The following is a 72,089-nucleotide window of genomic DNA, read 5'->3' as shown; positions in this document are numbered from 1 at the left end:
GAATGGATCACTACATTTAACTAAATTGAAATGCTGAGAAAAACAATGCTTGGTAAAGCTAGATCAACAGAAAGATCACTGACTAGGAAACCACCCTAGAAGTGGACCCTCAGACAGGAATGTGGAGACAAGGAGATTATCTGGAGAAGATTCTAAGACCCACGTAAAAAGAAATGGAGAAATGAGACATTGAAGAAGGGAAGGCAGTACCTAGTGGATTGTTGTGAGCAGAGCTGGGCCTGTATACTTAGGAAGTTCCTTGGAGGTAAGCATAGCATGCAACTCATCATTATCACAATTAAGGAGAGAATGAGGTGCCAGTGATTTCCTATCATTGATCAAGGGCTGTTAATATTTATTCTCAGAGATATCTGGTCTACCTTGTTCATTAAAGAAAGCTTCAGTTGCAGGTACTTATACTTAGAAGTCTGAGTTTGTTACACAGAACAGTTCATGCCAAGGACAAGTGAGTGGGCATCAACAGAATCCACTACCCAGCCAATCATCAGTGAAAGTCTTGGTAATCATCTAGTATGACCTACTGTGAACTTCTTCCTCTACAAACTCTTCCTGCTTATGTATTAAGTTTTATGTATGTTCATGAATGATCTGGCCAAAGAACATTAATACATACATCCAAGAAAGATTTTTAATAATCACCAAATAAACTTGTACACATATCTATAAATAAAGTAAATAGCCATTGATTGGTAAATACTAATGGGAAAGAAATGCACATGATTTTCTTAATAGAATTATATGATAGTATCACAATCTCAATCAGTGATCATGATGAAGAATTTAATGCATGAGTTGGCAGCTATGCCAAAGGATAGGAAAAGCTCTCAGCTATTGTCAAACTGACAAATATCAACTCAATGTCACCCACACTTCATTTTGCAAATGGCTGCCCAAAGTATCTCCAAGTTTGTGAAGTCATAGTCATTCCACTTTGACATCCTCGTTTAGTGTGAGTTTTGCCACATCTCTGATTTTCCAGCTGAACCTAACGGATACTCTAAACTGCTAACATTGCTCACTACATTAAGAAACACTTTGAATGTTTAGCCTTGATCTAAATTCCTGTCCATGGATGTGGAGCCTTCACGGTAGTAACAGATTTTACCTACATACTGATTATTTGTTCTAGCATTTTCATAACCTGCTGTTTAGTATATCACAGTCTTAGGATAAGAGCAGTTACTGCTATGCTGGGATCAAAATGCAGTAGAAGGAGTCTAGATTTGGTAGTCAGAGTGGGTTTTCATTTGTTCTAAGTAAGTTAATTGTATCTGCTGACCTTGTATTCTGTGGTGCAAACAAGCTAAGACTAAAGTGTATGGTATGTTAATAACAATGATAATAAAACGGCAAGATGGACACATGTCACCTTATACACTATGTCTTCAGTTATTTCTTGTTAGGTGATCAAAGCAGGTTCAGCAGAGTCATTCCTTACACACACACACACACACACACACATACACATACACACACACTCACACAAGCAGTAGCTTCTCTAAGGCTAAGAGAGATGGGGATGACCTGCTTAGAACTATCCCATTACAGTTTTCCTCAGAGAAGAGTATTCATCTGGTATGGTTTAATACTTACAAAGCAGGATTATACTTTTTCCCATTAAACAATAATTGCCTTTCAGAGATTGCAATGAATAAAACAAGCAAATGAATAGCATTTCCTTCTCATTATGGATTTCTCATGTTAGAAGACTTGCAGTCCTTTAGTTATTTTAATTCAACCACCAGTAGACACGGTTTGCACAAAAGAGCATAATATGATGTCTAGTGATTGAACTGTACTCATAAAGTACCAAACAAATAAGCAAAAATTTAATTAAAAAATTCAATAGCCTATCAAAAACATTGAAGATGGAATTGTATCAAGATAGTTTCTATACCGGAAGTGTCTTGTTGGCACTATTAGGTATCTGAAGGTCTTTGTGACCTCACTTTTGGCTTATTATCCTTTGACCTCTGCTTTCTAGGTTATATAAGAAGATTTGTACAATATTTCATGTATTTTCCACCTCTAACATTTTAAGTTTATATAATTTGGAGAAAGTGAATTAGAAACCATAATTTTTTTAGAAGCTATGCTAGGACATGATATAAATCAACCTGACTGTCTCAGAGAAGGTCCAGATGTTTCTGTGAGTGAGGATGTAACTTCTTGAGGTTAGCATTAGACTCTTTGGCAGTAGATTATTCTAAAATGAAATATTGCATTCTAATCTGTGGATAACATAAGTGATTACAAAGCAGAAAGAGAGGAAACCTCTGCCCCTTACTGACTTAAAAACATGGTCATCTTCTGCCTTTGGAATGGGGTTTGTAACATCTGATCTCTGATTCTCAAACCTTCAGACAAGGGTAGATTTATGCCATCCTCATGCTTGGGTCTCCAGTTTTCAGATCATGGGAATTTTTCATCTCCACAGTTGTTTTTCCCGCCATGAACCTTCACACCCACTTCCCACCCACACTTGAAGCACCTATTAATTGTTTTTGGAAAACTGTAACATAGAAATATAAATTAAGACATGTCACCAGTCCAATTTCCCTGAAGAACGTGCAACTTCTGGAGCTCCCACTTGGGTTGCTCAGTTGATAAACTTGTAGAGTTATCATCTTATACCTCCTTTTTTATTTTCTATGCTAGCATTTATTTCCTGAGCTAATATTGGATGCTCATATTCATAACAGAGTATGACCAGAAATCTGGGAATGATTGACGTTATTGGAATATGTGTGAATACACACATTTTTATTTTATTGTATTGGGAATTGAATCTTCTGTCTAGTGCATGATAGCAGTTGTTCCACCACTGAGCTACATCCGTAGACTTAAAGAAAAAATGTGGTTCTAGGGATTTGTATCAAGGACCTTATGTACATCAAGCATGTATTCTATCACAAAGTTATACCCCAGATTGCTGCCAAGTACACTTAAAAACAAGGAATGTCATCACTAAATAATTTCTTTCCTTCATAACTTTTATGGAATGAGTATTTTTAGGAAAGAATATTTTTATCTCATTCCTTTTATCATTCAAAAATAAAGCTGTTCAAGTGTGGAAAGAATGCTTTTAGCTTCTTTGCATGACTTACTTGTTCATTTTAGGGCTTTAAAAGCACAAGTGAATCAATAATATTTTCTCATGGATCTAGAGACAAGTTATAAAACCTACTATAACTAAACAGAAGTGGAATCATTACAGGAATATAAAAGAATTGAAAAGGCAAAGAACAAAGCTGGCTGAAAAACAAGGCTGGAGACCATCAGCGAGAGAAAATGTCTTCAATTTGCTAATCAAGGGAAGATACTCCAATGTCACAGCTGAGTGTTGTTTTCCAATGCTGGCATCACTGATGATATCCACTGGGTTTTGGATGTATCTGTTGTGGTTTTTGGTATCTGAGTGTGTTTATCATTCCTGTCTGAACTACATCAGAAAATACTCTTACAGTCATTCACTTTTAAGTTCTGGTCTGGAGAAACATTGGATGGTAGAGTTTAGATCACATTCTCATATTGTACTTGCAAGGAGTCTGAGAACCTGGTAGTTTAGTTTTTCAGCTTCCTGGAAGGTAAGAATCTTTTACTCCCATCTGGGATTTTTAAAAATATGACAGAATACACTGAATATCAAGGAAAACAAATGTTCACAAATGGTGTAAATGGTCTGAAAATTGCTTGTTCGGCCTTATCATTCAGGATTCATTTTCAACTAAGTAAGAGACTTTTCTCTGTCATCATATTTTATTCTCTTTTTGTTAAGGCATTAGAGTGTGCATTTTTAGAAGAAAATAATTTTCCTTTTGTGGATGTCTTAAAATTTATTTTATAATTATCAGGTCAGCTTGTAAAGTGCTGACCTTGCAAGAACAAGGATCTGAATTTGTTCCCCAGACCTAACATTTAAAATCCAGGCATAGTGGTGTGCATTTGTTATCCCAGCATCATGATGACTGATTCTGGTGTGTCTTTGGACTTGGCTAACTAGTCAGCCTGGGCTACACAGCAAACATCAGGCTAGTGAGAGACCCTGCCTCCAAAACAAAACAAAACAAAAACAAATCAAAGGAAAGAAAACAAAAACAAAAACAATAAAGTAGTTTGTGTGAGGAATGACTCTCAAGGCTGACCTCTGGTCTTTGAATGCACCCACACATGTTCAATTCTGAACATGTGCATGCACATGTACACAAGCATGATCATGTGCATTCACATGCATGCACACACATAATGTTAGGCCAATCAATGTAAAACATGTATTTTTCTTATAAAACTGAACTACAACATGAAATAAAATGTGCTTTTTAGTAATTTAAAGACTGAATTTGGTAAGGGTACACTGTAAGTTAATTAATTTTATGACCTTAATCATGGCAAGAAAGACCTTCTTTATGCTTGTGGGATTTGGGTCTCATGAGAAAAACATTCAACTATGTTCATGCCATGGTTAAAGTATTAGGTCACTGGGATTTGTAGGGAATTTTTTTCCTGTTATCTTCATCATAATTGTTGTCAGGAAATGATTTTATGAAACCTAGTTTATACTTAGTAGTCATTTTCATAAATGTCCATTAAAGTCTATTGGGTTATGGTTTTGTCCTTCAAAGATTATCTACTGTTGTAAGAACCCATTGTTAGGTCTTGTCAGGATGATTGTGGGAGAAGAACATGCTGCCTAGTGATGCTTTGTGTAGCAGACAAAGGAAAGGGAACTCAGTTGCTTAGATGGAAAACAATGACCGTGAGCTTTAAAAGTACTTACATTATTTCTACTTTATAGTCAGCTTTAATAAACGACATTTTATATGTAAATAAAAAGTACCATGTTTCAGTAACTTAGAAACTTGTTTAAGGCTACTCTGATAGAGTAATGATGCCCTCTGTAAAATACATGCTGGTATTTGGATGTGAACTGTTTCCCATAGGTTCCTGTGTTTGGCCATTTGGTATCAACTGGTAGTAAGCACGGTTTGGGGAGGTTATAGAATGCTTAAGACATGAGGTCTAACTGGAAGGAGTGGGTTAACTAGCACTAACCCACTAGGACCTGGCCTCTCCATATAGAGAAATGTACCCACTAGCAAACAAATGTACACCCAGACTTTTAAGTTTTCAGGGAACCAGGTGAAATGTGTGAGGCTTAAAAAGAAGCCATAAATATACTTTTACACAGCAAACTACATAAATATAAAATTTATAGAGCTAAGTAGCAGTTTATGTCCCCAGGAGAAGGATAAGAACATAGACTACCCACTTTTTTAGGGCCAGGCTCATTCTCATTAAGGTTCATTAAGGATCCTTGCCTATGCACACAGACAGGGAAGATGCTTGTCATGCTCACAGAGATCCATCCTCTCATCCTTCTAGTGTGGTCCAGAGTCGAAGAGAAAGGCCAGTAAAGGAACAAGCGCAGATGCCCACTTTAAAGGTTGTTCCATTTAGAGGTATATTTCATGGAGATCACACTAAAACCTGGCCTGTCTCACATCACCGATGGCACTGGGAAATAAAACAGGGGTGGGATAATCTGGCCTCAGTTTAGTGTAGAAGAATTGATAAAAACATAAAGTCTGAGAGTGAGACTGGTGCTTACACCCACTTCTATCCTGTGATAAAAAGAGACATATGTTTGACTAATGCTAATAGAAAGCAAAGAATTAAGTGTTAGAATAATGATGCCCTCTGTAAAATACATGCTGGTATTTGGATGTGAACTGTTTCCCATAGGTTCCTGTGTTTGGCCATTTGGTATCAACTGGTAGTAAGCACGGTTTGGGGAGGTTATAGAATGCTTAAGACATGAGGTCTAACTGGAAGGAGTGGGTTAACTAGCACTAACCCACTAGGACCTTGATGAGGATTCATCAAGATACATTGACAGAGTAGCACTTGGGAAGAAACCAAAGGGTAGGAAACACCACCTTGCAATATTGCTTTCATATGTCTTCAAACGGTAAGATATTAGAAAAACATTGTATGTTTGATTGTGTAACAAGTAGTATGTAACTAAAGTTGACATGTGTGCACATTCAGATCTACAGTTACATACTTTATTCTCTTTGGAAAAAAATATAAAGAACAAGCAACTCTTCCTTCCCATAGGACTTTGCCTTTAATCTTTGGGTGAAATAGGTTTCCTAGGAAACAGATCACATGGATAATCCTAGAGCTCAGCCACTTAGTTCTAAAAATGAATCAATAGAGCTTTTCATAATGGCAGTTCGTCCATCCATTCCATTTTCAATTGAGCATGTGCTAAGAATTTGAAAGATACGTTTGCCAGTTGATCAGAACTTAGCCTTGGTTTATTAGGGACCTAGCCATAATTGTGATGCTAGAGAGAATTTTTCTCATGCTCTTTTGATTATGCTGGATAATGATTTTAAAGCATATTGATTTACTCCTGGGAGGAATTAATCTATTTGATTGAGATTTCTGTAGAATTTTTATACTTATATAATTGTATTTGATATAATATAGGCATTAAAATACATATTAAAATTGATTTTGCTATGACAGTATTTTGGACATCTTTTAAAACATCTTTTAAATGTCTCATTTTATCTTTTGTTCTTTAAAATACGTAAATAATAAATGTATTTTATATTAGTTATGGTTTTAAGAAGGAATTGAATCTAGAAAAATGTGGATTAAATGGATTGGCATATCCTAGAGAACTCAGTAGTACAACCACGCCGCATTAGATAGACAGAAAAACAGGTGGCTGCTTAATTCAAGAAACTAGAAGTCTCATAGTTCCAGTATAATGCTGAAGGTTTATTGTTTCTCGGAGAGTTACTGGTGTTGAGTTTCCATTGACAGCCACAGGATTTGGAGGCTTAAGTCAGCAGAGGATCACAAGAGCAATTGGCGCTTATGCTTAGAGAAAAATGGGGCTAGCATGCAACGGCTGGCCTCTTTATTTTTTTCTTATTCTCGTTCAATGGAAAACATTGTCCATGTTTAGGGAAGTATTTTTCAGCTGGTTAGTGGGCCACATGTCACCCTCTCTGGAAATCATTTCTACACATGCCCAGTAATGTGCTTCGCTGGTGGTGGATATCTTTTCATGTGCTCATGTTGGCAAGCAAGACTAACAGTTGCAAGTCCAGCTATTGTCAAGGTCATCTCCAGTTAAATCTCTTTATGTCGTAAAGACAAGAACATATTTCAGTTCCCAAGAACATGTTATAAGCTATTCTTCACGCAAACAAAACATGTTACTTTTCCTCCCAAAATAAGTGACAGGGTCCCCTGGAGAATACTTACTTTTTTGTCCCTAAGAACATGCAATTTAAATATGAAAATAATTAAGTACTGATATTTCAATCCATTTTATGTTACATCATAACAAGATAGATAGTTGCTTTCTATTGCTGTGATAAGACACTGTAACCAAGGCAACTTATAGAAGAATGAGTTTATTTGGGGTACTCAATAGTTTCAGAGGCCTCGAGTCCATTGATCATTATGGCATGTAGCATGGCAGTGGCCAGGAAGGGAGGCAGATGTGGTGCTAGAACAGTACCTGAGAGCTTATGTCTTCAATCAGAAGCATGAGAAAGAGAGACAGAGAAACAGAGAGGGAGATGGGGTAATCCTTTGAAACCTCAAAGCCTCCCTCCAGTGACATATCTCTTCCAGCAAGTTCACACTCTAATACTTCCCAAATAGTTCTACAAATTAGAGACCAAGAATTCAAAACTATGAGCCTATGGGTGCTGGGGGGCCAGCCCTGGTGGTTGACAGGTTCCAGAGAGGAGGCAAGGAATAGGGGAGGAAAGAAGAGAGCCAGGTCATGGTGATGACAAGACTCTTGCAGCCTGCCTAATTAGCAATCAAAATGCTTCTTTATTCATACAGAATTTAATAATCATGGATATATTCATGTTGCTCCAAAGCACAGATCATACCATTTTTGTTTTTGAACAAGTGTTTAACCTTTTCTCTCATACATCTGGGATTATGTGTTTAGCCATCATTGATAAACTACGGCAGAACAGAGTTAGCTTTTATAATTATTTTCTCTCAGGTTTAGTTTATTATTTATAAGCAGAGTCATCTTTTACAATCATTTCTACTCATCAACCTCATAACCAAAATGGTAAGAATCTAGGGGCATAAGACAGCCTATTTTCAGGCTGGTAGTTCTTGTGCTTTCAAGGACACCAGACAGAAAGAAATTCTCCAAGCCAGCCAGGGCAGCTTGCTATGAATTGAGCAGTGTATTATTAACTCTTAACGGTTAGAGTGCCCAAGAAAAGTCCTCAAGTCAAAGCTGTCGCCATTGTTATTCAAATTCTGGCATAATATAATGTTTAAATTTTATATCTTTTTTTCAAAGTTTATTAAATTATAAAAGTTTCCATTTCCGCCCCTCCTCCCAACACCCTCCCACTCCCCCGACTCCCTCTCCTCCTCCCTCTCCATCCCTAAGAGCAGTCAGGATTTCCTGCCCTGTGGGAAGTTCAAGTTCCTCCCCCCTCCCTCCAGGTCCAGGAAGGTGAGTATCCAAACAGACTGGATCCCAAAAATCCAGTATATGCAGAGGAAACAAGTCCCAGTGTCATTGTCAATGGCTTTTCAGAAAGACTACGGGCCAGCCACATTCAGAGAATCTGGTTGGACCACGTGCTCGTTCAGTCCCAGTCCAATTGGCCTTGGTGAACTCTCCTTAGATCAGTCCCCTTGTATCAGTGGGTGTTCGCACCCCTTGCGGTCCTGATTTCCTTTTTCATATTCTTTCTCCTTCTGCTCCTCATTTGGACCTTGGGGGGCTCAGTCCGGTGCTCCAATGTGGGTCTCCGTCTGTATCGCCATCCATCCTCGGATGAAGGTTCCCTCTGATCTTGCCTTCTTTGCTCACGTTCTCTTTCCTTCTGCTTCTCTTTGAGCCTATTATTTGTGATCCTAGAGAAGCTAAATAAGAAGGTGAACCTGAAGAAAATCATGTAGTTATCCTCCTGGAGATTGGAAATAGACAAGAGGGCCAGAACCTTCATCTGGCGATGGGTGGAAATAGAAACAGAGACCCACATTGGAACACTGGACTTAACTCCCTAGGTCTAAATTTTATATCTTTATAGAATTTATTTATATGTCCAATCCTTGTATTATTTTTTATTGATTTTTATTGAACTCTACATTTTTCTTGACTCCCCTCCCTGCCTCTCCCCTCCGTTTCATCCCTCTCCCAATGTCCCCATGCTCTCAATTTACTCAGGAGATCTTGTCTTTTTCTACTACCCATGTAGATTAGATCTATGTATGTCTCTGTTAGGGTCCTCATTGTTGTCTAGGTTCTCTGGGATTGTGGTTTGTAGGCTGACTTTCTTTGTTTTATGTTTTAAAACCACTTATGAGTTTCCCATTGACCTAAATCTCAGGGAGTGGATCTTACCCATAGTCCAAACATAGTCTTCCACTATGAGTAGAGTAGTATTAAAATTTCCCACTGGTTGACTAGGTCAGTTACCACCAAAAACAGTGCAATTCTTTCATCAGCCTATTGACTCGAGGGCATGAGGAGATAAAAGTGACCAGAGGGAAGTCTTAGCTTCCAGCTCAATAGAATCGTTATACCTCCTAACCTTCATGGAAGCAAGACTTCTAGGCCAGCAGATCATAAGGCAGTTGGAGCAAGAGACAGCAATTTTGCTAGTGGGTCACTAGATTTAATGGTGGTGCCATTTCCATTTTCATCCTTGATTCCTGAGCCCTGAAATTTTGTCTGTGGCAGCACTAGTAGTGCATATTGTGTGTGATTCTGGGCACGCACCACTTTCTGCAAAACCTTGCCTGGTACACAGAAGCTATTGCCTCCTTTTTTGGTATCATATCGCTGTGTCTTTAAAAGGATACTGCTGTTGCAGGGTGACTAGGCCTAAGTAATTCCTGAAATGCTTTCTATGTAGCTTTCTTGATTGATTCACTTTAAAAAAAAAAGACTCTCATCTCTGGAAAACTAGGGCCTTTTGTTCTTATTTTCTCTCTTTGTTTGCCATTTAAAATTTGATCCTTTCATGAATAATTTTAACAACCTTCTGCTCTAATTTTTGTTCTCAATCCTCTCTATAAAAATAGGCAGCATAACCTTGTCTCAACTTGAATGCTATGCTGTCATGGCATCTCCTCTCTCAAGCTAACTCATTCATTATTTTCCAACTCAGTGTTACTCCGATTTTTCATGACAAGGGGAATATATAAATTCATTTTCCAAATAAAACATGAGTGACTATTAATCCAATTCTCAGTGTAGTCCAGTTGAATTGGTGTGGCTTGCAATACCCGCTTTTCTATTTGAATTCTGGTTTTACAAACTATTACTACAATCACTCATTAGACTCAGCTTACATCATACTGTGGCTTTTCCAACCTATACCTTCAAATTTATATAAATTTGTCTTCTAACTATTTCCAAAGTGCCACATGATCAAGCTTATTTTTCCAATGACTTCAGCTCTGAGACACCACTTTTCTGAATTAGTTCCCTTGTCTCTATATTTAAAATTTTACTAAAATGTTGTTACATTATTCCCTTCATCTTCTCTTTCCTGATACTTCTCCCATATTCAAACCCTTCTTCCTGTTCTTTTTCAAATTCACAGCCTTCACTGCTTTAAACATTGCTGTTACATTGATATATAAATGAATGAGTATAGAAAGACCTCCTACTGAGCCTGCTGTTAGTTGCATTTTTATGTTTCTAGGACTGACCACCTTTGAATCACTGTGACAAAAGTAACTGACAGAAACAGCAGAAGTGAGGAGATGCACAAGGGTCCTGGCAGAGGCTCTTCAAGGATAGCAGGGTAAGATGCAGAGAGCACAGCCAGATATAGTGCCTAGGCTGCAACCATCAAAGGCCTGGTCATGGTGACCTGCTTTAGCCATCTGGATTACACCTGGGGGTTCTACCTTCCTGAAACACTGCCACCACCTAGGGGGAAAACACTGAAAACATGAACCAGAAGGGAATCTTTTAAATTCAAAGAATAAAATGTATAGTTCATTGTAAAATAAATTCCAGCATACCTTCCATAGATGCCAATAATGACCAAAACCACAGAGCCCTGTGTTCCCCACCAGTGGTAAACATTATGAGGATGTAAGGAACCTTAGTCTGTCTTGTTTATTATTTTTAGTCATCTTTACTAAGATATAATTTAGAGACCATAAGGTTGGCCTTTGTTACAATTAAGCAAGTTTTGAACAATGTAAGCAGGTGATCACATTATATACAGAAAACTTTATGATTATAAAATGTTACCTTTAGTAACTAAAAAAATTTATTTTTTAAAAAGTCATTTAAAGAATTCTTGGTTGACAGTCTTTCTTCCAGCTCTTAAAAAAATATTGTGCCATTTCTGAGGACTTCATGGATTCTGATCAGAAATTTGCTGTCACAGTTTCTATAGTACTGGTAAAGTTTCGTGTCTCTCTGTTTGCTCGGAAGGTTGATTTTTCTTAATGTTCAAAACTTCTATTGTATACTTGATTAGAAATAAAAGTAGGAACATACTTGAAAAATTGTAGAGTAAGATTATGCTCTGCTTTGCAGGAGTCAAATACCTTCTGAAGACTCGCTATTTACCATTCCCACCAACAAAAGAAATGTGAGTTCCAGTTTGTCTATATCCTAACAACAGAAAAGCAACAAACCTTTGGTTATGTTGTATTTGAAAGGACATCTCTCTGGGATTATACAGTTTGATAAATCTGTAGGATTTTGCCTTTTGTCAAGTTTGAAGACCTTTCATCCATTGTTTTTTAAATATACTTTCAGTCTTACATGGTTTCTCCTTTTCTGTTTGAAACTCTGGTGACACAAATGATGGATTTTTTTTACAGTCAAACAGGCTCCTGAGATCTGCTCTTTTTATCCCCACTCTGTCTTCTGTCTTGTTCAGAACCTCCCTGTTTCTCTGACTCCAATCCAACAAATACTTTCCTTTGTAATTTTGGTTTTACTGTTGAACCCATTCATTGAACACTTTCAAATTTCAAGTATGTGTTGTGGGACCATCGTATACATTCTGTCAATTATATTTTAAATAAACACTGATTGGCCAGTAGCCAGGCAGGAAGTATAGGCAGAACAAGCAGACAGGAAGTAGAGGCAGGTGAAGGAGAACAGGAGAATTCTGGGAAGAAGGAAGCCCATTCCTATGCAGTCTTGTTCAATCACAGAAGATGCAAGATGTGACTGCTTCACTGAAAAAGGTACTGAGCCATGTGGCTAACACAGATAAGAATAATGGTCTAATATAGGTTGTAAGAGTTAATAAGAAGCCTGAGATATGGGCCAATCAGTTTATAGTTAATATAGAACTCTGTGTGATTTCTTTGGGACTTAACAACTGTGGGAACCGGGCAGGACAGAAAACCCATCCAACAGGTATGTTCTTTACATATTGTATTTCTTTAATGAGACTCCCTTTTCTATCCAATTGTTTCAAGTGGTTTTATTTATTTAAAAAAATTAAACATTTCTTATTGAAACAAATTTTTATATAACACATTCTAACAGCACTTTCCCCCGCAAGTATATTTTAAATTGATCACTAAAACATTAGGTGACTTCTGGAAGAACATTGATGGGATTTTGCTGTTGACATCTATTGATTTTCTTTTCCTAGATCAAATGTGAGATATTCCTTGTTCATGTACAGATGATTTTCATTTGAAATCTTAAAATTTTGGGCACTGTACTTTGAATATATGTATCTTACTTAAACTTTGTTTCCCCTGACATGGCTCAAACATCAAGAGGCATCACCTCATCAATACCAAGGAAGGAATGGGAAAATCTCTAACTGTAATTTCAGTTACTTTCCCTCTTGGTTCTATCTCGTTTCCTTTTTTTTTATTTCAAAGTTTGATTACAAAGTAAATTCATATAAAGTGTATATTTGCCTGCTGTTTTATTTTCTTTAAAACATGTTTTCATTTGTTAGTTTTGTGCATGAATGTATGCACACATAGCACAGAGGTCAGAAGCTAATCTATGGGAGTCAGTTTTCTCTTTGTACCAGGTGGGACCAGGGATTAAACTCATATAGTCAGGCTTAGCAGCAAGTGCTCTACCCTTGTCTCCTTCCCCCTCCCTCTCTTTCTTTCTTCTTTCTCCTCCTCTCCTTTCTTTGTATTTTCTGTGTGGCATGTGCATGTATGTGACTTGTGGGTGCTTTGGAGGACATTTCTGCATTTGTGGGTGGGAGGCAGAAGTTGACAGGTTGATCCCACTACCATTCATTTTATTTTATTTTGAAACAGTGCTTCTTATTTAACTTGTAGCTCATTGTCTTGGCTAAACTTACTGGATTCTGTCTGTCTCCTTTCTGCTAGAGGAGAGGTTTAGGGCATACAACATTGTGCCTGGAGCTCGGTTTTCATGAACGGCTTCTAGGACTCTGAAAGTGGGTTCTCAAGCTAGTGGGGCCAGTACTTAATAACGAAGCCTTCGTCCCAGCCCTCCCTGCTCTTTCTACTGGCTTCTAATAATGTTGTTTTAATCCAGAGGGAACAATTCTTTGACATGTCTTTGAGAAATGAATAATATAAATTTTGTACTTTAAGAGATGCTAATTTTCTTCAGAGATAATTGCTCATGGACTCTGTCAGGAGTCTGAAAGATTTTGTTCCGAGTTTATGCGTGAACAATGTCAAATTTTGTGTGGGTAGCTAAGCAGTGCTCTTAATTTGTGCAATCCTTAACTCTGTTTGAGAGTAATAGACTTTGGGCATTCTATTCCTATGCAAGGAGTTTTGTTTTAGAGTTTCTACCTTGGCAGGAAATGAATTCTGAGCCTGCTGTTCATTCCAAGGGTTATCCAATCTGTTTACCTTTCAGCTCTTTCCCAAACTCCAAGGAACAAGGAAGAACTCTTCCAGGTGGGATGAGTGTCCTCAGTGGTGATGTACAAGAGAGTTCCTGGACTTCAGCACTGTCCTCATCTTTTACTATGGCACAAGAATCCACATCTCAGTTTACTCCCTTTGCATAGGCCGGCAATGGGTCAGGCAACCCTCTCTACTCTTCTTGCTTTAGACTACTTAATTTGTCTTCATCTATTAGACAGCTGATGTTTTCAGATAGCTTTCAAATTTTTACATAGCTTTTAGAAGAATTATTTTATTTTTAATTGTATAGAGCACACCATACAAAACTTATCATCTTAACAGACTTTTGACCTGAGAATTCTACCATCCCTGTTTCAAGTTGTTCATACTTAGATTGAACTATGATACTGCCGTCCAACATGCTATAGCAAGTAGATGACCTATTTGAGGACTTTTCAGCCTCTATAGTTTTATTGGAAAATTCCTTAAAATATCCTCTACTCTCTCTCTATCATACTTATAATTTTATATCTGAGAAAGATCCCAACTAAAATACTGTTTGCATATGAGACTCAAAGAATTTTAAACTTGAAAAGAACTTAAAATCTGTTTTCCTTTAAGATATACAAGGGCTACGCTGTGGAAATTACTTATCTCTTCAATATGCTTATAATGTTACACTATCATGGATAAATAAATGCTCAGTGTTGTGAAAACAGCACTACATTTATGCACCAGTATAACAAGCTACCATCATTATTCTGAGGAAAGTTCATTGAGAAGCTATCACTAGATCAGGAACTTGGCAAGCATATTTAAACTTCATGCAAGCCCTGCATAGACAACATTCAACCAAGGTGTTTACTGTAACTTGACTTTTGAATGGGTCAGAACCACACTGCCCGATAGAGTTACAGCAATGCTGACCAGGTTTATGCCACTCTAAGGGAGAGGCCGAGGAAGTATTTTCTGAAATAAATATTTATGCTTTAGTGACTGGACAAAATGACCCATGAATAATTTCAGTGCTGTTCCTCACAAGAATCCATACCCTAAATAGGAAGAAGCCTAAGCATCTCAGTATAAAATTACTCAGCTTCTTTGGGTCTTGACTTGGAAGTCAGTAGGGCTACAATTGTAATGATGTGTTAGAATGGAAAAGTCAGAGGTTGATTCCCAGGATAGTTTCTTTCAGGTAAAAGAAAATAGAGTAGAAAAGATATTATGGGTTTACAGAAATGCACACTATTGTTATGGGAAATAGAAAAATACAGCGGTTTTCAGTCTCCTTCCACATCTACCCATACAGAAATTTTAAACTGTTTTAATGACACACCTGATTGCTTTAGGCCAGAGATAATTAGTCTTGTTCCTTGCTTGTCACCAGAGTTAAAGGATCAATATTTTTTAAGTATTGCTATCCAGTGCTCCAGAGTTCCATGAATCTCTATGGCCTATTGAGAGTTCTTATTGGAATTAAAGCGATATATCTCTAAACTCTCTTAATTTTCTCAAAAGCTAGGAAAGGGTCATATTATTCCCATTATGCAAAATGCACTAATTGAGGCAGAACTAAGTTAAAGGACTTGGTGGTACATAGTCGATCTGGGATTTGAACTTAAAGACATCTGGGTTCAGAGTTTGTGTTCTCAACCAGCTTTCCAGATCTAAAACTATAAGAGCTAAGGAAAGAACTTACAGAATCTATCTGGTGTCTCTTCAGTCACAAGTAGGTTGAAAACTGCAGTGTTCATCACTGCATGCATATTCCAGCATGTTGTAGAAAACTGTTCCTCTGAGTTTGAGCTTGTTCAGAGCAGGTGATGGGGTAAGAGGAGAGGAATGGTCTCCAGTGAGAAGGGCCCAACAAAGCAATAGGAGAAGAGACAGTGACAACTAGCTAGAGAGACCTCTAGAGCGTAGGAAAACATCACCAACAGTATTTGTTGTGTTGATGTAGGTTTCAGTTTTATGGGATAGTGCATAGAAATTGGCTCTTTCTTATCTGACATACATGTTTAGCTTGTGATTGCTGTTCATTTGAAACTTCACAGAGCAGTGTTATCTCTCTATGGCCATCATCTCAAGTAGCCCGAGTTGTTGCTATGCACTGGATCTATACCAGCATTCAGGCATAGATGGAGGAAGGCATCCTCCATCTTCACAGCTGAACTGTTTGCTATTGATAGATTCAGGGAGAAGAAAGCTGTAGTCTTTAGTTGTATACCCACTGTTAATCAGTTTGGGCTCCAATAGATAGTTATAATCCAGGGGCTACCCAAATGACCTTGATTAAACTAAAATGATAAGAGATACTTAAATGTAAAAAGCTACAAAGAGAAGAGAAAAATGATTAAAAAGTTAAAAACATTATCTAATAACCATGTCCCAAATATCAAGATATAATGCATGTGTATAGAAAGGGCCAGTAGGAAAATTTAAGCCAATGATGCCCAGGAATGTCCCTCTAAACTAATGTTAGACACCAAACCACAGACCCAGGAAATGAAAGAGCAACATGGATAAAAGCAAAACCCAAACTGAAAATCTAACAAATCAGGGCTGTGATGGAGACAGACCTCAGCACCATAGTAATGCCTAATTCAGCCCCCAAATTCACAACAGCAAAGCAAAGAACAAAAAACAATACAACCTTATTCCAGACCAAGACAAACCCAGCCAAACCCCACAGAGTCATAGTGTTTTAAAAATTATGTTTCAAAGCTGAAGGGAAAGCAAAGACTGTCTCAGATACACAAAGATAATGGGTTTGCTATCAGTAGATAGATAGATCTGCCTTGTAAAAAAAAAAGGATGCTGAAAAAAGTGGTTCAGAAAGAAAGAAAATACTATAAACTTGAAACATCTCTGCAATAAGAAAGAACACTTTCTTATAGTGTAGGTAAAATGCAAACTTATTTTCTCAATTTTAATCGATCTGAGAACCACACAAAATAATACTAATACCTTTGTGTATGTTATGTGCACAGAGATGTACACAGAGATGAGTGCTTATGAGTCAATGTGATCAATGATGACATATGTTTCATGGAGCCAAAGAGCTGAGGCTGAGATATGAATGTATGTTGCTATAAAGTCTTGCAGTACCTCTGAAGCAGTGCAGTGTGACTTGAAAGTTCTCTGTAAAAAACTCATTTGAAAATAAGGTCAAAAATTTAGACACTGATATTTAGAATATTTTCTCAAACCAATCTGCTCATGATGGATGTTAGAGAACTCAGAATTTCAATGAACTCTTTGCAACATTTTGTCATCGTGTGGTAAATTAACTTCTCTTTCCTTTATTATTTCTTACTGCCCACTGCTTTAGTATTTGGGTTCTTGATTTTTAAGACCATGAGGTGTATCATTAGATTGTTTGTTTAAAATTATCTGTTATTTTTAATGTGAGGACTCATAGTTACAAACTTCCCATAGACACCCCTAAGCTATATCCCAGGGATTATGATAGACTGTAATTTTAAGTTTTATTTGATTCCAGAAAATTTACTATTTCAACCATGGTTTCTTCCCATGATACCTACTGATATTCAAGAGGGTATTGTTCAGGCCTAAGTATTTGTGTAGTTCTGTCTTGTGGAATTCCACTAGGATGTGATAAAAATTACTTTGATTATTTTTGATTTGTTAAACTTGATTATGGCCTAGAATGTATGTGGAAGTGGTTTCACATGTTGCAATGGACAATGGATATTTCCTATTTGATGAAATAAATATTTTGTAAATATCTGTTAAGACAATTTGATATATGATGTGGTTTTATCCTGAAGTGTCTTTGTAGATTTTTAGTTTGTGTGGCAGAGAACCCATTTTTGTATCAGGATCAATCCACCTATCTAAATTTTTTACCCATTGGTGTTTGCTCTATGAAATTTGGATTCCCCAACATGTAATGCATTTCTGGGAAAAAATCCACCATTTTCCCACATTGCTAATTGTCTCACCAATTTTGCTGGCTTTCTCCTATGTTGACTACTTTGTTCATTAGATTTTGAATTGAATTCAAATGCTCCTGGGCATCCTCTGTCAGATCACCGATCAATTCCAGCTGCTCTGCTTTTACTGGCATTGTACCTCAGAATGACTGAGCTTGTGAGGACTCTTGTTACCTTGCTTCATGTTTCTCTGCTGCGATTGGAACATCTGTCTGGAGAGTCTTGCAGTCATTTTGCACGTTCCTTAGGCAGCAGCTGACTCTGATATTAGCATAGAGGAGAAACCAAATGAATGTAACAGCAACAACACTAAATCACACAAGACGCCTAGCTACATCACTATTGACCACCAAAGGAAAAAAATGACAAAATAAATGCAGAATTTACCACAAAATTACAAAAAATATTTAAGTTAACTGTGGAAATGGGTAAATGAATGAAGTGTAGCAGACAGGGAGCAGAAACAAAAGGGAGAAACAGGGGCAAGGAAATGAAAAGAGAAAGCAGAGTAGGAAATAGAGGAATGGGGAGAATGAGAGCAGAGCAAGAAATAAGAAAAAAGAAATAAAAGAAGAAAAGAGGACAAAGAAATTTCACACTTAGAATGTTGAAAAGTAAATTAGATAAATGTAAGAATAATATCAAAGGGGCTGGTGAGATGGCACATCTGTTAACGTACTGGCCACACAAGACTCGCCACTGCCACCCACATAAATGCAGAAGGAGGGAACTGACTCCACAAAGTGGTCCTTTGATCTTAGCACAGTGCTGTGGCATATATGCACTATACATACACCATACACACATGCACAATAATAAAAAATAGAAATTTAAAAAAGTGAAAACACAGGAGCTTTTCTTTACCAATTTTCCAGAAGATAAATAGAATATAAAACATTATTTTAACAAAATAAAATGAAAGCACACTAAAACATTTACTAAGAAGAAAAACACTTAGCCTAAGGTTCAGGGAAGGAAAGACAAAGGAAAAAAGGGATGAAATGTTAAGCCAGCATCTCTCTGGTTCCTCCAATGGGTGATGACTGGTTACCTGCATGGGACGGGGTGAGCTGAACTTTCAGGCTGTTTCTTCCTGGGGCTTATGCTGTTATTGAGCAGGTACTGGAGAAGTTTCTTAAGTCAGCTGGAGGTGTCTTCACTTCAATAACATCCCTTATTTATATACCATAACTTCTGCTGTTCACATTCAGTTCTGCAGTTCCTATGGTGCTAAAAGCCTGGGCAGGTTTGAATACACTCTTGAGACTCTGTAGTTTGCACATGTGGCATAGTTAAACATTGTCTGTAGGATATGTCAGGTTTGTTGGGAATAGTGAAAACTACCAAGGCACAAAGATTTTAGCAGAAGGATGGACAGCATTAATTTTTACTTGCCAAGCCCTGTAAGTACTGATCTTGTTGGAGGGAAATAGCTGTGAATATCAGATATTCCTCCAGAGTGTCATAGTTTTTAGATGCTACAACAATGAACTGTAGAGAGGGGGCTCTCCTCTGACTTTAGACTCAGGGTTATCTAACTTCAGAACTGAGTTCTGAGTCTATGACTTTGCTGACATTGCGCTTAGAACTACCTTGTTTTGCATGTACATTGTTGTCTGACCTGAGCTATCTGCCACCTATACTCTTTAGCTTGTCCGTGTCTAGCTTTTCTGCTATTGGTGGTAGAAGCTGAAGCCCAGTGTTTGCAAGATTTTGGCCTCTTATCCAAATAATTAAAAATATGGGCTCATATCATTAGAGATGCTTCCCACCACAACAGATGGGAAGAAATTCAAAGATCAGAGCCAGATAAATATGCCACAGTCAGAGATATTGGAACACTTAACCCCAAATAGAATGTCTCCATAAAATTCCTCTCCTTAAGACACAGGGAAACTTGTGAAAGAGGCGGCAGAAAGAGTGAAGAGTCAGATGGAATGAAGGACATCAAGGAAACAAGGCCGTCAAAGTACAACAGGATCGACAGGAATATGAACTCACAGAGACTAAGGCATCATGCACAGGGCTTGCATGGGTCTGCACCAGATGGGATCTTAGAGCCAAAAGAAGAAGTGGACACATGCCCCAAACCATAACCCGTAAGCTATCTCCAATTGATAAACTCCCCCATCCATAACCTAGAAGTTATCTTCAATTGATAACCACTTTCAAATGAAAATTTAGTTTCCTCCAAGCTAGTCTAACTTGGGAAACTATCAGGGATTTTTCTTTCTTTCCTTTTTTACAGCTTTATATTTTTGTTTATTTATCTATTTTACCCTATACGTTTTTTGTGTATATATTATGGCTTCTGATTTTGTGCTTTATGGGAATCCTGAATGTGAGAAGGAGAAGATCTCTGGATCGATATCTGTTTCTTGCTCATTTTCTTGGTCTTTTTTTAAATTTAATTGGTTTGTTTTGTCCAATTCTGATTTTTTTATGTTTGCTTTATTATCAAACCTTAGATGCCTAGTTTTTTTTTCTAATGAGAGACAGAAAGGGGGTGGATCAAGATTGGAGGAGAGTTGGGGAAGAAATGAAAGGAGCAGAGGGAGGGGAAATCAGGACACACTTTATGAAAAAAATCTATTTTCAATAAAAAAGCAAAAATAGGGTAACTAAAAAAAAGAGTTCACAAAGATTCCCAAAAATATCAGTATTACTTTATTCAAAGTCAAACAATAGCACAAATTAGATAAAGATTGACAGTCAGGCATATAAGCTAAAGCACTCATTGGCTCATAGTCCCATATTGTTTGGAGCATCATTTATGGAGTTCAAGAGAAGGAATTTTGTTGCTAAGAATGTAGCATGGGCATTTCTTTATTTGAGTAATAGATTAGGTAATATAATCATTTTCTACTGTGCACATCCCCCCTTCAATGCATGTGATTCTGATCACATGGATACCCAATTATGCATATACATATGATGAGAAATAAGACTTCTTCTTAAGTTGTCACCTGAGAACATAATTTTGCCTTGCAGAAAATGCTTCCAAAATCCCCAAATCAGTTGAGGGTGGATTAGCTTTTCTGTCCCTCCACCCAGGTACATGGAGAATGCATTTCAAAAGGAACTATCTATACTCAATTGCTGGTTGGAGCAGAAAAACTTGTACTATTGTTCAGAAAGGGGGAATTGTGTTTCACGGTGCAAGTGTGGGGTTTGAAGTTTGAGAAGATTTGAGGTCGCTGTGTACATTGTTTGGAGAGGGGTATGTATGCACAGGACATCCAGGTATAGGGCTGGGTGGTCAAGTTCATTATTGGAAGAGGGGTGCTTGCATAGCTCTATCCAAGTAGAGTCCCAGGTTGCTAAACTATTTCCTATCTTTCCTGCTCTGTTTGAACACTAAAACCACCTCTCAAATTTGTCTCCAACCTTCAGGCTATTGTAACTTAAATTCAGGTTCCCCACTTAAGGTATTTCCCTGTTCTAAGGTCCCAGTGTAGTTTAGTTTTAAACACTAGATGCCCACTCAAAATGGCACCATATCCTGTCTTACACAGTAACAGAATGGGACTTCTCTTCAGTGCTGATCTGTCTTGTGGAGTAATGGCTCTTAGCCAAAACTTGTAGCTGGGTTTGAAGATAGAAAGGAGTGTGGGCCTGCCCCATGTGTAGAACTGCCTATCAGTTTTCACCAGGGTTGCATGTCTTACCTTTTGGGTGAGGCTTCTGCCTCCCTCCTCCTGCTGGGGAGCTAGGTGTCTGGCACAGTTTGGTTTCATTTCTTCTCTGGGCTCCAACCTTTCTCAGCAAATACCTAATGTTTGCTCAGCATCTCTAAGTTTCTGAAGCCCTTCATCTCTGTGTGGGAAACCCTGTTCTATAGTAGGAGGCCACTTGTTTGTTCCCAGATGCTCAACCCTGAAATAATCACACAGAAACGAGTATTTGCAATACTCGTTGGCCAATAGCTTAAATGTATTTCTAGTAAGCTCTTACATCTTAAATAAACCCATCTCCATTAATTTGTGTATCACCATGTGGCTGTGGCTTACTGGGTAAAATTCTGGCGTCTGTCTCCAGTGGGGCTACATGACTTTTCCTGACTCTGCCTTCTTCCTCCCAGCATTCAGTTTAGTTTTTCCTGCCTACTTCTATTCTGCCCTGTGCAGGCCCAAAACAGTTTCTTTATTAGCCAATGATATTCACAGCATACAGAGGGGAATCTCACATCACTCTTCTTCCTTACAAGTAATCTGTTCCTTAAGTTTAGATAGAGGCCACTTCAAGCCCATCATTTTACCTCAAACTCTTAATGTAATTTACTCATTTAATACCTTTGAAAAATGGCCCTTAAATCTCACAGTCTAATTACTTGAATGCTGGTGTGGGCAGTTTCAACAGAGAGGGATTCCTCTTGAAGCGACAGTGTCCAAGGGTCTTCTTTACTATTTCATTCACCTGAATGTGCATAGTGTACAACATATACTCAATACTATATATATATATATACATATATTATACATATAATATATGTATATATATACATATATTCATTGAGTAAATAAATGCTTGATGAATAACAGAGCACCTGGTTTTTGTTAGGCCAAATCTAGTTTCTTTTTCTACTATTTAATTCACAATGCAGATGGCATGGCTTATGTTAGGGATGCAGCCAACTAAATTACAATCAGTTGATTTTATCTAAGGAGGTTTTGAGATGATTGAAAATGGTCTCTGCCATCGTCTCCTATTGACATTCATCTGTGTCAGTTTCAGAAAAACCCCAAAGAAACTGCACTGATATTTGGAGTGATGGCCCATGTCTATTCCCCATAGGCTTTGATATTGCAGATGCCTTGATATTGCAGTTATAGTCTTTCCTAGCTGTGCATCAAATAAGTTTGTTTCTGCTGAAGAGAGAACAAAATTATTTCTAAGGTTCTGCACTGAAGCAGGTGGCCGGGAATGTACTGTTTAGGGAAAACCAGCTGATAGTGTTGATGATGGAACTAGGGACAAACAGTTGATAGTTTTGATGATGGGGCTAGGGGCAAGCAGTTGGTAGTGTTGATGATGAGAGTTTAGAGAAGCATTGTCTACCATCAACTAACTCTGTGTGTGTTTGCACTCCTGCATCAACTTAGTTCTCATGGACTATGTTCATGTTTAAGAATAAACTTCTTGATTCATTTAACTGCAAATGGTTCCTTAAAATATACATTCATGAAGCTTAACATTTTATTCCATTTTAATTAACACCTGTATGACACAGGTTGATGTGCTTCCCCAAGTGGGATCTCAAAGATTGAACTCTGGAAACACTTGGCCATGAGTGTGAACAAAGAGAATGATCAGGAGTGTTGAGTCACTGCTTGGGTGACAAGGGATCTCCTTGTGCCGAGGTTTCAAGGATATCATCAATGTCTTTAAGGAGTTATGAAAATAAGAATGCTATCTTAGACAAGAAATATTAAGTAAAAGTACACAGGATGTAGTTGGTGACTCACTGGAGCTGAGTTTAGTTTATTAGAAAAGCCAGGCTTTCTTATCATACTGTCATTCTGCCTGGAAACATTGACTGGATTTGTTTCTGATTGAATAGGGATGTTTGGTGGAGCAAGCTAGCTGTTTTTGGGTTCCTGATGTCTGGGCAGACAGAGGAGATAAAGGAATGGAATTGCCACTGAAGGCAGAAGTAGGCACCAGCCAGATAAACAGAGGATGTTGTAGAGTCTCTTGGCTCATGGTATTTTCTTGGGCGTGTAGAACCTAACTTATGTGCATAAAATGCTATTTTATGGCTCAGTAGAAAGGAGATGCAGTTTCTTGGCAACAGGCACAAAGATCTTTATAAGCATTTCTATTATTTCAAACCATCTCTGGACATCATTATTAAAATGGAAAACTAAAGAAAAAAACTGACCTGTGTTGCACTCTATCTCAGCTTAAAGTAGGAAAAAAAACTGTTTTGAATTTTCTTTTTCTGATTAGGTTTCAGTTTTGTGACTGTGCCTTTGCATTCTTTGTGTAGAATTGCCTTTTATGAAGCATGTAGGCTGGAATTAAAGGTAGTGATACCACATAGCCTTACTTCTCTGTGTTTACAAAAGTGTGACCGCACAGAATAGATGTGCAGACATTTTGAAGTATACAAATTCTATCCTGTCAACATCCTAACCTCTTCTAAAGCTCCTGCCAAGAAAATGCATCTAAGCTGGCAGGGTAGACCTGCATGCCAACTCAGTGCTGTCACCAGTCCAGTTTAATCAGGCATCTCACCACTAATTTACATTTGGAGTTTTTTTTTCTTTTAGCTTATTAAGTAAATTGGAATAAAAACCTGGCTTGTCAATTCTTCCATCCAGAATTTCTGCATAACCACAGGCAGTAAAATGTAGCTTGGGACATAAAGATTTTTAAAGTTTTGATTAGTGGTGAGTGTGTGTGTGTGTGTGTGTGTGTGTGTGTGTGTGTGTGTGTGTGTACAGCATAGGTTACATTAGTTTTTATTCTTCTGAGCCAATGTTGAAAGTGTGTGTGTGTGTGTGTCTGTTTATCTGTTTATCTCTGTGTTGGATGTATTGTTAATGTCTTCTGATGGATTGTATCAGAATACGTCATGAACATCAAAGTCAGGAAAATGAGCTTCCCAAGAGACTGTCTGGAGAACTACATAAACCCCATTGGCCTTGGAAGAACCAGTGGGTCCCTGTCTTGTCTGCTTGAATTTCCCAAATGCTACGAGAGCTGCACAGGCAGAGCTCACTGCTTTGCTAGGCTGTCATTGGTCCTGTCCAATTAGGCTCCTGTGGGATGAGAATATCATAGCAACAGAATGGGAAAGTCCACATGGAGAGACCCATTTGTACAGTTACAGCCACTGCTAACAAAGGTAAGAACACTCATAACCCGGTCAGAAGTCTCTGAGGACCCTCCACGAAGGCCTTTTCATGAGACTTAGTGAAAAAAAATTCAAGGGTACTAATTTCACTGTGAAATTCAGTAAGTAACAGTGCATGCAGATCATTTGATCTGGGAAAGGGAGCCAACCCAAATAGTTTAAATCACTTCTCTGTGATAGATTGTTAATTATAAGCCTGAAGAACTTTTTAAAAAATATTCTAGAAAAGATTTATTTATTATATATACAGCATTCTACCTGCATGTATGCCTGCAGACCAGAAGAGGGCACCAGATCTTATTACAGATGGTTGTGAGCCACCATGTGGTTGCTGGAAATTGAAATCAGGACCCCTGGAAGAACAGTCAGTGCTCTTAACCACTGAGTCATCTCTCCAATCCCTAGGACTGAAAATATATATTTAAAACAAACAGAAATGGCAATGATTGCTTGATTTTGAGGGGGAAAAAAACCTTAATTGGAATACTGGAACTCCTCAGAAAACTTTTGAAAATTATTGGGAGTGGGGTGTGTATGTTGGTTTGTAATTGCTATCCCTTGAGTCTGTCCTTTAGAATGCTGTGGGAGCTCCTTCTGCATTATTAGATCATTGCAATTGTTGTAGTTAAGTGAACTATTTTTAAAAATTTGCATTTCTGAATTCACAATAATAGTTGTTTATTTATGTCCTGAAAAACAGAACTGCCTAGATGACAGGGGCACATCCCATCATCACCCACTTCCAGAACAGACACAATATCAAGAAGGAGTTGGTTCCCCATTAATAGTCACAATTTTTATTTATCTATTAAATTTAATTCAATTTAATTTTCAAAAAGACTATATGAAAGTTACTGATCATGCGTCTATTTTTATTCCATACCTAAATAACTAAAACATAAACAGTTATAAAGAATATTCAAATACAACCTATTATGTTTGTTCAGTGACGAATCTGTTGAAAGTAATTTTTGACAAATCTTGTATGTTCCACGGTAGGAGCATAAGATCAGAATTATTAGACAAAAGGAACAGAGATATAGGAGAAATAAGAGACAGAAACACAGAATAGCACTGGGAGCAACATTCAGTGAATATTGAACTCACCTTGTTTATTTTCCACATACTGATATACTTCACTCCAAAAGTGAAGGGTGACAGCCGACCTCAATAACATGATATAAGGAATAGACTTGAATTTTCTGACCTTTGTTCCAGGTGGAGTGGATCTACTTCAATACTCAAATACTAATTAACCACACCCTAGGTGTTGACAGAGATTTCTGTCCTGCCCAATCTCGCATCCATTCAGTCCCAAAGAAACACACAAAGGTCTATGTTAATCATTAACGGGTTGGCCTATTAACTCAGGCTTCTGATTAACTCTTTCTTACATCTTAAATTAGCCCATAATTATTGTCTGTGTTAGCCATGTGGCTTGGTACCTGTATCAGTGAGGTGTTCTCATCTTTCTTCCTCTCTATCTGGGTGATGACAGCAGACTGACTCTTTCCTCTTCCCAGAATTCTTCTGTTCTCATTGCTCTGCCTCTACTTCCTGCCTGGTCACCCTGCCTATGCATCCTGCCTAGTTAATAGCCAATCAGTATTTTACTAAAATACAAATAACAAATTTTTACAAGGTACAAGACCATTGTCCCACAGCACCTAGGTCAGAATCTCTCGTTTGTAGCCACACCTGTTATCAACAACTTTGAGAAAGCAGAAACAAGCTCAAACTCTCTGACTTTCAGTCAAGGTAGAGCAGGCTCACAGTTCTGTGGGCCCTCACACAAATCCACATTAAATCCTTTTCCTAGCTATTCTGAAATATGGAAGCTTTACTAAGAAGATGTAGCTCAGGGATGCAAATAAACACACACACATGCATGTGAATATATACACAAAATGATATACCCACAAAACACACATACACATTCACACCCCTAAGGATTCACTGTGAAGCAGAATATTTCCTTGAGCAAAGCTCTGAATGCTCTTTGTGTTTTCCTTTGTGTTACTTATTTTAATTCTTGAGGCAGCTAAATACCTGGCAAGAAGCAATTTAAGGGAAGATGGGTTTGTTTTTGGCTTAGAAAATTCCATCACAATGGAAAAGCCATGGTAGCAGATGGCAGGAGCAGGAGGCTTGCTAGTATGTTGCAGCAGCACTCAGGAAGAGGAAGAGTGAATGGAAAGAGGGAGTCTAGTCATAAAGCTGCAAAGTCCACTTCTAGGGACCCACTTCTTTAGAGGGGCTCCATCTTATGTAGATCTTCAAACACAATGGTTTATGAATATATTTTACACTAAAATCACCAGACGCTCAGATGGAGAACAAGGCTGCCTAGAGAAAGGCTCCATTGTGCAGGTGCTTGGGTAGACATGGACCCATCTGTCTCGCGCTACCGTCTCGCCCGCAAGAACGACGCGGGACACTTAGGATTCTTCTGCAGTAAAGCTTTATGCGTCTTGAGAGGGAGAGCATAAGCTTACATGGCGGAGACCCAGATAAGATGGAACCCATCCCTTATAAAGGAAACAGACCCTGCTCTGGACGTGTCATTCCTGGATTGGTCAACTGCTCCCAGTCCCAGGTGAAACCTTGGGAGTAGTGGAAAAATACCAACACGTGTGAGCTTTCTAGCTCACCTGGCGGTGCAGCGCCATCTATGGTGGAGAGTGTGGTTGCGGCCTTCTACATCCCCCCCTAATTTTACTTCTTTGCAGAAAGGCAACTCCCTAGGAAGGTAAAGATAGAGGTCGCACTTCCCAAAATGAAAACATTAAAATGGGCTTACACGGAATCTGTCCCTAGGCTCATGACACCTGGAACCTATCCGGCCTGCCCTCTGCCAATTTTCTGGGAAAGGGAATATACAGCAGGAAACCCTTAAGCAGAGCGACTTATCTCTCAGAGAGGGCCATTCTCTGTGCGATGCTCTTCAGCTCGACAACCTTCAGGGCTAGCTAAGCCAAGCACTCCACCCTGTGCAATGGACCACAGTCCTAGGGGTGCAGGAGCTGGTTGGCTTAAACCTTACTGCTTTAACATAGATAACCACACATCAGTAGAGGCCCCCTGTTCTAGGGCAGCCAGCGCTGAGCAAAAACCACTTTATCCCTATGGTTTTGGGATTTGAGTCAGCAGACCATCCAGAGGAGAAACACTATTCCATAGCGTAGGACCGTTCCAAAACACTTCCACCCCCACCCATTCTTTGAAGTAGGGGATGAAGGACACAATCCAGGACTGGAATTCTTTGGCCAAGCTTATGTCCATTCGCGTGGAGTTGATTGTCACGATGGACCGTCTCAAGGAGGACAGCAAATCATCAAAATTCTCCTGCAAGATACAAAGACAATTCTCGGGACAAGTTAGCCATTTTTATAAAGTTCTCATATGGTACATTGGTCACACATAAGGCTGGAGTTTTCCATTCACAGTCCAATTGGGCAAGCTGCCATAAGATATCCACCTGTTCTTGCATTAGGTCAATTATTTGATTAAGAACCATTATTTCACCTCTAATAGATGTATCTATGGTAGCCTGTTGATCCAGGGCTGTAGCCACTGTGGTAGATAACTGATTGAGGGTCTTTGTTTTTCATGATATAGGCCGTGCTGTCCCAGTGGCGCCTAGGAAAAACCCAGGCCCTGTTTGTTGATATTAGGTTTAAGATTTATTGGCTCCCGTATTCCTTGCCGGTACGGTGGCCTTGGGTTCCAGAGCCCGCCCCTCCATTCTCCGAGGCCCTGGGCCTGTTTGCTGTGCGGCTCCGCCCCAGGCGCCCCAGCCTTCCCCGCGGGGCTAGCCTAGTTCTCTGAGGCTGTGTTGGTGGCGGAGTGTGGCGGGAGCCGACACTCAGACCTAGGCGGCACAGGTGGCAACATCTCAAGGTCCGCGCCAGAGCCGCTGCGGCTCAAGGGGCTGATGGGAGAGGCGGCGAACAGGGCCGCTTTCCTACTAGCCAACTCTCAACACCTGTGCCACAGCAAAAGCGGCTGTAAACTCTCACAGATCCAGCCAACGACCAAATGATCTTGAAGGCTAACAACCAAGTAGGCTGAATCCTGTCCTGTTGACCCCATTAATCTATTCTCCGGCCTCTGGTGGATGTCTGCCGGGAGAAACAGTAACTGAGCTATCCTGTCTCCTTTACTGATGGAAAAAACTCCACTAGGGCAAGAGCATAGGGCTTGTATCTCAGCAGTGTGCTGACTATCAACAAGACCTGGGTAGACGATTAATCCCTGTAGGGTAAGCGAGCCACGTCCTAAAAGCAGGCCCACGCTTCCAGGGGGTAGGGGCTCAGGCAGCTGCACAGGGACGGGCTGTACCCCCATTTGAGGCATTAATAAGAAGTCGGTGGAGGCACACAAGTCCACTCTTGTTCTGCCTCCGAGGGTCCCTCGGTCGTTGCCCTGACGAACTTGTTCCCATATTTTTGGGGGCCCTGGGACCGAGGGCCCGCCATCCCGTTTTTTGGATCATCAATCTGTGGGTTTCCTAATGGTGGGAGGATCTTACCATGGGCGTCCCTAACGGAGCGGCAGAGCTCTGCCCTATGATAACCTTTACCACAGCGTGAGCAAAGCATAGGGGGCGCTCTCTCCTTTTCTGATGACCTACAGTCCCTTTTTAAGTGTCCTGGCTTCCCGCATTTAAAGCAAATTCTTCTGTCTGGCCCTTTAAAAGGGTGTTTTTGTGACTGCATGATGGCTGCAGCCAAACCTGCATTCGTCAGGGGTCCTCCTAGTTCTCTACAGACCCTGAGCCAGTCCTGTAGCCCTTTATTCTTATTATTGATACCAGAAAGCTTTTGGCCTTGTGGGCCAATGTTCTCCCCCATTTTTATTTCCTTAGAATTCCTGGAGGGTCCTTTTTCCTTAATTTTTTTTCTCACGCGCGCGTCTAACCTCCCACTGCATTCAGTTTCTGATATTCTGTCCTGAATTTCCTCCGCCTTTGCAACAACCGCTTGGCAAGATTCATCTTTTAAGCAATTTCTGATGGAAAATAAGAGAATTGCTAAGATAAGCATCAAGGCCTGTATGAAACCTTCCCAATGCGGAGACAAGTCAAGCTCAAAACCGAAAAATCCAGGAACAGACATTACCTCTCTGATTATGCAGACCCGCAGTTCTGAATCCTTCCTGAATCCAAGGTGAATCCAAGAGATCCCCGTCGGTGCGGTGGTCAGGATTCCTCGGCGTCCCGAGGGCTTCGGCACCAGTTACACCCATCCCACTGTAAACAATCTCCCTTTGGGCTTAATGTTGCTGAGTCTTACAACTCAGGGTCCAGATCCACCATGCCTACAGCTCAGAGAAGGTTGTCAAGAGCGTATTTTTAAATAAAATCATTGACAGGACTCTTATGAACTTCATGGGTTTATCTGGGTAATAAGGCACACTGCCTTGAGTCTGCCTTGTAGCAACAGATTATAGTAAGGCTTGTTGGAACTGCTCCTGCTAATACTGTGGAAAGACACTCAGTGGTAGCTACTGTTTTTCATCTTTCAGAGCAAGAATACTGAGTTGTGTTGTGAGCCAGAGTAGAGCAGGGAAGGATTCATGCTGTGGTCCACTTGCATGATGCTAACCTGGTTACCTGCTAGCACAGGTTGTGAGTAATGCTATCTTGAATAAGAGCTGAACAGACGCCACTGTTAAGAATTTGTGTGGGAAGAAATAAACTGTGCTGAACTTTTGGTCCTAGACACAAAAGTCAACCTCCAGACATCTCAGAGAGAAATATTTGTGGAGTCCAGTAGCAAACCCTGAGTTGGAGTGGGAAGCCATGTAGAGATGCAAGAGCAGAATCATATAAAAAAATAACTGGTATTCTTTCTGTCTGGATTTGGTGTAATTTGTTAGCTGGTAGGAGATAACCAGTGTTAGCAGCCTGAACCAGAAGATAGTGAGATGGAGCCAAAAGGAAGAATTGGCCCATCCCTGCTGAGGGTTTCCAATACCTGAGTTAGGCAGAAGGGGAACTCCTCTACAGGTGAGACAGTATTTTGAATTCCATTAAACTGTGCTTTGTAAAACCTGCAAAAGAGATGGCGACAAACCCTCAAAGTAACTGGAAATCTGTGGTGTTGGCCTGGGAGGCTTTTCACAAGGTAGAGAAAGGAGATCTGGCTTAGCTTGTTGGAGGAAAATCATTAATTTTTCCTTTTGTGTCCTACTATGCCTATTCTGTCTAATAAATACTTGCATGCTTATTTTATACAATCAAGCCACCTGTTTCAATTAAAAGACAAGACAAAAGGATTCTTGTCTCTTGGGATTCTTTCAAATGTAAAGCTGAGACAATATTTCCTGAATTTACAAAAGAGATGAGTCTGGGGCTGGAGACCGGGCTCTGGAGTTGCATGCTCTTGACATTCTTGCAGAAGGACCACGTTTGGTTCTGAGCACCCGTGCAGCAACACAAAACCATCTTTAATTTCAGTTCCAGTGGTTCTGACCCTCTCTTCTAGTCTGCACAGACAGAACACACATGTGGTGCACACACAAGTAAACACTCACAGACATAAAATGAAAACAGATCAAGACTAGTGGTGCCCTGGCCCTGGTGGAATAAATTTGAGAAAAGCATTCTGTTTTTTTTTTTCAAAGTTGTGGACAAGGCTCATAGCCTAGGCATCATGGAGCTACTGTTATGTTCTGTGGAGGTGTAGATTGGTTTGCATTGGCCGAATTTCTATTATACTAGCTACTTGCATATTGTGTTAAGATGAGAATACATGTGATATTTACTTCTACTGTATATTTATGAGAAACAGATACAATAATTATGATGCATTAGTTTCATAGCTTAATCGTGTTAGTCCTGTATTACATTTGATAAGCCTTTCACTTGTAAGCTCTTCATTTTGTTCTTCTTGAGGTCACAGGATGGGGAGTATATTCCTCATTTTACTTAGCTGAAAGAAGCTGAAATTGAGGATTAGAATGAGTTCACTGACTTTGTGCATTTCATGTAGTCGGGAAAGAGTAAGATTTGGATCACAACATTAGCCTATCAATCATTTCCACATTTTCTCTCTGAGGTCACATGTTTAGGTTTATCTAAGAATAGAAAATCATGTGATACACTGAATTGAGTATTTATTGAAAAAATAAACTGCAAGTTATTATTTATTGACTCTTGTGCTTCTAACACCTAAATGATCTCTAGGAAACTATAATTTGAAATTAAAAAGTTCAAGGAAATGTTAAGGTTATGAAAGACAATTCCTGTATTTCATGAATGAAAGAATTAAACATTCAAAGAGTATTGGTATGCTAGTTATGCACTGGACCCTGAAAGCTAGACAACACAGAACAGTTTTTAACAGAATCAAGAAAATATAATATAATGTCCTGAAGAAGAGGAATCCAGAGCTGAGTATACAGGGAAAACTACATGAAGCAGGAGGGTACACGAGTGGGACACTCAGCTGGAGATAACCATGAAAGCTAAGCAGTTCTGCTAAAGATCTTTCCAAACATTTTACATCTACTGGCTCTATAAGACCTAAATCCACAGGTTTTCCTAGATACAACCCCGCTACCTTTCCTCTTCAGCTTATTTGAAAACGTGCAAATGATTTCACTCTGAAAATTATTTGAAAGATGGTGAAACCATGTTTACAGGCATTATTATGATATGTACTAGAGAGCCTGTTATCTAAGATTTTTGTGAAATTTTGAACAGGTACAATAGTGCAACTTAAAAAATAAGCCACTCAAGTAGGCCAAAAGTTTTAGTTGGATTACAGTCTATCATTTCCTGTCCCCAGTTTCACACTGTGCTCCTATAGAAATATGAATATTTCCCTTTGTGATGGTGACTCTAGAAGTTGAAAATCTACTTTTTCCGTAGTGGAACTAATGCTTATGTAGACACTGATGCCTGGGGAGAACATTGATGTACAGTCATATACCGTGTAGCGACATTTCAATCAGTGACAGAGTACATTTACTATGGAGACTTCACAGAGTATATTGCCTACAGATGCCTGGAATGTTTTAGTCCGTGTTCCTAACTATATGCTGCCCGTGAAATGCTTAAGTAGCCTAAGTACACAATTAACAATGCTTGTCTGCGTGTTCCAAATCAGTCTTCTCCCAGACAGTGTGCTGAGAAGGAATCAAATATGAGACTAATGCGTGTGGTGACTTTCACAAGTTCATCAAAGCCAGACTGTTCTTACACCTACTATACTTACCACTTCGAAATTGAAAATGTCTTTCTTCTAGTGGCCATGAGGTCGAAGCCAACTGTGTATAGTGATTGGAAATAGTTAAGAAAATAAAGGAATGAAAGATAGGAGTATTTACATTGTTACAGAGGTGCTGTGTCAGTCTGTGTCAGTCAAGGTGTACAGAAAATGACACTTAATGTCAGTGGAAGAGCTGTTTTCAATAAATGTAATGGTGTAACTAGCTAAATGTGTGAAAATACAGAATTCTGTTTAACTAAAGAAAATATTGAGAAACGTGACTATCTTAGGACTTATATTGCTTAGAACAGTGGAATGTAAAGCAGACTAAGAGGGACTAAGAAAACTGTCTGTAGCATCTATGAGGATACCAGGATGCTTGTTGGTTGATTTGCTTGGCTGCCTTCATTTCTCCAAACAAAACGCACAGACAGAGGGTGCATCAAATTTGTCCTCCCCAGATAACCCTTCAAACTCTACGGCTGTATCTGATTTGACAGAGAAGGTACAGTATCAAAGCACAATAATCTAGTGAAAAGTTCAGCTTCACAATGATAAAATAAAATGTTTTAACTTTTAGCTTAACAAGTTAGGTTTTATGCTGAGAAAGAATGCCACTTATTTATTCATGCATTATTTGTAAGGTGGAGACTAGCTAAATCATTTTGAAATGTCTTGTGTTGTTTAGCTTTGAGTCAGTCTATTTCTAGACATGGCTTAAACGTTGATTAAATAATAATCATTTTAATATATGGAATTTTTATAATATAAGAACATGTGCTTATATTTATGTTAATATATATACTTTTAAAAATAATAACTTCCTGACAATATTAGAGATGATTATTTAAAGGTAGGAAATATTTTAATATGTAAGAAATAAAAAAGACCAGAAAAAATACTCATAATACTTCCATCCAGTGATTTCTACTTTGAAAATATAACCACGAATGAAAAACTTGTGGAGTTATCATCTTATACCTCCTTCTTATAGGTCAAGAATGGAGATGACGTCTACCAATTAAATCCCAGAATAGTATTGTCTTAATTAGGATTTCTATTGCATGAAGACCATGCTAGCTCTAATAAAGGAAACATATCATTGGGGTGGCTTACATTTTCAGAGGTTTAGTCTATTATCATCATGGTGGACTTGGTGGCATGTAGGCAGGCATGGTTCTAGAGAAGTAGCTGGGGAGTTCTCTATCTTGCACAGAGAACAGGAAGTGGTCTGTCTCACCAATGTTGCTTGACCTCAAAGCCTGCCTCCCAAGTGCTCCAAGTCTTCCAAGAAGGCCCCACCTACTCCAACAAGGCCACACCTCCTAATAGCGCCACTCCCTTTGGGGGCCATTTTCTTTCAAACCACACAGGTATCCTCAGATTCCTGTAGAGATGCTGACCTCTCAGAGCTGTGCAAAAGAACGTCAGCACTGTCAGCCTCTGCAGCCCACTGACTCCTGGATTCCTTTACAGGTTGAGACTTTTCCATTTCATTCCCACTGAAAACCAGTTCTGCAGTTTAATAAAATTTGTTGCAAACAAATTAATTTGTGCTCATTCTGCTGGTTTCTGCCTTGAAACAGCTTCTTTTATGTCATTATTTAAAATTGTCCCTCTTCTCAGGTCTAGACTCCACCCTTCGGCCATTCAGTTTGATTTCAGATTATGTGGCTCAAGTAACTCTAAAGGAGGATTTGGTAATAAGAAATCTCTGCATCCCTGCATCCAAGGATCATTTATTCTGCTCTTCTTCCTGGGGCTTTCTTCTTCCTTTTATTGAAAATTGATTTATTTCTCTCATAATACATCTTGATTGCAGTTTTCTCTTCCTCTGCTCCCAGATCCACCCTTTTCTGTCTCATTAGAAAACAGACTTCTCAGTGGGTGGACCAACCCTTTATGGTCCTGACTTCATTGCTCATCTTCTACCTCCTGCTCTTCAACTGGACCTTGGGAGTTCAGTCCAGTGCTCTGATGTGGGTCTCTGTCTCTATCTCTATCCATCGTTGGATGAAGGTTCTATGGTGATATTCGAGATATTCATCAGTGTGACTATGGCACAAAGCCAGTTTAGGCACCCTCTCCTCTGCTGTCCAAGTACCTAGCAGGGGACATCCCCGTGGACACCTAGGATCCCCTCTAGAGTCTCTTGCCAACCCTAAAATGGTTTCCTTAATGAAGATATCTTCTTCCCTGATCTAATGGGTGCTCACCAAATCCAGCTGGACTCAGACTGAACAAGCATGTGGTCAAACCGGACTCTTTGATTGTGGCTGACAATGGGGGCTGACTGAGAAGCCATTTATAATGGCACCGGGACTTGTTTCTACTGCATGTACTGGCTTTTGGGGACTCTAGTCTATTTGAATGCACACCTTCCTAAGCCTGAATGGAGGGGGGAGGGCCTTGGACTTCCCACAGGGCAGAATATCCTGCCACCTCTTAAGACTGGAGGGGGAGGGAGGAGTGTAAGGGCTGTGGGAGGAGGGGAGGAAGTGGAAATTTTTGAATGGAAAAAAAATATATATGTGTGTATATATATATATATATATATACATATGAAAACAGGCTTCTAGGGGATTATAATAAAATATGACATGATATGATACAATATGATTAGATAAAAATCCCAATAAAAATAGTAAAATACAAACAAACAGAAGAAAAAGACCCTGAAAAAAAAAAGGCACAAGAAACATATATAGATACAGAGACAAACTCATTCTCACACTCAGAAATTACATAAAACACAAAACTGGAAGCCATGATACATGTACAAAGGACCTGTAGAGGGAAAGGGAAAGACAGACAGACACACACGCACACACACACACACACACACACACACACACACACACGAGAGAGAGAGAGAGAGAGAGAGAGAGAGAGAGAGAGGAAGAAGAGAAAAAGGGAGGGAGGGAGGGAGAGAGGGAGGGAGGGAGGGGATAAGAGAGAAAGAGAGAGATTAAAATTAAAATAATAAAGATAAAACTAAAACAACAGCAACAGAAGCCTGACATGACATTATTAGTCAGGGAGCCTTCAAAGATGCCCTTGAGTTTGTTTTCTATTGACCAGCTATTTCTGGACACGTGTCTTACCTTCAAGAGCAGCTCGTTTTCTTAGTTACACTCCCTTGGAGAATGCTAAAATTTCATTTGCAAGTAGTTATCAACTGGAGATACCTTCTGAGTTAGGAATGGTGGTGTGTGTCCACTTTCAGTTCTAGGACCCCATCTGGCTGAGACCCATGGAGGCTCTGTGCATGCTGCCTCAGTCTCTGAGTTCATATGTGTATTGAGCTTATTGTGTTTAGGAGTGAGTACCATAAACTCTTTTACTCTCTGCGTATTGTCTGGCTATAGGTTTCTGCATTTGTTCCCACCCAAATAGATCCATGCTGCACAAAATTAAACTTCAAATGCATCGAAGACCTCAACATAAAGCTGAATCTGATACAAGAGAAAGTGACAAAGAGAAAGTATCTTGATCTCATTGGCATAGAAAGACTTTCTGAACAGGACACTGTGAGCACAGGCCAGAAGCTTAACAATGAATAAATGGGACCTCATGAAACTGAAATATTCTGCATGGCAAAGGACACTGTCATTCAGACAAAGTGGCAGTCTACCGAATAATAAAAGATTTTTGTTAACTGCGTGTCTGAATGGAGACTAAAATTCAAAACATACAAAGAACACTTTTCTGACACCCCTATGCCACACTTCCAATTTTCTCAGGACATCTTGTCTTTTTCCCCTCTCAGGGGTATCCATGTAGGTTTCTCTTAGGGTTTTCCTTGTTACTTGGCTTCTCTGGGTTCATGGATTATAGGCTGATTATCCTTTGCATTTTGTCTAATATCCACTTATGAGTGAGTACATAGCATGTTTGTCTTTCTGGGTTACCTAACTTGGGATGGTTTTTTAGTTCCATTAATTTACCTGAAATTTTCAAGATGTCTTTGTTTTTTAACCACTGAGTAGTACTACATTGTGTAAATGTACCTCATTTTCCTTATCCATTCTTCAGTTGAAAAGCTTCTAGCTTGTTTGCAGGTTTGGCTAATATGAATAAAGCTTCTATGAACATGATTGAGGAAATGGGAAGGGGAGGAGAGAGGAGACTATGAGGAAATGGGATGGTTGAAATGGGGGAAGGACAGAGAGGGAGAGCAAAGAAAGAGATATTTTGATTGAGGGAACCATTATGGGGCTAGCTAGCAAGAAAACTGGCACTAGGAAAATCCCCAAGAATCCACAAAGATGACCCCAGCTAAGACCCTAAGCATTAGTAGAGCAGGTGCCTTAAGTCGCCTTCCCCTGTAATCAGTTTGATGACTACCTTAATTGTCATCATAGAACTTTCAATCAGCAACTGATGGAAGTAGTTGCATAGATCCACAGCTAAGCACTGGGCTGAGCTTCCAGGGTTCAGTTGAAAAGATGAAGTGATAGAATGAGCAAAGGGATCAAGACCATGATGGGCATACCCACAGAAGCAGCTGACCTGAGCTAGAGGGAGTTTATTGACCCTGGACTGGCAGCGGGGGAACCTGCATAGGACCAAACTAGGCCCTCTAAATGTGAGTGACAATTTGTATGGCTTGAGCAGTCTGTGGGCCATTGATAGCGGGACTAGGATTTATCCCTAGTGCTTGAACTGACCTTTTGGAGTCCATTCACTTTGGAGGGACACTTTGCTCAGCCTAGATATGGGGGAGGGGCTCCTTGGTCCTGCCTCAAAGTGACATGCCAGATTTTGTTGACTCCCCATGGGAAGCCTTGCCATCTCTGAGGAGTAGGTGAGGAGTGAGGTAGGGGAAAAGTGCGGGGAGCAGGAAGTGGGAACTGGGATTGGTATGTAAAATGAGAAAAGACTATTTTTTTTAAAAAACAAATAAATAGAACTCTCCCTGAGACTATTGTTTGCTTCTATTTAATTTTATACTTGACATCACTATAGTTGGTCGTTGCAAAAATGGTTAATTAATCAACGTTCATACTCCTTTACAATGCAGTGCTATGGCTGGCTTCTCAAGAGTTGCTTTTTATTGTCTTCATTTGGGTCTAATTTGGTTGGTGTGTCAATTGCTTGCATTTCCTGAGTACAATATAGATGATATTATGTAAGCTCCACTGATAAAGATTTAGGCATCTTACTGCTTTTGATTTTAATATCTTAGAGTACTAGGATGATCAGTCTCTCAATCATAAAAAATGAGAGGCCACAGAGGAGAACATCACTCTAGTCAGTAGACAACATAAGTTGACTGATACAACAGGAAGTTCATCATGGATCTTCTAACCCAATGAGGAGACAAGGGTTGTTATGGTGATATTTATGATTTTAAAATGCACAAACAGAAAGACTGCGGAAATTGCCCATCAAATCAAATCACAGTTATTTGGTGCCCCAGAGTTCAGAGTTGGTTTCTTAGGTGGCAATAAGTGTGTGATGGCTAGTCTTCGCTGTTAAATAGAGTGGGTTTGGATTCACCTAGGAGACGTACCTCTCGGTATGTCTGTGAGGGTGTTTCCAAAGATGTTTCAACGAGGAAGAAAGGCAAACCTTGAATGTGGGTTGTACCATTCCATGGACGGGGGTCCCATACTGGATCAAAAGGAAAAGGAGAGAGCGAGCTAAGCACTAATACTCATTTCTGCTCTCTGACGGTATACACAGTGTGACATATTAAATACCACTGCCTTTTCTGAGCGGTAGTCACTGATTCTGGCTGTACAGAGAGGTGCTGCAACCCCGATGAAATGTGGAGGCTGCCAGATGGGATGGAAATACTGTGGCCTCTTTTCCCTCATAGCTCTCTGGGACTCCCATCTACTGAATGGCAAGATGACAAGTGAGATCTGCGGACACAAGCCAGTTTCTCGGACAGAACATGATGTGGTATCTGATGAGTGACATCTTGAGAGTTTGGAGCATGATGGTGGATTCTCTGAGTTGGGTTGCTATTGCCCCTCTATTACCACTGTACTGGCCTACCAACACTAAGTTGGGTTTTCCATAGCTACAATGAATGCTAATGTACTTTAATGTAAATATCATCATCAACAGTGTTATACTTACCATTATTGTATTTTATATGCATTTCTGTACTTCTATGTCAAAGCTCTACCATCCATAAGATTCATACCATAACTATTCATTTAGATTTTCTTGAAGTAGCTTTCTTAGGTGTACAGTTTCATTTCTGAATCACTTTTCTTGGGGCATTTCTACTGTAGACGGCACAATGTTTTCTTTTTAGCTATTGCACACTGAAAATATCTGATTGTTGGATAGACAAATTATGCTCATTTATTCTTATCAGTATGTCAGAAATAGTCAATAATAATACTATACACTTATATTTCAAATACTTCTGTCTTCTAATTTAATCAACCAAATGTTTTAAGTTCAGTGTTTACCTTTACATGTTTAAACATTCACATTATCCACTTTTCTTTTTTTTAACTTTTGATTTATATAATCTGATTGCCATCACCTGGATAGGAACCAAGCTTGTACTTATTTTGTCTCTTCTCTACCTTCCTTTCAAATTTCACTAAGTCACATGACTCTCACACTTTCAGTTCTTTGAATGCGCTACTTTTCGCAATTTTGTGCTTTGTTTTAGTTTTTACACTCAAATAAATTATGTCAAGTGAAAGATTTTGCTAAAATTTTTTCCATGATTTTTTTTTTTGGTTTTAATTTAGAGCTCTGCAGTGGTTGTTTTGTCAAAAAAAAAAAGACTCATGTAAACAGAATTTCATGATTTATAGTATTCTGAGAGCTATTGGCAATCCTTGTTCTGGATTTAAATTGAAGATAAAAATTAGCATGTGTATGTATACATTATGTGTGTATGTGTGTTTATTAACTAAATATATGACTGCATTCATACTTTACTTTTTCAATTCTTTTTTTTAAGTTTTATTATTATTATTATTGTTTTTATTATTATTAAAAAATTTCACCTCTCCCCCTCCTCCCATTTCCCTCCCTCTCCCTCCATTCCTCTCCCCCTCCCTTTCCAGTCCAAAGAGCAGTCAGGGTTCCCTACCCTGTGGGAAGTCCAAGGACCTCCTCCCATTCCAGTTCTAGGAAGGTGAGCATCCAAGCAGACTAGGTTCTCCCAAAGCCAGTACATGCAGTAGATTCAAAACCCAGTGCCATTGTCCTTGACTTCTCAGTCAGCCCTCCTTGTCAGCCACGTTCAGAGAGTCCAGTTTGATCACATGCTCCATCAGTCCCAGTCCAGCTGGCCTTGGTGAGTTCCCATTAGATCAGTCCCACCATCACAGTGGGTGGGCGCACCCCTCGTGGTCCTGACTTCCTTGCTCATGTTCTCTCTGCTTCTGCTCCTCATAAGGACCTTGGGAGCTCAGTCCAGTGCTCCAATGTGGGTCTCTGTCTCTATCTCCATCCATCGCCAGATGAGGGTTCATATTCATCTTTTTGGGTCTGGGTTACCCCACTCAGGATAGTGTTTTCTATTTCCATCCATTTGCATGTAAAATTCAAGATGTCATTATTTTTTACCACGTATATATTCCACACTTTCTTTATCCATTCTTCCATTGAGGGGCATCTAGGTTGTTTCCAAGTTCTGGCTATTACAAATAATGCTGCTATGAACATAGTTAAACAAATACTTATGTAGTATAATAGGGCATCTCTTGGGTATATTCCCAAGAGTGGTATTGCTGGATCCTGGGGTTGGTTGATCCCAAATTTCCTGAGAAACTGCCACACTGATTTCCAAAATGGTTGCACAAGTTTGCATTCCCACCAGTAAAGGATGAGTACTTTTTCAATTCTTAAAAAATGTAGTTCTTTGACAATTTCATAAGTTTATGGGATGCATTCTAGTTATTCTTTCCCTTTATCCTCTGTATCTCCTTCACACTCTTACCAGTCCCTCTACTCCCTCCCTGTCCTTTTCCATATTCATGACTTTTGTTTTGGTTTTATGAGTCATCTAGTTTACCCAGGGCCATCTGGGTGACTTTTTACTAGATCTTGATATCATTACCAAAAAGTAACAACGTCTCCTCTTTACCAGAATCTATCAGGTGAAGAGCTAACACTCCCTGGGCTCCTTTTCCATCCATGCCTGGCTGTTATGAGCAGACACAGTACAGCCATTTTTATTCATCGAGAGTGTATAATTACCATAGCTATGTCTTGCTCAGTGCATTGTAATGTGTTGAGTAAAGCCCATTGAAACTCTTTCCTCTATTTTCTTTGAACTCCCTCTTCCACAGTATTCAGCCAGCCTTAGAGGGGATAGAATATATGTCTTGTTTAGGGCTAAGCATGTAACCGCCACTTATTCTCAGAACTCTGTGCAGCCGTTAGTCTCTGCATTTACTACAGTTCACTGAATAGAGTGGTTTCTCTGATTAAGACTGAGTGATAACTGTCCATGAGTGTAAACATTAATTTAGAACATGCTTTGATGCTATATCAGTTTTTATTTTTTAACCATCTTACAAATCTTGTGCTGAATGTTACTTGGTAGAGAAGCCCAAGATATCAGGCATCTTGAAATATTTGCATCACTGGTCAAATCTTGCTTATTTATAGATGAAATCCAGAATGCACTTTGAGTGTACAGATTGTCTGCTTTTTATTCTAGGGAAATTTTATTGAACTTTAAAATGTGTGTGCTATCACACTCATTGGGCTTTCTTTCTTCAGGACTTTTATGATCATGTCTAAACTCTATTTCATGCTTGATACATGATATTTTTATTTTAATACTTTATGTGCATAAATCGCTGGGTGGTGGTGGTGCATGCCTTTAATCATAGCACTCGGGAGGCAGAGGCAGGTGGATCTCTCTGAGTTTGATGCCAGCCTGGTCTACAAGAGCCAGTTCCAGGACAAGCTCCAAAGCTACAGCGATACCTTATCTCAAAACAAAAAAACATAACAACAACAACAAACACTTTTTATGCATAAAAACCCACTAAATTTTTACCTTCGATGTCTTAAACATGTCTTTACAGCATCCTTTCTTCTTTTTCTTCTTAATTTTATGCTTTCTTCCTTTTTTTCTATTTTTTATTTATATGTAATGATTTTTGTTTACCTTTACCTTGATTATTTTAAAAACCTCTGTTTCATTTCCTCCTGTCACCTGGGTCACCTCTTGTTCTGATCTTTTAAAGTTACAATTGCTTCATAAAATTTTTGAAGCAATATGGCAGATGTTTTGTTGCAATTTTCTTCTGTTTTATTGAACCATTTCTTTTCTGGGGAGTTCTCAGCACATATGACAAAGCTTGCTCCTTCTTCATGTACATTTTTTGGTGCATGGGTTCTTTGCATGTTTGATTTTTTCACCTGTACTCAAATGTGTTAAGCCCCCTGGATAGGTTATTTATGGGGAAAACACTACCATGATAGCAAAGGTAGGAGAGAGACAAGTAACGTTTCCAATAAATACCTCCTTCTTGTTGGTTTGATGACAGCCCTGTTCACATGTGATGCCTCTGCCAGTCTTATTTTCTTTGTGCTTTTTTAAACTTAACTTTCTTTGGGAGGATTTCTCTCCCAGCACCTTATTTCGTTAGGATCTTTTACTGATCACGGCTGCCAGGAGACAAAGACAGAACATTGCAAGTGGGTTCCCTCCCTCCCATAGAAGAGTTTGGCTGGCTCAGTCCAGAAACTCTTGACGTCCATTCTGCTCTCATTTACCTATGGCTGATGGCAGCAGGGCCAAAACCCCAGGCTCTTTGTGTCTTCTTGTAACTGTGTCTTCTGAGCCACACTGAAGGATGAATGGCAGTGACTCTTGGCAGCATGAAACTCCGTCATCTGGGATTTTGTCTGTTCCATCCAGTGTAAATTAGTACTTCCATTTCTGTTATCTTATGAATGGGTTTTGTAAATCAAGTGGAAAAAGATACTCAAGTATCTTCCACTGATGGAGTTAATCTTTAAAAAAATCTTTTCATGAGTCTTAGCATTTGAGAAGCAGATGTCAATAATGCAGAAGCCTAAACAGATGGCTAGTAAAGCTCTTACAGCATGAGCTATCTTGGGTCGACAAACGAATCAGAGAAGGATTCTGGAAAAAATGGAGCAGGAAAGTATATATGTAAAACTTTTTATAATTTTACATCATAATTTCATTTAGAAAAGAATCAAGGAATAGAAGGAAGTCAACTTCCCTTGACCACAGAAAGCTCTTGATAATTTCACCAGAAAAAAAAAAGAACCATATTTGTTCAGGAAGGATAGAGATTCTGCAAGAGAATTCTGTGTTTAAAAACAATCTTGAGAGTCACGAAGAAGGCGTTGATGAAGGTGTCACACTGCAGTTCTGTTTCTGTCAGAAACAATGTCTCTATCAATTACTCAGGTCTCTGCCTGCTGTCTTAAAAACAGTTCTTTGTTTGTTTATTCATATTTACCCTGTCCCCCATCCCCTCTTAGATCTACCCTGCTGCCCACCTACTCAAATTTGTGTCATCTTTTCTTGTGGATAGCCATCAAGTCCAATTTCTGATGGCCACACATTCTTGGATGCTTGGCCTTCTACTATAGTCTTGTTACAAAACTTCAACCAGAGACATTAGAAAGATGCATGGCTTCCTACTAAGGTGGGAAAGTACTTTTTGTGTAAAGTGAGTAAGTACACAGTCACAAAACATAACTGGCATCTATGAATATATTGTCAACCTTTAGCATTTTCTATCAGTTTATGGATCAAGAGCTTTAAACTTTCATGCCTTTAGCATCTTTATTCCAAGATATTGTTTGTCTTAAGAGCATAGGCAGCCACCTCTATAATCAGGTGAATGGAAGTGGAGCTTCAGGGGCCCTTGCTTTTTGGGACCACAATTACCTGCCACTTGGTGATGGTCATTCTGAAAGTGCAAGAGGAAAACAAATCTTATTTGGAGAGAGAGGAAGAAGGAGGGTTTTAATTTTTCCTAGATTGTATGACCAAAAAGTGGTTTGACACTTAATTCAATTCTGTGTGCTTTAATGCTTACCTTGAATTACATGCTGACGTTTTTACTTATATTAACCATGTGTGAACAATGGAATTGTCTTGTCCAGAGTTGAGAAAGTGAGGTCCTTACCAAAAATCCTGTTCCTCAGAGTGCCCTCTCCTGAAGTGTGCTGTTAATTTTTCCTCCAGTGGGTGGGACAGGCTGGTGCCTACATTGCCATTTACATAGGAGCTAAAGCAGGTTGTAGAGGTCCCGAGTCTTCTGGTGGCTATTATTGCTTATGGATGGCAGTGCATAGGCAACGCAGAGGTTGCCTTTCTGCAATTCTGAGGAAAAGCCTCACTTCCTGGAGGGCAGTTCATTAGCAAAATGATTGCATCTGGCAGCCCATTCTGAATAACCTGCTTGAGATAAGGCGCTTAGAAAGATAATGGTTTAAATTGACTCTTATTCACACTAGACAGCAATGACTCCACAGATGATCCTTTGGCTGGAGACCTGTACACACCCCATTGTGTGTTTATGTATGTCTACGTGCTTGTGTTTCCTATCAAAGTCTCCACTAAGGCGCCAACACAATTAGAATAGTGGGCGTGGCTGAGATGGTGGTTCCACAACATTGGCTTCCTTGGCAATTAACTTGTCCAATCCCTCTTTGTGCAATGTCGGGCTGTCCCATGGGGGTGTGTGCACTTATTTTCTCCATTTCCACTTGGGAATTTTGGCACCAGTATTTTCTATGGCCAGCATGCATTTTGACTTAGATGTCATCTCTAATTGCTTCTTACCCTTGAGGTGATATGGATCAGTCTCATTAAATGTTGGACAATGAGTACATTTATATGTGAATGGAGTGCTCTTCTCTCTTTGTTCACATGTACAATGGTGGTGTTTGGAAGGTGGAAATGATGTGTTGATTTTTCCATAGAGAGTACAAGAAAGTGTGATCGGGATATGTATTGTTCTACAGCTACCCTATTAATTTTTAAACAGTAAGTTCAATGGGAATAGATAATGAGTTATTTAAATTTCCCAGGTACTTTGGATAAGACTTGAATTTGTGTTCATCATCAGTGGGACACAGTCATAACATGAGAGTTGTATGAAGCCAGTATTCAAAGAATATAGCACCACGAGTAACGATGTAACTAATATTAAATAAAATATTAGTTTTCAGATGCTTAGGAAAGAGGATCAATGTTGTTCCTATACAAATTGGTTCTAAAGATCTGTGGAATTCTGAGTAATAACAGTGTGTTCTATCTCTTTCCTGACATGGGAGATAAAAATTAGCGAAGGAAAGCAATCTGACAATTAAGAACACAAAAGGATTATTCCTGGATCTAACTGAACGCTTATAGTAGCTGAACACTGTACAGGGCATTTCTATGCAGAATGGGCATTAGACAAATGTGTGAAATCCTCTGCTTTATCCATAGTTCCATATCTTCAGTCATTGTGCATTAAAGAGAATCATACATGTTTAATAACCTATAAAATCTAAGAGCTTATTTAGATGCAGGCCACATAGTAAGAGTTGTCTGTGGTCTCCCGTACCCACAAGTGACCTCAAGGTCGGTGAAGCATAAGATCGAATAGAGCGGCTCATGGAAAACTTTGAAACCAGCTTCACATATGGACCGCAATATTTTGAAATCATTTTTCCTCTAAGACTTCCTCTAAGACTTTCTAAAAAAGTCTTGCATTTTCCCCCCGATGAAATATCAGCTACCCAGTCCTTCTCTTCTTTATTTTACTCACCTTTCAATGGAAGCTTCTGAAATGCTATAAATCTTATTATCTAATTGTGTCTGCCAAGTTTTTCCTGGTAACACTGTTTCATATACTGTAATCTTTGGCCATTTATACATTAGTTCATAGATATTTACATATTCTCACCAGAAAAAAAAGTGATGGAATTTATAAAATCAGAGATTATGTTTAAGTCTATTTCTCAGCATGAGCATAAAACAGACTCTTAATAAATACTTGATTAAACAATATGAGAAGTAATTTATTGCTATGAGGCAATGATACATCTGGGGAGTGTTTGAGATTTTAAGTAGAATAATTGTAATCAAATGGATGTGCAATTATTGTGCAACCCAGTTTGAGTTCATTGGCAGTGTTGGCTGTCAAGTGGGTCATCATCTATCCCTGCTGTGAAAGGGGAATATGGTATAAAGCGTACTAGTTTTGTTGTTCTCCGTGGCTGACTGTGTTCTACAGTCTGAACAGAACCCAGCAAAGTCCCTGCCCCCTCCAGAGCAAGGAAGACATCCTCACTTATCATGCGGCTGATTTCCATCCTGATGCAATCAATCTACTTAATGTCAAGTACACTGACAAGAGTGTTTGTGACTCTGTCATCTGGAGGCATTTGAAGGGTGAGTGCAATGACTTGTATGCAAAAATAAACAGAGAGAAAAAGTCCTTCTGGGCTTTTTCTGCAAGTGGAGGGGCTTCTCTGGAGCCCTAGGGTGATAACAAAAGTGGACTCACCCACGCGGAGTGGGAATGAATAGCCTGGGTATGGCATGAGGTGACGCTCTGCTTTTTCCTGCCCCAGCAGAAGGGTAGATTGGACCTAAAGGCATAATTGCTTGCCCCTTACCTATCTCCAACTTCAGCTCACAGCTGCCCTGGGTTGCTGAATTTGCCCCTCCAATCAGGAGTGTGTTTGTCTTCATTTGGGTTTCCCTTGCACCTAACTCACAGATATCTGGCTTGAAGCTAATCTCACTACTTATTTAATGTTTTTGTCTTGATACATGCCTCAATTTCCCAAGGTACTTTCCATGATCAATTGCACAACATCGAAGAGCCTTTCATGACCTTGTCCTCTATGAGATAAGAAAGTACTGTACCACTTTGTGTACGTGAGTTACGAGAGTGGGAGAGAGATACTTCTAACCATGTGCTGGTGTCCAATGGCAAGCAGAAATGTGCATAAGAGTGCCTGTTAGAACGACATGAGTTCCTCTTTACTGCCTATTCTTGTTTGACAGTTCTGAACATTGCTCCTCAATCTTTCTCTCTCCCTTATCTTTTCATGTTATATGTGAAGTTCTTTGGATGAATTCCTGCTGCCCACGGAATCATATATTATGATTACATGTATATGTATGATTATAAGTATCTCTTTGAAGACAATAATTCTTAGGTTCACAAACATCACCCATGGTGAAAGGAAAAACAAAGGAGTAAATGAAAATAGCCTAGGATATATTCTCTGCTTGTCCTGCCAATTGGATACTCTTTCCTTCTGTGTTTATTTCTAAATGTAACTGGGGTACTAAAACCGCAGGTAGGCATCAGCAACCTCATTCTAAATCCCAGATGTATTCACATATTAAATGAAAGGACACAGCTTTGAACAGGGTGTATTATTTCCCTTGCTAACTCTTGGCTTCATCTAATTTTGATATTTGATCAAAAGTATTAGTTACAGATCCATTGTTGTGGGAAACGCCATTAGTGGGGACTTCTTTCTTTGAAAGACTGTGACTGCCACATTTCAACCAATTACTGATGCTTTTGTTCACGTCGCTTGGTTGAGGAAGCCTCTGGACAAGCATACCCTGTAATTAGCTACATGTGAGTGGATTTGTGGATTTATCCAAAGACAGTATAATAAATGACACGCGGCTTGTCAGGGTAAAATCTCTGTTAAGATAGGGGGATCATGACTCTGTATTAACTTGTCTGTTTAATCAGAAGCAACGTGGATATGCTTAGTTTGACCTTTACACAGATGTAGTTCAGACCCAACTGTCTTTATTTACATAATCTGACAAACTTTTCCTTTCTTTCAGCCTGCACTGTGCTGAGATTTTAGAGTGTCAAAGCTGTGGAACATTTAATGAATACCAATCATGTGGGAGAAGCAGGTCCATTTGAGCTGTAGTTTTTCTAGAGCCTTTTTCCTGACTTCAGACTGGTCATTTCTCAGGTAGATTTGAGCACTGTGGGCACAGTGTGATTCCATGGCTCTTTCAGGAGAGCCGAGATTTTGTTTCCCGGCTGCAGAACCCTTCCCGCTACATGCCTGATGAAATCTTATTTCAGCTGCTGTCCGAGCACCTACCTTTGGAATTTAGGGTTGAAAAATACTTTCAACAACAGAGGTTACAGAGTAGATTTTACATGGTGGAAGAGAAAAGCTTCGTAGGGACAATGACATGAGATACATATGTTGGGTAGGCAGAATGAAAATTATGGGGATCATTTCTCCTAAGGTCAGCCCTGTCAGCCCAAGGAGAATCTAAAATGTCTCTGTGTCTACATGGGATAGTAAAGAGAGAAACTTTTAGTCTCCGAAAGTCAGATATGTCAGAAGTCTGTCTTCTGTTTGGACCTTTATAGAGGTCTATTCACATGGATCAATATGCATAGAGTCTGAATAGAAATGATATTGGATAACATGAGGCTTGATTTTGAATGGCACTGGAAATGCTTTATTGCCTTTGGTTTCCAGGTTATTGGATTATTACAATATTTAGGATTTTTTGAATGCCCACTGAAAATACCCAAGGTGTTGATCTACATTGTAGTGTGGCTTGTATTCTTCTCTTTTATGAGAAATGTTGATGGAACTGTGTTGACACAATGTAATGTAACCTTCCCACTACTTTAAGTGTACCATTCCCTCTGAGTGATGGGAACCAATAACGAGGTTAAGCTTGGCTAAGGGTTTGAGTAAATGTTGAATCACGTATGTTCATACTAAGTTTGCACTGGCGCCTTCACTTGATGACAATGGCAATAGGGCAATCACTAAAATAATTCAGTATAATCAGATATGGAGCAACATGTGGTCTAGATAATCCCACCTTTGGAAAGGACTTAGGAAAGGAGAAGTGGAGATTCAAGATGTAGATAAATTATTATACAGAGACAAAGGGGTGAAATCAAGCCTTCTTGCCTGGACTGTGTTTGAATTGCTTCAGGCCTGGCATTTTTCAGTGTGTGAGTCACATACAATGTAAACCATAAATCATGTACTGAAGTTCACCAACACTGCTGTTTGAAAGGAATTGTAGACAGGTGAAAGCTAATTTCTCTTGTGATCAGAATAAACATGTTTAGGCAGAACACCACGATAGGACAAGGGGTCTCTGTGTAGACTTGGGAGCACAGAGAAGTGAATGGAATGTTATGTACCTACAACAAATCACTGTGATGAGTTTCTTTCTGTACTTACTCTGATAATAGGAATAAGAACAGCTATCTCTTTACAGATGGGGGCTGAAAACCAGCACAGAGAAGTAAGAAAAAGAAGAGGTTTCTACCTTTAAAATCTTTTCTAAATAATATCATGGAAGGATCAAGACTGTGAAAATAGGAGATTGATTTCTGTCACTAAGCCATGGCCATCCCTCAGCTCCTCTTACATTTGCCCAGTGAATAACTGGATAATCAGAGAATGGAGAAGTTCACAGGCTCTGGATGGCTCTTTTCCAATCTGAAGACGAGACGCTTTGCCAACTTTGTTCAGCTTGAGTTTCTATGCAATGTTTATCCTTGATTAGGATCAGGATAAGCAGAAAGTTTAAAGAAGATACAGGGGCATTGTAGGAAGATGGTGTGGCATCATTTCTTGTTACTCTACTATCAGGAAGAAATGGGAAGGACCTGTAAAATGTCCGAAACACAGAGAATATGGTCGTTGTCATAATCAACATCTAATTGTAAAGTTGTTCAGGGTTTTAGGCAAATATACAAAGGAATACTGTGCTCGTGAAATGAAGTACATGCTAAATTCTTTAAAGAGACACATCTGGTTGGCTGCAAGTTGGGGGTATTAACAATGAATATGTTTCTTTCCAAATAGGGATATGTAGTCTGGTCTTGTAGGGCAGGAGAGCAGAATGTGAACCTCTCAAGTATGCTATTTCTGGAGAACGTCAGGCTCTACATCGTGTTGCTCCCTTCTCATTGCTAGAAGATTGGGGCTTAGATAAGTTGAATAGTCACAGGGAGAGAGGAACAGAGACTCAGTAACTGTCTTCTCTCTTCTACACGAGTACGATCTCAGAAAAGAACCTGGGTAGGGTGGGAATCCTGGATGGGACCTTAGCAGCAGCTTGTGGAAGGAAGCACAGTGTGCAGATTCAGAGATGACTCCAGGCTTCCTGATATCTCCAAGTTTTAGATGGTGCTACTTACCATTGCCACCTTTGTTCTGTTTGAATCTTTCTAGTCATCTTGTAACTTATTCTTTTCTGCTTGTGAGTCTCAAGATAGCTTAAGTTTCCCACATGAAGCACTGATGATATATTTTTTTCTGTAGCTACAGAATAATTAAGTAGTGAAGCTGTCATGTAAGTAAAGCGTGCTTATAGCCTTTGGGCATTGCCTTCTAATTGCAGAAGAAAATCTCCTTGGGGAGAAAATACCTTTCATAGTTTTTGCAAGTTATTTCAGAGTTCAGCCAGGAGGTCACAACAATCCATAAGACAAGACAACCCTGAAGATGGAGGCCTAATTTCCATAGGCTTCAGTCTGTTCCTGTAGGGTTCTTACATGGAGTTTGCCTGGGCTGATTTCTCCCAGAAGTAAAAGCTGAAGTCTTGTGTGACAGCAATGAAAGCACGTGAGAACGAATTAGATACATGAGCTTTTTGGAAAGTGTCTAGAAATCATCCCAACTATACGGGGAGTGAGGTTTTCATGATTCTGTTTGTCATTCTAGTCCCATAGAGGTAAAGGCACAGAGAAACTGAGCTGTGTGACTTGAGAAACTTGCTTGAATTTTCATAGCAACTTTATCCTTTCCCTTGAGTCATGGCAAGAAGGTAACTCCCAAAGGATAGGTGAGGTGAAGGGTGTTCTCTGTGTACGGAGAGTATATACATGAGGGAGGAAGAGGTGATTTGACTTTGTCACTTAACCCCTTCGTTTCAATTTTCTTATCACGAAACAGTTATATTGTAATATTTTAATGGAAGAAGACAATTCTGAGTCAGATTGGCACAGAATAGAAATGTCAGTAACCTTTCTGCACAGAGCCAGTCACAGATTCGAGTGTTTTCTAAATGTCAGTTGTTTACCCCATGTACTGTGAGTGAAACGTGCCTGCCCCGAGGAGCTGCAATCTGGAGTGCAGTTTTCATCTCTTCTGTTTAATAATCTCCCTGTGCCCCAGGTCTGTCGAGTGCTGACTGTCTTCTATCTTTTGCCAAATGAAATAAGTCAGCTGAATCAAGAAATACCAGAGTAAGGCTCATGGCTGCAAGCAAAAAGGCTGGAAAAGGAAGGCATTACCAAGAGGCTGTGTTTTGGAATTGATGGTAAAACAAGCTGAGTGAGATGCTAAACTCGAGGCTCTTAGATGCATGCAAAAAAAATCCTCATTGTCGAAAATCTCAATTATTTTGTTGTGTACATGTCTTTACTGCAAGGACTTATTTGGGAATATCTTGCGATATTAAAGTGCTCATGTGATGTTCTATAAGTTTCTCTGACTGAAATATTGCCTGATTTTGTGTAAGAGGAATCAGCTGGCCTCCTGATACATTTATGTGGGGATCACAACTGATGGACTGGTGGTGGGGCACATACATCATTGCAGTGGGGAGCAGGGGACTCACCCTTTCCTCTCCACACAGGGCTCTACCTTGGTTCTTTCTAATGCTTTGGTGGAGTGGGTGGTGAGTGAACTGTTACACTGGAAGGTGAATTCACTTCCAGGTTAGTCTCATTTTTCAGATGGTACCTTTTTCCTTCATAGATCCAGGACCCACTTGTCACACATACTCAGAAAGTAAAAGACCCAAATGGCCCTCTGTTCAGTAGAGGCTGCTCCCCAGCTCCTTGTCTAAGTCCTTCCTAAACTATCCATCTTTTAAGTTTACCAGGTTCAAGTGTTTCCAATGTCTATGTATAAAACAAAAATAAAATGTGTTTATAAAATTAAGAGGGTGCCTGATTTTTATATAGCTCAGGTATACATTTAAAGATATTTAGATGGAGTTATCCTTTGGGTAAATTTAAGAAAACTGAATGGTTTTACTCTCCATTACTAACTTTCATTAAATATATATGAAATTAGCAAGTCTCTGCTTCCATGGCTATAAAGCTACACATTTTGCTCCACAAAATTGTATTTGTATGGTGCAAGATTTCTGTGATAAAGATTCTGCTTCCAAGATTCCAAGGCAACTGTTTTATAAAATACCCTAAGAATGAATCATATGAAAGATCAAAGACCCCAAAATAAGTTCATGTAAGAAAGATAGTAGGGAGATAGAGAGAGGGCTTGGGTGGTAAAATATGTTTGCTGCATAAATGTATGGACCCAAGCTCACATCTCCAGAGTCCATGTAACCGTTGGAGACATAACATCCCACCTCTCTCATGGGAAGATGGTAGAGAGAAGAGAATCCCAGAGGCCAGACACCCTGCTGTATGTAGCAGAAGAGCTCTAAAGAAACCCTGTCTTAAATAAGACAAAAAAGAAGACAAACATGAGGCTTTTCACTGACCTCCATACATGCGAACGTTTCGTGTACATGCCCGTAATATCTCATATGAAGGCACATCACATCCACATGAGCACACACCACACAGGTATTAGATATTCAACGATAGACCATTTCTCCATTGAATTGTCAAAAAGCTTTTAAATTTGCACTTCAGTTTATATATTTTCAGGACCAGTGACAGTTTGCAGGGTGTATCATTCTGTGGACCACCCCGGGAGTGGCAGGATTTAGTTTTAGGTTACAGCTCCATTGTGAAGACCAAATCAACAGCAGGGTGTTTATAACTTTCTGTATTTACAATAGTTCTGTAGCTTCACTCACCATGATAATCCCTCAAAGCAGAGATTTTTAACAGAATTATAACACAATTAAAATTCTCTAGCAGCCACATGGAAACAGAAAGAATGAAAAGTAAATTTTACTAATACATTTTATTTGATGTGGTTTATTTAAGAAAAACATATTCTTACATGAAATTTCTTTTTTTAGGAAGGTTTTGAAATTTAGTGTTTTGTTATGCATATAGTGTATGCATTCAGGTGACCTGCATTTCAAATGATGGATAACCACCTGAGACCAGTGTCTACTAGTCAGTGTCTACTACTGTTAGACAAAGTATTGCCTATCTCTGACTGGGTTGTTCTAGAGCAATGATACACACACACACACACACACACACACACACACACACACACACTATATCTTTTTATTGGAAGAAAGCTATGTATATAGGAAGGACAGTTTAGTCTAGGCCTGGTGGTGCATGCCTATAATTCAGCAATTGTGAAGCTGAGAGGTAGAGCAAGCCTACAACGTCCCCCTCCATAAACAGATGGACAATTCAAACTCCGTTCATAGTCTTCGATGCAGGGAAGAGGGGATAAGATGCTGTGTAAGCTTAAATATCCAGGCTCTTTTCTCATCAGACTGTGACTCAGGCTCACGGTGCTGTCCCTGCTCACCACAGCCAGAGTCCCATTTTCCAATGAGTTTGAATACTATAACATCTTTGCTAGGCCCCTTTCAGTTCTGTTGTATTCAGTCTTCTTGAATCATACTGTCTTCTCATTTCATATCAAGATCGCAGCATATAATATGTTTACACCTATGTGCAAAACACAGATGGAGCGTTTGATCATAATCAGTATACGTGTTGGACATTCTTGCTTTGGATTTGCTTTAGTCTTCTTCCTTTTCCGATTTTGACCAGTAGGGACAAATGTCCTCAAAGTCTGTCACGTTTGTACTGATTCTTGCTATTCTTGCTGTTTGGCCATAGTGATGGCCAGGCTGTCAGATGTGGCAGTGAATTACATGGGAAAGTGTATCTGCTGCATTGCAGACCTGCACACAATTGCATTTCATTTTCTTAATGACACTTACCGAGACAGTTTCAGCTCCATCCTCCCTCCATCATCGGAGAGATTCATCAATCCTCTTGACATTGCTTCTTTCAAGTTACATCCATGGCATGAGGAAGCATCTCCAACTAGGATTTCACAGATTCTGAACAACTAAATATTTGTGGTTAATGTGTTACTAGGTTTTTCTTTCTTGTTAGATAAAACCATGTGTATACTATTCTTCTTTAGTTACTTTCCAGAGGAAACAATGACTTTTGTGAAGTGTTCTTGCTTTGAGATAAGATTATTATTATTTCATTGAGATGACCTGTCAACCTCATCTCTGGAGGAAGAGAAAGGTAATGAGCATCACAGTTTGGCTTTCTCAAATTTCCCCCAACCTTCAGACCGCCATGAAAGTATCTCTGGACCATGTTATCACACAGACTGGTAGCAGGTGATAGTATATTTTCTGGAGTGAAATGTGGATTGTCTAATTTTAATATGTTAGTTTTACAAGAATGACCCCAGAGTAGAATTTCAGCCCATGGCATATGATCCCACAAGTTGGTTTTCAGTTATGCAGGCCAGAAGTTTAGGTTTATAGGAGTCATGGGAACAGACATGAGGTCAGAGCTAATCAGGGGCAGACATGCACAGGACAGGGGTTTCAAACCTCAGGTCTCTGGGAAGGGAATACGGTACCCAGGATTGCGGAGTCCAATAACTGGAATGGGACACAGGGAAGCAAAGATCAGAATGTAGCAGAGGAAAGTGAGGGCATCAGGGTGTGGAGAGTCAAACTTGACTGCTCTACTGACTACCACCCTCGGTAGCCCTGCTTTTAGTTTTGAAGACTGTAAATTGTTCTGTTGATTAAATTCAGCCATTGTTTTTATGCTGAATTAAAAATGTTATTGAAATTAATTTGATTGAAAGCTAACTGCTGCTGAAACACTCTACGCTGCATATGTGGATCCAAGGGTCTTGAACATGAGTAGTAGTGAGATATCAAACATATGAGAAAAAATCATATAAGTTGCAGTTAAAGAATTAAAGAATTCTTTAAATTTTATTAGTGACTTAAAATTAGACTAAGATTTATTTGATCTTGTCTAGCCCTTTATAGTTTAAGATTTTAATTATGCAAACAGGATTTTTTTAAAATAACAAATAGATGTTTAAAACACAAGTTAGATATTAAACCATTAAGCTTATGTTGTTGTTGTGACTTCTGTAGTTCCTAGTCTACTAGTCCCTGTCTTTTTAAATAATGGATGGCCTGTGTCATTCTGGATCACCATCTTACCAATATGGTATCTTTGGTAGAGTTTGGAATGAGATTAGGACTGGGTTGAGAACTACCCATTCTTCACTTCCCCAGTGGCATTTCTCGTGCATCAGTTTATCCTGATTAGGAGACTGACCTCACAGAAATGAAGAAAATAGAGGGAGGGAAAAGAATGGTAAACAAAGAGAAATTATCACATGTCCTTTTTTGGGTGCAGTGAACTTTATTGATGGTATTCAAGAGAGTAGGGCTCTCTAAACCTCTCCTGCTGTTCTGGTGGTCTGGGATGGAAACTTTGAGGGAGATGCTCAGAGTCAAGCATAGAGTTAGGACAGGGATTGCTCAGCAGCTGAGGGCCTCTCTCTTGCTGTGTCTTTGCTGGGATGGGTGCTCCAGGGTGGGCTTCTTACTCCTTGGAGGCCATGTAGGCCATAAGGTCAACCACTCTGTTGTCATACCAGAAAATGAGCTTTACAAAGTTGTCATGGAGAGCAATGTCAGTCCCAGCATCAAAGGTGGAAGAGCAGGAGTCACTGTTAAAGTCACAGCAGACATTCTGGTCCTCAGTGTATCCCAGAATGGCTTTTAGTGGGCCCTCGGATGCTTGCTTCACCACTTTCTTGATGTCTTCATATGGTGTAGGAGGTCCTTCTTTGTATGTGTTGCTTGTATTAGTTAATGAATAAAGAAACTGCCTTGGCCTGATAGGCCAGAACTTAGGTAGGGAGAGAAGACAGAACTGAATTCTGGGAGAAAGAAAGCAGAGTCAGGAAGAAGCCATGGATCCTCCACTTGAGGGAGTTGCTGGTTAGAATCTTTCCTGGTAAGCCATTGCCATGTGGCGATATACAGATTAATAGAAATGGGTTAAGTCAAGATGTGAGAGTTGGCCAATAAGAGGCTAGAGATAATGGGTCAAGCAGTGATTTAATTAATACAGTTTCTGTGTGGTTATTTTGGGGCTAAGCTAACCAGGCAGTGGGGACGAACAAGCTCCTCCTTACAACATTCATACTTGGCAGCTTTCTCCAGATGGCATGTCAGATCTATGACAGACACATTGTGAGTAGGAACATGGAAGGCCATGACCATGAGCTTCCCGTTCAGCTCTGGGATGACTTTGCCCACTGCCTTGGCAGCGCCAGTGGATGCAGGGATGATGTTCTGGGGAGCTCCACAGCTATCTTGCCACAGCTTCCCAGAAGGGGCATCCACAGTCTTTTGGGTGGCAGTGATGGCATGGACTGTGGTCATGAGTCCTTCCATGATGCCACAGTTGTCATGGATGACCTTGGCCAAGGGGGCTAAGCAGTTGTTGGTGCAGGAAGCATTGCTGACAATCTTGAGGGAATTGTCATACTTGTGATGGTTCACGCCTATCATGAACATGGGGGCATCTGCAGAAGGTGTGGAGATGATGATCCTTTCAGCTCCACCCCTTTTGCTACCTTGAGAAGGTTAAAAACCGAGAAAAACATTTATCATCTCAAAAAGTGCAAGTTAAGCAAACTTCTGCAGCGAACCTTAATGCTGTTAAATCTGGCTGGAAGTTTGTCACCTGAGCCTGTTTCTTTCTGAAAGAACCAAGAACAGCTAGAGGTGTTAAAAAAAAAGTATGTGCCTACTTCCTTCCTGACCCACATGATAGATATATCTAAGATCTGAAAAATGTCAGACACCTGCCATTTAAAAGTCACATCTAAATATACTTGGTACCCCATAAGTAATCTTTTATTTTTAATTGTAATATTATTTATGAGTTTTCACTCACCAGGGATTTTATGTCAGTCTAAAAGTGATGGCACGAAGCCCAATACATTAGGAGAAAGACATGTGCTGATGAAATATGATCCTGCATGTCATCATTCTGCTGGTGTACATTAGGGAAGGGACATGACGATGAAGTTGAGGGATGAGGCTTTGTGCTGCGCATTCTCGAATGATTCCTGTGAACACTAAGAAACTGAGAATAGATTTTTATCCATGTGAAACAGAAAATAATCAGAAAAACTCTGCCCAAGGTGAGTGGGGGGGGGGGAGACCGTTCGCAAGGAATATACCAACAATACACACTCAAGTTAAAGCATGGAAATAAAGTAAAGCATGGAAAAATAATTTTCATAAGCTGCCTTTGAGAAAAACTGAACTGAAGATTGTCCCCAACTCAAGGGACTTCTAACCATTTAGATCAAGCAGTCTGCTGATTGCAGTCTGTGCATGAAACATTGGTCTCTCAGGGTTCATCATGGTCACTGTGGGATGTTACATTCCTTTGGGAGTTCTACTTATATATCTCTGACAGTATCCAGTAGATTTCTTACATGTCTATATACTCATAATTACCTGACATTTAACTTTCAATAATGACTTTATTAAATCTGAGGTGACAACCCTCTCCTTGTGGCATTTAATTTCAGTCTTCCTTTCCCTCTTCATCTTGTAAATGATTCTTAAAGGCAAACAACTGAGGAAACACTCATTCTCATCAATCATCAGATATGGTTCTATTCTCTGACAAAAATCTTCAAAGTACATGTCTACTATTCAAATACTTGCTAGTACCTTCTTGGGCAGTAGAGTTATTCTGCAGTAGTGTCCTGTAGGCACACATGGCAGCAGTGGAATACTAAGTCCTTTTCCTAAGTTGTCTACAAAGGAGTGCTTCAGAATATGCTTGATGGACACTCAAACCACAGGCTAATTTCAGAACAAAATTTCCTTGGTGTCTGACATCTTTCTGTGGTAAATTCACAAAGGTTATCTTTGAACATGAAGGTGAGCTGAATACCAAATTTTGCTCACCTATTTATTTTCCAATAGATAAACCTTTCTTCTGGTTCTTCTGCATGCATTCAAGAATTCAAAAATATTAACTATACTTACTTTTGATATAGTGAAAATATTTCAAAAATAACTGGAACACAATTGATACTTTGGAGATTTTTTTTGAATTGGAGAGCTGTGTCTAGATCTGGAACTTTCAGCAGTTGAAGGAGAGAGAGTTCCTTTTTTGGAGGTGGGTTTTGTTCATTGGTGGGTGGTCCATGTCCTACGGTTTGTCCCCAACCATGCACATATGTGAAGCACTAACTGGACTCTATGGGTTGCATTAAAAGGAAAAAGAATAAGACATGAAACTGGGATCGAGTTGTGTTAGAGAGTGTAGAAGAGAGAGGAAGGGGTTGAGGGTTGATATGATCAAGACACATCATATACATATATGAGAATTTCTAGGAATGGATTTAAAATAATATAGACAAAGATCAGCAGGTTTAACTCTTCTGGCTACCCCTTGCAGGTATAATCTTGAAACAAGCACTCTACAGGGTCTGATAGCGTCCTAGTGGATAAGTTTCTGCTCTGCAGCGATAGCTATACTGAAGGTGCATTCTTTATTGCCTCCCTCCCCTTCCCTTCTCTGGTGAAGTCTTTCCTACTAATATGCCCAGAGATCATCACTAACTAAAGGACTTCTTAAAACTGCTTATTGGATGACCCTAATTAAGACACCTCTTAATTACTTTCTTAATCCTTATGCTCTGGACATCTAATGCTAAAGTAGACAAAGGCTCAGCCTGTGGGTCATTTGGTTAGGAAAACCTAGCTGCTAGTTGAATTCATGGAATCTTAAGGTTTTAGATATCACCTGCAATTATCCATAAATTCTAACCAATTAGTATCTTGACTTGGATGTCTGATAGACATCCCAAGATTTCATTTCCCAAGACAAACTTGATTTTTTTTCTCCAAGGGTTTGGATACTGAGTATCTTATATTTATATTTATACTGAGTTTCTGCGTCTGACTTTTGCCACCAAGAGGCATGCAAAACTGCCTCTAATCTTCTCACTTGGAGAGAATTCACAGTAGCTAAAATGCCCATGTCTTTCTCCAGAATTCCCAAGACCCAGGTTTAATAAATCTGGGGTCTATTATTCTTATGTCTTCAGATACCAAAACTCATAACTGGTTATTCTTCTCTATACCTACGATTCTATGTAAACTTCATTGTTACTTCCAAAATTGGACAAGTAGAATTAACTCTATTAAAACACATATCTGCTATGGCCTGATATATCCGGACAAGGTGGGTTATATTTATTATGCATGTTTCTCTCTCTGTCTCTATCTGTCTGTCCCCCCACCCCGCATGCCTGTCTGTCTCAGTACATATCCCTTGAGTGTGCCTCTTTGTACACACAAACAAGTTTATTTTTTCTTATTTTTAAATAAAACTCAGTGATCATTATTAGAACAAACATTTTTCACAGATAAGCTTTGGTTTTTAAATAAACTCTTAAAATCTCTTCCAAACTCCAGAAAGAGCTTCCCAAGTGGAGAAAAACAGCGATGCAAATCTGCACGAAGACAAAGAACACAGTGGCATTCACTCTAGGTATTTATTTTTCCTGTGTGATGTTTATCTAGATGACCCACTGAAACGGTTCATCTAGTTTCTGGAAGAATTTTTAAATTTGCGTGAATGTGACAATTGAAAGGAAACAGGTATGATTTTTCAAACAATCTGAACGGAGCCTTTTGTTTCCCTACAAACTTCACTGGCTTAGCTACAATTGTTCTTTTTGCCTAAAACCACAGGAAAAACAAAGCAAACCGAAGCAAAATAGAACAAATCGGAACAGAAGCAGAGACTAGCTTCCTTTCAGGGAGCTCAGATCTGAGCAGTGACTTTGTTCTACTGAGAATGGAAGGGACATGGATCTGAGGAGGACACTCTCTTGATGAGAACAGTCACCCTGTAAGGTCAGGCGCTCTCTGGGCACAAATAAAAACAATGATGACAGCCTGGAGTTCTTATATATGAATGACACTTGCAGTCAAATAATTTTTAAGTCTGTTTTTCCCTCCCCCTCCCTTCTTCACCTTCTTCCTTCCTTCCCCTTCCTCTTTCCTTCTTTCCTGCCTTCCTCTCTCCCTTCAGTCTGTATAATCTCTTAGTACATACTATATATTAGGAACCACACCGAAAAATAATGAGACAGAAGGAAATTAGATATTTTTCATGTTAGATAAAAACCTGAAGGCTTCAGATCCTACCTTTAAAAAAGGAATTTCTTGTATGTGTGTGCTTCTGTGCATGCGTGTGTGTCTGTGTGTGTATGTGTGTGTCTTTACCTGCAAAGGCTAGAAGAAGGTGTTGCGTCACTTGTGACAGGAGTTGGGGTAGTTGTGAATTCCTAAATGTGAATGCTGGAAACCAAACGCAAGTCTTCAGGAAGATCAGCATGTGCTACACCTGCTGAACCATCTTTACAATATCCTGTAAATTTTTTTTCTTTTTTTGGTTTATTTTTATTAAAGTCTATGTGTCCAAATGTCTCTGTGTATATCTGTATACGTGTGTCCTGGAGTTCAAAGCAGGGTATCAGATTCCCTGAAGCTGAAGTCAGAGGTGTTTGCAAGCTTTCGTACAAAGGCACTGAGATATACAGATGCAGGTCCTCAAGACTGAGCAGCAAGTGCTAGCTCTTAAACACCGAGCTTTCTCTCCAGCCTCCATGTCCTGGGATATAAGCATTAGTGTTCCTGTAGGAACTCTGTGAAAACTCAGTTCCCTTGCACATCAAGTGAAAATCAGAAGGTGTATGGACAAATCGTTCTTGTTAAAAGTAACACTGGATTGTCCCCAGTCTTCTGGCAGAGGTGGCATAAAGCATGATTCATATACAAACTAAAATCAAAAGCACAGTATAAAAGTATATTTATGTATTTGAGAGTATGTATATATGTGCATATATGTAAATATCAGCAATTGATGAAAAGAGGCTGTGACTTTGAGAGAGAAGAAATGGACTATGGGATGGTTAAGAGGGAGGGAAGAAATGATGTAATTATTATAATTTCAAAATATAAAAGAACTAAACAGCACAACAACAAAAACATCAAATAAAACTAGGTGGGAAACAAACAGAAATGCTTCTACTAGTATGCCAGAGATTGAAGCTGATGTTTCTAGAAAGTCAAATTTCTCAAGAAAAGCTTTACCCTAAAGAGACCCCCTTCATTTCAGTGGCTTAGCATGGAACTATCACCAAGGCTGTTGGTGACCAGCAGTTCTTCACGAAGTAGACTTTAATGGCATGCCATCAATGGGCTACGAATATTGAGTCCAACTTCAAAAGGGGCTAAAATGACTAACACTACCTGAACCTGAAACTTGATTCAATTTACTGCCTGATTCTACAATGTGGCCAATTGAAAATTGGATTTTCACTATTATTAATTTTTAAACACTGTAGAAGAATAAGCTAATAACTTTTTCATGTATATTTGAGGACTTTAGCATTGACATGTCAAGAACAAGTAGAGCTTAATTTCAAAATTAATGAGTGAAGCTATTTTAAAATGAAGGTTTTTAAATTGAGTTGTGAACCCAGCTGTTTGAAGGAAGTAAGGTTTATCTCAGCTTGATGAAAATGGGTAACATACATAATAATACAGAATAAGAATTGAAGTCTTCTGCCCATATACACTGATAATGGAGACTATTTGAGACTGTATGAGTTATTTAATAAAGGAAGAGTGTGTTTTTAAATTTTAAGACGTATGGAGCCTAAGTCACTGCCTTATCTTGTTAAATGAATCCTTGTAACCCTTAACTGAACAAACATAGCAGAATCAGCATCGTTGTAAGAAACTAGTCAAGTGTTAGTGGCCAGATTTGTTTTCATTATTTAATGAGGTGAACTCTGAGTGGGTTTTTCCATCTCACTTTCAGCACTAGCATGCTGTATTACCTGTGTCTATGCTGGTGTAAGGGAGCCATTCCATGCCTATTTGACCTATGCTCAGCAGCTTTGAGAGCTGACCTGAATTTTTTTTTTTACATTTTATTCGCATATTTTTTTGCTTTTAGTGTGCTCACAGGAAACTAGAACACCTTCAGCAGAAGTTGAAAAGGAATGTTTGGAAGCAAAGTTAAAACCCCGTTCTATGTCAAACTGGCCAAAGTTCCTCTAGCATTTCCAAAACACGACAGACAAGATGCTACACAAAACCATTGCATCTGAAGATTTGCTTCTCCTTTATTCTCAAAGACAATTAGAAAGAAACGTGTTGAAATTACTTGACAGTGGGAGTATAGAATTCACTGAATTATGATGAGTTCCAATTAATTGTGCACAATCCCTCCTGAACCTGACTTCCTGATGCTATCAAACATGAGAGAAAAGGTCTTTGGCTCTTTTATTTTTCATTTTTGGCTACTGTTTTAAAAAATGGTTATTGGCCAGTTTGAACTGTGGGGAGAAACATGGAAAGCAGCATGGGGCTGGTGAGATGGCTCAGCAGGTAAAGGAACTTTTTTCCAAAGCTGATGATGAGTTTGATCCCTGAGACCTGTGTGGTGGAAGGAAGGAAACAACCCCTTCCAAGTTGTACAATGATCACATGCATTGCATTTGTGCATCTTCCAAATAAATAAATGAACTTAATTTTTAAAGTATTTAAAAGAGAGCATTGATTATGATTTGACCAACATTGCCTAAATATCTTCTCTGTGACGTATCACAGAAATGAGCAAATTAGCACCATGTAAACAAAATCCCAGAAGAGGAGACATGCTGTGTTGACTTAAATTGATACATGAAAACAGATTTTATATATATGAACTACCACATTTGCTGGCATTACATTTAATCTTAAAATGTTATGTGTGTAATTATTAGAAATAAATCATATATATATATATAAAATTAGAATACAAATTGTGTTTTATTGAAGTAAGAGTCGATAACCAGAAAAGAACTGGTTTGTATTATATAATAATGGATAATCTGGTCACGCCCTGGGTGTGGGTATTTGTTACTGGTTTCAGCTCCCAGGTCCTGGAGTGTGACCTGCTTGCATTCAATCTCTGATTTCAGTTCGCAACTCTATAATCTCTATCAAGTGCACAGTGATTGGATTGCATCATTGAGTAGCTACATGGATTAAGTAGATGGATTTATTTAAGTACTCATCGTTTTGACTATTTTTGTCATATTGCATTCTGTGATGTTGAGAGTAGAAATGGCCTGCATTGGCAACATGTATCAAACTTTCATCTCTGGATGAGTGTTTGAAATCAGGTTGTGCTTTGGGGACATTGGTAACTAGATAATTCCTGTCTAATTCAAGATTTTGAAAGATGATTCCTAGATTTAGTGGCTTTGCTTGTTTATTTTTGATATGGAATCTTGCTGTGTAGCTCATGCTGGTCTAGACTTCACTATACAGTCCAAACTAAACTTCGGAACCTCCTGCTCAGCTTTCTGGGTCCTGGGATCATGCATATGTATCTTCATGGCCACTCTGCCTTTATAAGTTGTTCTGTCTATAAAATTAATATCCCTTAGTAAAAATTTAAGCAATATTGAGATAGTCCAAGACAGATTTTGTGGGAAATTGAATATACTTACACATACACATGAAATTATTATAGTGATCTGAAGGCTGCTTTATCAATACTTGCTTTACTGATGCATTCATTTTGCACAGCAAATCAGCTGTTCCACTGCCACTGCCAATGCACCTAAGACCTTACCCTCACCTCGGAGAGATGCCTCATATCCACCGATCGTCAATCTCTACCCCTGTTTCAATATCAAAAGGCCGTGTATATGTGTTTCTTGTTAGACTGTTTCTGGAAACTTCATGAAATAGAACAGTGTAATATGTGGGTTTTTTTTATTTTGTTTCTCTCCCACCTTTATAAACACAATGGATTAGTAATTTGCTTCTATAAGTTAATGTTGTACTTTCACATTTCTATGTTTTTATATGGACTTACTTTACTCCTTTTAGTGTTTGTGGATTACTCCATTGTGTGTCTATACCTTAATTTCCAAGAGTCTCCTAAATACATCAAAACTATTTTGATTATTTGCATTTTTCCTCTTTTTAAAAATGCCTTTGATTCACGGTCTCTAGCTTCTGCTACACCCTCAATCCTGAGTCCTCACTGGAATCCTCTAGCATATTCCATTGTTGTCTTGTTATCCTTATCGAGATCCTGCAGCTTTGAACCTGCATGCCTAGCTTTTTCATGTGCTCCAGCAGTTAGTAAATGAGGCTGGTGTTGGGGTAGGCTAACTCAGCCCTCGTTCCAGGCCTGGGCAGTAGCTCGGTTAGTCAGCATCTTAGCTTTCTCACCTTGTCACCAGCAGAGCAAGCTCTCCAGCACTGACCCAGCCAGCTCATCCACTGCAGCCTTGAATGGGTCCAATGACTCACTGCAACGAACACTTACAAGTAAAGATGTACAGACTATAGAGTGTACTGTGTGACTCTCTGTGTCACACTGTAGCTTCCACACCCACCTACACTTTTTGGTTTCTTTTTCCTTTCAAATTTATTCTAATTTGTGAGGAAGATTGCAAGTGCACAGGATGAACATGAAGGAATGAGGAGATGGATGGGGTCAGGATGCATGATGTAAGATCCACAAAGAATCAGTAATAAACAATAAATGAATAAGAAACCATTTTTTTGTTTGTTTATTCAAGTATCCAAAAACACTCTTTCCACTTCCTCCCCTCCTCCCAATACCCTCCCGCTCCCCCCTTTCCTCCTCCCTCACCATTACCAAGAGCAGTCAGGGTTTCCTGTCCTGTGGGGAATCCATGTTCCTCCACCCTCCCTCCGAGTCCAGGAAGGTGAGCATCCAAACAGGCCAGGATCCCAAAAAGCCAGTCCATGCAGACGAAACAAGACCCAGTGCCATTGTCAATGGCTTCTCAGTCATCATTTGGACCTTGGGGGCTCAGTCAGCCCCCATGTCAGCCACATTCAGAGAATCCGGTTTGATCAAATGCTCATTCAGTCCCAGTCCAGCTGGCCTTGGTGAGCTCTCATTCGATCAGTTCCCTTGTATCAGTGGGTGAACGCCCCCTTCGCGGTCCTGACTTCCAGTGCTCCAATGTGGGTCTCTGTCTCTATCTCCATCCATCGCCAGATGAAGGTTCTGTGGTGACATGCAAAATATTCGTCAGTATGGTTATGGGCCAAGGCCAGTTCAGGCACCCTCTCCTCTACTGCCCAGAGTACAATCTGGGGACTTTTCCTTGGGCCTGGGAACCCCTCCAGAATCAAGTTTCTTGCAAACCCTAAAATGGCTCCCTTAGTTGAAATATAAACTTCCTTGCTCCCAGAACCATCCTTCCTCCCTCCCCCCTCCCATTTCCCCAAGCCATCCCCAATCCTCCCCTCTCCCCTCTCCCTAACCATCTTTCCCTACTTTCACCCCACTACCCCCCATGCACCCGAGTTTGCCTGGCAATCTTGCCTAGTTCTAATGTCCAGGAGGATAACTATATGATTTTCTTCAGGTTCACCTTCTTATTTAGCTTCTCTAGGATCACAAATTATAGACTCACATACCTTTAACTATGGCTAGAATCCACTTATGAGTGAGTACATACCATATTCCTCTTTTTGGGTCTGGGTTACCTCACTCAGTAAAGCGTTTTCTATTTCCATCCATTTGCATGCAAAATTCAAGATGTCATTATTTTTTTACCGCTGAGTAGAACTCTAATGTGTATATGATCCACATCTTTTTTTAACCATTCTTCTATTGAGGGGCACCTAGGTTGCTTCCAGGTTCTGGCTATTACAAATAATGCAGTTATGAACATAGTTGAACAAATAGTTTTGTAGCATGATAGGGCATCTCTTGGGTATATTCCCAAGAGTGAAATTGCTGGGTCCTGAGGGAGGTTGACTCCCAGTTTCCTGAGAAACCGCCACACTGATTTCCACAGTGGCTGTACAAGATTGCATTCCCACCAACAATGGATGAGTGTTCCCCTCACTCCACATTCTCTCCAGCATAGGCTATCATTGATATTTTGAGTTTAGCTATTCTGACAGGTGTAAGATGGTATCTCAAAGTGGTTTTTATTTGCATTTCCCTGATCACTAAGGTGGTTGAGCATGTCCTTAAGTGTCTTCTGGTCATTCGAAGTTCATCTGTTGTGAATTCTCTGTTCAGTTCAGTACCCCACTTTTTAATTGGGTTAATTAGAGGTTTAATGTCTAGTTTCTTGAGTTCTTTGTGTATTTTGGAGATCAGACCTTTGTCTGATGAGGGGTTGGTGAAGATCTTCTACCAGTCCGAAGGTAGCCTTTTTGTCTTACTGACAGTGTCCTTTGCTTTACAGAAGCTTCTCAGTTTCAGCAGGTCCCATTTATTCATTGTTTCTTATTGTCTGTGCTACTGGGGTTCTACTTAGGAAGTGGCCTCCTGTGCCTATATCTTGTAGACTACTTCCCACTTTCTCTTCTATCAGGTTCAAAGTGGACAGATTAATGTTGATGTCTTTAATCCATTTGGACTTGATTTTTGTGCATGGTGATAGATATGGATCCACTTTCATTCTTCTACAGGTTGACATCCAGTTATGCCAGCACCATTTGTTAAAGATGCTTTCCTTCTTCCATTGTATACCTTTAGCTCCCTTGTCGAATATTAGGTGTTCATAGGTTTGTGGGTTAATATCTGGGTCTTCTATTCGATTCCATAGCTCGACTTCTCTGTTCTTATGCCAATACCAAGCTGTTTTCAATAATGTAGCTCTGTAAGAGAGTTTGAAGTCAGGAATGGTAATGCCTCCAGAAGTTCCTTTATTGTATAAGATTGTTTTGGCTATCCTGGGTTTTTTGTTTTGCCATATAAACTTGATTATTGTTCTCTCCAGGTCTGTGAAGAAGTTTGATGGGATTTTGATGGGGATTGCATTGAATCTATAGATTGCTTTTGGTAGAATTGCCATTTTACTATGTTGATTCTCCCAATCCAAGAGCAGGGGAGGTCTTTCCATTTTCTGGTATCCTCCTCAATTTCTTTCTTCAAAGACTTAAAGTTCTTGTCAAATAGGTCTTTCACTTCCTTGGTTAGAGTAACTCCAAGATATTTTATGCTATTTGTGGCTATCGTGAAAGGTGATGTTTCTCTGATTTCCCTCTCTGCTTCTTTATCCTTTGTATATAGGAGGGCAATTGATTTTTTTGGAGTTGATCTTGCATCCTGCCACATTACTAAAGGTGTTTATCAGCTGTAGGAGTTCTTTGGTTGAGTTTTTAGGGTCGCTTATGTACACTATCATATCATCAGCAAATAACGAAAGTTTAACTTCATCCTTTCCAATTCGAATCCCCTTGATCTCCTTATGTTGTCTTATTGCTATTGCTAGAACTTCAAGCACTATATTGAAGAGGTATGGAGAGAGTGGACAACCTTGTCATGTTCCTGATATTAGTGGAACGACTTTGAGTTTCTCTCCATTCAATTTGATGTTAGCTGTCGGCTTGCTGTATATTGCATTTATTATATTTAGGTATGATCCTTGTATCCCCAGTCTCTCCAACACCTTTATCATAAATGGGTATCATAAAATTGAATCTTGTCAAATGCTTTTTCAGCATCCAATGATATGATCATATGTTTTTTTTTTCTTTCAGTTTATTTATATGATGGATTACATTGATAGATTTGCGTATGTTGAACCAGCCCTGCATCTCTGGGATGAAGCCTACTTGATCATAATGGATAATTTTTCTAATGTGTTCTTGGATTCGGTTTGCCAGTATTTTATTGAGAATTATCGCGTCGATGTTCATGAGTGAGATTGGCCTGTAATTCTTTTTCTTGGTTGTGTCTTTGTGTGGTTTTGGTATCAGGGTAACTGTAGCTTCATAAAAGGAGTTTGGCAATGACTCTTCTGTCTATATTGTGGAATACATTAAGGAGTATGGGTATTAGCTCTTCCTGGAAGTTCTGGTAGAATTCTGCATTGAACCCATCTGGTCCTGGGCTTTTTTTGGTAGGCAGATTTTTGATAACAGCTTCTAATTCTTCACGAGTAACACGTCTATTTAGATTGTTCACCTGTTCTTGGTTCAACGCTGGTATATGGTACTTATCTTAAAAAAATGTCAATTTCTTTTACATTTTCCAGGTTTGTGGCATATAAACTTTCATAGTAAGATCTAATGATTCTCTGAATTTCCTCTGTGTCTGTTGTTATGTCCCCTTTTCATTTCTGATCTTATTAATTTGCATGTTCTCTCTCTGCCATTTGATTAGTTTGGATAGGGGTTTGTTGATCTTGTTGATTTTCTCCAAGAACCAGCTTTTTGTTTCATTGATTCTTTGGATTGTTTTCTGTGTTTTTATTTTATTGATTTCAGCCCTCAGTTTGATTATTTCCAGTCTTTTACTCCTCCTGGGTGAATCAGCTTCTTTTTTTTGTAGAGCTTTCAAGTGTGCTGTTAAGTCTCCAATGTGTGCTTTCTCCATTTTCTTTAATTGGGCACTTAGTGCTATGAATTTTCCTCTTAGCACTGCTTTCATAGTGTCCCATAGGTTTGAGTATGTTTTGTCTTTATTTTCATTAAATTCAAGGAAGACTTTAATTTCTTTCTTTATTTCTTCCTTGACCCAGGGGTGATTTAATAGTTGACAGTTCAACTTTCATGAGTTTGATGGCTTCCTGGGGGTAGCATTGTTGTTGAATACTAACTTTAATCCATGGTGATCTGACAAGACATAGGTGGTTACTAATATTTTTTTGTATCTGTGGAAGTTTGCTTTGTTACCAAGTATGTGGTCAATTTTTGAGAAGGTTCCATGGGCTGCAGAGAAGAAGGTATATTCTTTCCTATTTGGGTGGAATGTTCTGTAGATATCTGTTAAGTCCATTTGATTCAATACCTCCAATAATTCTCTTATTTCTCTGTTGGGTTTCTGTCTGATTGATCTGTCCTTTGGTGAGAGAGGTGTGTTGAAGTCTCCTACTATCAGTGTGTGTGGTTTGATGACTGCCTTGATTTCTAGAAGTGTTTCTTTTACATATGTGGGTGCCTTTATATTAGGGGCATAGATATTCAGGATTGAGACTTCCTCCTGATTAATTGTTCCTGTTATGAGTATGAAATGTCCATCTCTATCTCTTCTGATAGATTTTAGTTTGAAGTAAACTTTGTTAGATATTAGAATGTCCACACCTGCTTGTTTCTTAGGTCCATTTGCTTGGAAAACCTTTTCTCAGCCCTTTACTCTGAGTAGATGTTTGTCTTTGTGGTTGAAGTATGTTTCTTGTAAATAGCAGAATGTTGGATCCTGTTTTCATATCTAATCTCTTAGTCTGTGCCTTTTTATAGGTGAATTGAGTCCATTGCTATTAAGTCATATTAATGACCAGTGGTTGTTGACTCCGGTCATTTTTTTGGGTAGTAGAGTGTATGTGTTTTCCTTCTTTGAGTTGTGCTTGTGAAGAGTTGCTAGATGTCTGAGTTATTGTAGGCAGTGTTGGGAATGTTGGATTCCTTGGGTTGTGATTTGCCTTCTAATACTTTCTGTAAGGCTGCATTTGTAGCTACGTATTGTTTAAATTTGTTTTTATCCTGGAATATTTTGTTTTCTCCGTTGATAGTGAACGATAGCTTGTCTGGGTATAGTAGTCTGGGCTTGCATCCATGGTCTCTTAATTTCTGCAGTACCTCTATCCAGGACCTTCTGGCTTTCATGGTTTCCATAGAGAAGTCTGGTGTAAGTCTGATAGGTTTACCTTTATAAGTTACTTGATCTTTATCCTTTGCAGCTCTTAATATTCTTTCTTTAATCTGACTGTTTTGTGTTTTGATTATTATATGGCGAGGTGATGTTCTTTTTTGACCCTGTCTATTCGGTGTTCTGTATGCTTCTTGAACCTTCATAGGGATATCATTCTTTAGGTTGGGAAAGTTTTCTTCTATAATTTTGTTGAATATATTTTCTGGACCCTTGATCTGCAATTCTCCTTCTTCAATTCCTATTATTCTTAGATTTGGTTTTTTTATTGTGTCCCACAGTTCCTGAATGTTTTGTGATGAGAATTTGTTGGATTTGCTGTTTTCTTTGGTCAGAGCGTTTAATTTCTCTATTGTGTCCTCAGAGTCTGAGATTCTTTCTTCTATCTCTTTTATTCTGTTGGTTATGCTTGTTTCTGAAGTCTCTGTTTGTTTACCTAGATTTTCCATAGCCAGCTGGCCCTGGATTTGTGATTTCTTCATTGACTCCATTTCCGTTTTCAAATCTTGAACTGTTTCCATTACCTGTTTGATTGTTTTTTCTTGGTTTCCCAGAATTTCATTTACGGATTTACTCATTTCTTCAAACTTTTTGGTTTATTTCTCTTCCATTTCTTTACTCATTTCCTCAATCTTTTTGTTATAGTTATCTTCCATTTCTTTATGGCAGATTTTCACCTCCTGTTTAAGTTCCTCTATTATTTTCATAAAGATCCGCTTAGAGTCGATTTCTTCTATTTCTTCTGGAGTAGGGTGTTCAATTCTTCTAGTATCGTGCTCCCTGGATTCTGGAGATGTCATATTGCCTTTCAGGTTGTTGGAGGAATTCTTGCATTGGCACCTGCCCATCTCATCCTGTCTGGTCTGGATGAAACTCCTCAGCACTTTCTGGATAGAACTCCTCAATACTCTCTGGGTAGGACTCCTCAGCACTCTCTGGATAGAGCTCCTCAGCACTCTCTGGGTAGAACTCCTCAGCACTGCAACAGGGCTATCTGGTCTTCCCAGGACCCAGGAGACAAAAGGGCGGCAGCAGTGGGGGCAGGGAGGGGTCCTGTGGAACACTGAAGACCCTGCCACAGAATCTGAGGGAGGAGGGGCTGTGCTCTCTTCCCGGAAAGGCCGGCCCCCAGGCGAGCACCCACTCTCCTCTCTGGGTAGAACTCCTCAGCAGTCAGGAACCATTTTTAATTAAAATAGAATTCTATCAATTTCCGTCCTGTATTTCCCCACTGCAGTCTGTCTCAGCCACCCTCACTCAAACTCTACCGTGTTCTCATACACTTAAGCTGATGACTTTTTCCTTTGATTTTTATTGTTACATACATCTGAATGAATATCTACAAGCACCCCCCCCACACACACACACGTTCAACCTACTGAGTCTTTTTTTGTTGTATAAATGTATATGACTTCAAGGCTGACCATGCTGTGCTGGAGTCAATAAAGGGTCTCATTCTTGGGAAAGACTAAGTCTTCTCCCACCAGTGTCACCTGTTGCCTGTACTTCGTTGTCTAGTAGTGGGACCCCATGAAACTTCCCACTTCCATGTCAACATGTCCACAGATGTTGCCAATGTTCTGCTCTGATTCGTGTAGCCCATTCTAAGAGAGACGGTTTTACAGCAGACTTCCTGAAATTCTGACTGTTAGAAATTTCTAACCCCCTCTTCTGTGATATTCCCTGACAATGCCACACAAACATGAATTCTTAGATATGTCAATAAACTTTTAACAATTCTGTAGGACAATTTCCTTAAAGTGAATTTTTTGTAATGCCAATGGAATAGAAAAAATAGATTTTGATATACATTTCTAAATTTTTTAAAAATATTCTATAATTTTTTACTCACACTAATGATGTATTAGTACATGTTTCCCAATATTTTCATAAATGATGTTATTTTAAATTGTTATTGATATGATATGTTATTGTTCCATACTGTAACTCACATTCATTTGACCTTTAGTGGTATAGGAGTCCTTCTGTCTTTGTGTTGCTTTCATTGGTTAATAAAGAAACTGCCCTGGCCTGTTGATAGGGCAGAACTTAAGTAGGAAGGCAAGACGGAACTGAATTCTGGGAGGAAGAAAGCAGAGTAGGAGGAACACCATGGAGCCACCAGAGACAGAGGCTGAGAATTTTGCCTGGTAAGCCACTGCCACATGGCAATACACAGATTACTAGAAATGGGTTAAATTAATGTAAGGGTTAGCCAATAAGATGCTAGAGCTAATGGACCAAGCAATGATTTAATTCATACAGTGTCTGTATGACTATTTTGGGGCTAAGATAGCCAGGCAGTTGGAACAAACAAGCGGCTGCCCCCTGCAACACTTTAGTGAAACTAAGCAACTTTGCAAATTTGAATTGACCAAGTACTTTCATGGCTCAGGGATTTGCCTAGTTTTCTATGTAAGTCTTTAATTCATATAGCATTAATATAGGGGCTTTTTTATTCTTTTACTCCAACTGGAATATTTGTATTCTCCTGTTGTGAGTTGCTTAA

General features: G+C 39.3%; 1 pseudogene; it reads right to left on the bottom strand.

The window, feature by feature from the left end:
- Positions 1-55,413: 55,413 nt before the first annotated feature.
- LOC125390295 (glyceraldehyde-3-phosphate dehydrogenase pseudogene) lies at positions 55,414-57,255 on the bottom strand (annotated as a pseudogene).
- Positions 57,256-72,089: the final 14,834 nt, after the last annotated feature.

The sequence above is a fragment of the Myodes glareolus genome, chromosome 13, assembly GCF_982192425.1.
Source record: "Myodes glareolus chromosome 13, mMyoGla1.1, whole genome shotgun sequence".
NCBI classification, from domain to species: domain Eukaryota; kingdom Metazoa; phylum Chordata; class Mammalia; order Rodentia; family Cricetidae; genus Myodes; species Myodes glareolus.
The sequence above is the reverse complement of the archived record's forward strand: the minus strand, read 5'-3'. Positions and strand labels throughout refer to the sequence as shown.